At 35.1% G+C, this 72,089-nt stretch overlaps 1 long non-coding RNA gene across 1 annotated transcript; it reads left to right on the top strand.

Annotated features, from left to right (window-relative positions):
- Positions 1 to 14,141: 14,141 nt before the first annotated feature.
- Positions 14,142 to 49,063, top strand: LOC130541431 (uncharacterized). The gene is made up of 3 exons (XR_008955487.2): positions 14,142 to 14,292; positions 47,783 to 48,012; positions 48,822 to 49,063. It is a non-coding gene; the product is annotated as an uncharacterized LOC130541431 (long non-coding RNA).
- The last annotated feature ends 23,026 nt before the right edge of the window (positions 49,064 to 72,089 follow it).

The raw sequence follows: 72,089 nt of genomic DNA, 5'->3' as shown, positions 1-72,089 counted from the left end.
GTTGCTATGAAGAAAAGCTGTCTAGTTTGTTTTTTCACATTTTTCCCTGAAAGCTTTAGTACCATGTTTGTTATTACTCAGCTAAAAACCTAATTGCTTCTCCTTTTAGGAATTTTCACTGGATGGTTATGCAGCATTTTAGAAATCTCTTGATTTGTACACTTCTTCAGTTACATGTTGGTGACCATAATATTCATATTATAACCAGTCATGTGGTTACAAATTATTTAATATTGTTTATGTCTAAAAATCACAGCTATTTGAGATGAAGTGCAAGTCAAAATGTTGAGTCTACCCCTGTTAAGTTCTTAATTACTCTCGTATATAAGTGTTTTTACCTAAAATGTCTTTCTTTTTTTTTTTCTTTATTATACTTTAAGTTCTAGGGTACATCTGCACAACGCGCAGGTTTGTTACCTAGGTATACATGTGCCATGCTGGTTTGCTGCACCCATCAACTGGTTCTTAAAGTAAGTTAATACTAGAATAACCCACATAATACTTGTGATATAGTGAATAAACATGTTTCTCTGAACTGCTGCTTTTAGAGGGAAATTTAACAGTGTTATGCAATATACATGATGGTGTTTTGCTGTTGCACAATGGGGAATCCGTTGTAAGCTTGAGACCAAGCAGAAAATGATTCGTTACATCAAAGATACTGAAAACACTTCTATGACCCAATAGCATAGGCTGAAATATTATAGTAGGAAACACACACACACAGACACACACATGCAACACTCATGTTAGAGAAAACAAGAGCTTCCTGTCACAGCCACTTTCATTAAAAAGTAAAACGAGGCCGGGCGCGGTGGCTTACGCCTGTAATCCCAGCACTTTAGGAGACTGAGGCGGATGGATCACGAGGTCAGGAGTTCAAAACATGCCTGGCCAAGATGGTGAAACCCCATCTCTACTAAAAACACAAAAAAATTAGCTAGGCGTGGTGGCGGGTGCCTGTAATCCCAGCCACTCGGGAGGCTGAGGCAGAGAATTGCTTGAACCCAGGAGGCGGAGCTTGCAGTGAGCCGAGATCACACCGCTGCACTCCAGCCTGGGCGACAGAACGAGACTCGTCTCAAAAAAAAAAAAAAAAAAATAGAAAAAGAAAAGTACAATGAGTAGCTAGTTTTAAGCAACATTTATTTAAAAAGAAACAAGTTCTTCTATAAAAATAGAACTCAGACATGATAAATGCCTTGCTGAAGTTAGTAATGAGCTCCTTTAAGCAGTAAGTGAATATTCCAGCATTGGTATCTTAGAATGGAATAATGGCAAATAGTTTAGAACAGAACCCTTGCTCTACCTGAAAAAAATCCAACCCTATTGTTTAGGGGTATTCACCAGTCTCTTTGAAAGCATATCCCTGCAATTTTATAATAGAAATCTTGGTACACTTTTATTTTTATTATTTTTATTTTTCTGAGACAGAGTCTCACTCTATCACTCAGGCTGGAGTGCAGTGGCTCGATCTCGGCTCACTGCAATCTCTGCTTCCAGGGATCAAGCGATTCTCCTGCCTCAGCCTCTGAGTAGCTGGGATTACAGGCATCTGCCACCATGCCCGGCTAATTTTTGTATTTTTAGTAGAGATAGGATTTCACCATGTTGGCCAGGCTGGTCTCGAACTCCTGACCTCAAGTAATCCGCCCACCTCGGCCTCCCAAAGTGCTGGGATTACAGGCATGAGCCACCGCACCTGGGCTCATTTTAAATTTGTTCTATAAAGTGTACATAACTTGTTATCATGAGAGAGTGTGAGTCACTCTTAGTACATTATTTTGTGGTCTCTGTAAATTTCCAAGTTATGTAACCTCTTCAAGATTATTATAAATAGCTCTGTGAATAAGGTGGACTCTATATTGCTGTTAATTAAGTAGGGCAAGAAGAAACTTAGGAATTCTGCTTCAGCAAAAATTGAATTTTAATTCAGAAAGTATAAATTAATTAGCTTCTTCCTGCCATGTATTGAGCTAGCTGAGCACGTAGTTCTATGAAAAACTCAAATATAGTCTTTGTCCTTATTTGTTTTACATTCTTGTGAGGGAACAATCAAAAACACTGTAAGCAATAAAATATATAAAATAATTAAAGCTATTAAGGAAAAACATGAGAGTTCAAGATAAGTATAATATTAGAGGAAGAAGTTTCTAGATTAGAAAGGCTAATAATAGAATTTTTATAAACAAAAGCTAAATTGACATCTAAAGGATTCAGTTACATGAAGATGGAAGAAATAATGATCTCCCCTGCAAATGAATTCTTTTTATAAAGCCACATGGTAAAAAAGTAGCCTTAGATAGAGAGGAACAGGATCATGCGTGACCTTTTAGGTCCAGATACAGAGTTTTAATTTCATTTTAAGTGCAGTGACAACCCAATAAAAATTTTAGACAGGAAGTTACACAACTCTATTTACATTTTCAACAGATATTTTGGAATAATTTAGGTGAAAAAAGAAATGGGATAAATTTGGATTATAGATACCAGTTGCAAGTCTGGGGCAATAGTTCAGACAAGAACATTTTAGAGCCCAAACATGGGGAGTGCCAAGGCACATGGAAGTAATTGAAGAAATCCGATAAAGAACTGACAAGGTTTGCTATGAATTATATGTGGAGGATGAATGAAAGTGAGGAATCAAAGATGGTTCAAAGATGAGTGACAATGCTCTTTGATGGGGAAAGAAGATAGCTCTAATACAAGGTTGAATAATAATGAAAAGAGGCATTTTTAAATAAAGTTGTGACATCTGTGATACATCTAGTTGAAGCTATCTGTCTGGGCAACTGAAAATATGAACATGGGGCTAGAATGAGAGTTTTGGCAGGAAGTCCATATTAGGAGGTCATAGCTATGTAAATATTATGTAAAAATGTGTAATGGATATACCTGCCTAATAAGACAGAGAAATGAAGTGAACTCAGAATGGAATCGTGTTAAGTATGGGATAATATGGGGTAAAGGAGTTTATAAGGGAGTGGCCAAGAAGGTAGGATAAAATTCAGGAAAAAATGACATCATGAGAAAAAGGAATGAAAAAAATTAAAAAGAGGGAGTCTTCAACATTATCAACTTTTATTGAGAATTTTAGTGAGGTGAGTACACAAAGTAATTCTATGGACTTGGAACCATGAACAGACTTACTGACTATGGTAAAAAACTGTCAGTGGGTGAATGAAGAAGCCAGAGAGAGACTGACTGGGGAATAGGGAGTGGGAAAGTGGAGGCAGCACGTGTAGATTTCTCAAGCAAGTAGAAAGAGAAATACAATAGGCATGCTTGATACTATTAAGTACCAGTTTGTGGCCTCTATTGATGATAATGATTAATTTAACTGAAACTACTCAACTCAATTATATGATTTCCTTCAGCTATTCAGGCTGGTTTTACTTACACATTGAAAGTGCAGCTGTTACACGCTATTCATGTTGGAGTTTTGAAAACAAATTCAACAACGAAAGAGAGGATTAAAGGGAATGAAGGTACTCATGAAGAAATTCTTATAGTAATGAACCATTAAATCTAGTAAAGTGAATATAAATAAAGGGAAACTGGGTCAGAAAGTAGTGAAATAGATGCATATGAGGGTTTGGGTGACATCTAAGTGTGGTAATGGCAGTAATTCAGGAAATGGCTGGAAATGAGGAGCTCCATTGACTCCCTGAGTGGTCAATGTTTGAAAAGTGGAATTTCATGGCTGGCTAATATTCATAAGGTGAAGTTGTTGATAATGGCAAAGTTCAGCATCATTATAGATCAGGATGAGTGAAAGAAAATCATCTTGGAGATGGGTGAGTCAGTGACCTTGAAGTCAAAATGTAACATGTGTCATTGATTCAGATAACAAAGTAACTAAGGATGCTGCCAGAGTTTAGGATGGTAGGAAAGACATTAAGCCAGGGGGAATGATACACCAGGATAGTTTTGATCCCAGCTTAAAAATTTCAGAAGGTGCAGTAGAAAAGTTAATGGGGAAGATGAGTGAAGTTTGCAGAGTAATTTGGAGGTGTCCAACTGTTGTTCTGTATATTGCATTAGTATAGGCATTTTCTACCATATTTCATGGCTCAATTTTACCCATGAGCAGAACCCATTTGATGAAAAAGTTAGTGGACTTCTTATGTTATAATCAGTGTGTTATTTAAAATATATGTTATAAAAGTTGGGTTTCTTATTACTAAAGGAGAAAGAAAGAATTTGTAGGAGTAGTTAGCAGCTCCTGCCTTAGGAAACATTTATTGGCAAAATCCAGAAATCAAAATAAAGTTAGCTCCTTGAACTTAACGTTTTTTGTTTGTTTTCAGCTAAGGGAAGTATATAATCAGTCTGTCATAGAGGCTGATAATACAGATTGATGGAAGAGTCCCACCTAATTTTATTTCAATTTGGATGATAAATGTTATAGTCACCTTATATATGATAGCTTTTTAAATTTGTTATTGACAATACAATGAACCATTTCCAATTCATGTTAGGGAAGGAATATGTTATAAACTATTAGATTTATAGAGGTTAAGAATTCTAAAAAGGTAAACAGTCATACCATTCTGAAAATATGCTCCATATCTTTAATGAAAGGCAGTTAATTAACATCTTGCTTTTCTGTAAAACTTCATCTGTGTTCTTTTCTCTGAAATGTTCCTAAAATTTCAGAATTAGAAATTAGAGCCTGTAACATTTTTACTTCTGCCTCTAGACCATTACTATTTCTCTCTTTCTAAATATTCTTGTTTCCTTAGGTACGGTTTAACTTCTTCTTCATAATCATTTCCACACCTCTAGTCACTCTACCTTCCTCACTGAATATTTTAACTCCCGGACAGAGTCATCTTCACTCCAACTCCTGTCACGATTATAAATAATTTGAACATCCCTGTGTACAGCTTCAAATAGGAAATGTGATTTAAAAGTTCTCTTTAAACATCAGAGTTCCCAGCTTCTTCAAAGGGAGTCTTTCTGAATGAGATCCCCTATAGGAGGTGTTCATAAAGTCATAAATTTTACTTAATATTTTACCAAAACTTATAATTACGTATTTATTTATGTAATTATTTGTTTAATATCTCCACCACTAGATCCTAGATTCCGTCATGTCGAAGAATATTGTTTGTTTTCCATTGTATCCCCAAAACAGGGACTCAGAGACATTTATTGAAGAATTTATTAAAAACATAATTAAATAAATGCACTTTAAAAGGAAAAGATAAATACAAGGCAAAGCAGGATATGTTATTAATTTTTAGATAATTTACATTTGTGCTGATTCCATGTATACCCCCAAAAACATTTAAAGCACTTTACAAGCAAATACATGATAAAATTGAACAAGCATATTGAAAAGAGAATATTCGGCAAAACTGTTTAGAAATATATCAAGTTGCTGTACCTGCTGCTAGAGATTGACCACAGTTTGGCTCTGGGCTTCCTAGAGAAATAAGAAAAAATGGGAAATGGAATCTCCTGCAAGCCTTATAGGTTTCATAACACAAAACAAATCAGTTGCTCAAAGGTAGGGCTTTCATGGAAAATGGGATCACCCGCAAGCTTCATAGGTTTTGTAACGTAAAACAAATCAGTTTCTCAAAGGTAGGGCTTTCTTCTGCTAAGACAAAAAAATAATATTCTCTGCACATTCTTATAAAAGAGGTTCTCATGACACATAACATAATTATTCTTAATTATCATTGTATTGGTTTAATAAGACAATATTGTAACATTCTTCAATAAAATCAAATGGAATACCTAAGTTAAAGAATTACTTTGTGATTAAAGCAATGAGAATACTAAAATGTTAAAAACATTTTTAAATGTTTTAAATGAATGAGTAAATGTATTATCCTCCTAATACAAGGATAAAATTATCTCTGAGCACAGATAGTGATTATGTTTTCTGTAATGGCCATGAATGTTTATGAGAAATGGTCTGCGTTCTAATAGCAGTTCACTTTGAAGTTTAATGGGACATATGCATCTTCCTTTATTGAGAATTTCAGTAATCTCTTTAATTGTATAATACATGTACATATTTATCTTTATTACAGTTTTATTGCAATGTGTAATTGCTACACATGATTATTAGTATATATTCACTTACTAATATTTATTAAGCCTCTAAACTATATTATCTTTTCTTGAGAAATAGTAAAGTAGATAGCATTAGGAGATATACCTAATGCTAAATCACGAGTTAATGGGTGCAGCACACCAACATGGCACATGTATACATAGGTAACAAACCTGCACATTGTGCACATGTACCCTAAAACTTAAAGTATAATAATAATAAAAAAAACAAAAAGAAGAATCATTTTAATGTATATATTTCTGCTATCTCTCTCATAAATATCTCAAATTTCACTTCGAATATAACTGTGTCTTACTTATATTTTAATCCCAGTTCTAATTTCAAAGCTGGGATTATACACATTTTCAATCTCTGCTTATTGATTTTGTAAGCAATTATACAGAACTGTGGTCAAAGAATATATTGTTTGTATTAATTTAGATAATACTTGTTGCTATAAAAAACACCAGTTTTCCAATGGTTTAATAAACTAGAAATTTATTTTTCTTTTATGTAAGCATCTAAAACAGATCCTGGTTGGCGGTGAGCTTTTTTCATCTATATTGTGATTCAGGTGCCCACATCACTTCCATCTTGTGTTTCCATACCCCTCAGCCTGTCTCACTAGGGAAGAAATTCTCCAGGCAATTAAGCCAGAATGTTCTAAGGCATCCATTGTATGTAATGAATTAACTTCTCTCCTAGACCTCTAACAGCAATAGTTATGTGGCTCCCAAGGAGGACTGAGAAAATAGTCAATCAAATTACTTACTCTGTTCTATGGTTTAGCCAAGAGCCCCAGCTGAGAAAGCCTCTCTTGGAATCTCCTTAATTGAGTTAGCAGGAAGAGGAAGAGAGACCGGTGAAAGCATTTCTTCAAAGATTCAGGCAATAAGTGAAACACAAAACTATTACATATTTTATTGGCAAGAACATGTCACCTAGGCACAGATGCCCAGGTGCTAGAGAAAGCAGAGCCTCTGGCTGAACAGCCTCCTTCCAGTGGTAGCTCTACACTCTGGAAAAGGAAACAGAAATTTTGCTACAAATCTCATTGCCTTTACATCACTGTTTTATGTAAGATCAAAGGTAATTCTCATACGATTAAAAATAATACTTATACCTATTCTTTATTAAGCATTTCTATGAATAAAGCCATGCAGTAATTACATGATGTAACTTCTTAACAAATTTTACAACACAGTTAAATTTGAACCCTAATCCAAGGTTCCATCTGGGAACTCTACTTCTAACACTGATTTGCTAGTATAATCAGAACTAACACAAAATTGAGAAACACATATTTAGTAACTTTTATTTTCCTATGAACTTAGAGAAAAATACCAATATTCTGTTTTCTCGAAAGGAAAATCTGATTCAATTCATTAAACATCTCTGAGAATGTAATTTGATAAAGAACATTCTAAATGTTGATCATCTCTTTGGTATTTATCCAAAGGAGCTGAAAAACTTACATCTCCACAAACACCTGCACGTTGATTTTATAGCAGCTTTATTCATAATGGCCAAAACTTGGAAACAACCTTCAGCAGGTGAGCAAATAAGTAATCTGGCACATATAGATAATGGAATATATTCAATATTAAAAAGAAATGAGCTACGAAGCCATGAAAAAACATCAAAGAAAGTTAAACACATAAAATATGGATATGGTTTGGCTGTGTCCCCACCCAAATCTCAACTTGAATTATATCTCCCAGAATTCCCACACGTTGTGGGAGGGACCCACGGGGAGGTAATTGAATCATAGGCACTGGTCTTTCCTGTGCTAGTCTCGTGATAGTCAATTAAGTCTCACAAGATCTGATGGGTTTATCAGAGATTTCCACTTTTGCTTCTTCCTCATATTTCTCTTGCAGCTGTCATGTAAGAAGTGCCTTTTGCCTCCCGCCATAATTCTGAGGCCTCCCCAGTCATGTATAATAACTGTAAGTACAATTAAACCTCTTTTTCTTCCCAGTCTCGGGTTTGCTTTATCAGCAGCATGAAAACAGACTAATATAAATACAGTGAAATAAGCCAATCTGAAAGGCTATGTACTATATGATTCCAACTATATGACATTGTGGAAAAGGCAAAACTATGGATAAAGTAAAAAGATCAGTGGTGGCCAGGGGTTGAGGGTAGGAAAGAGGATTTTTAGGGCAGTGAAAATACCCTGTATAATACTGCAATGGTGGATACATGTCATTATACATATGACCAAACCCGCAGAATGTACAATACCAAGAGCGAACTCTAAGGTAAACTATGGATTTTGTATGATAAGGATATGTCAATGTAGGTTCATGGATTGTAATAAATATATTATTCTGGTGGGGGATGTTGATAATGTGGGAGATGTTCCTATAGGGTAGTATGTGGGCAATCTCTACCTTCCTCTACATTTTGTTATGATTCTAAAACTGTTCTAAAAAACCAGTCTTTAGAAAAATTTGAGCAAGAGGGACAGAAGATTTAAAGCACTGACTTGTGAGAGAAATGTTTATAGCAGCTATTATTTTTCTTATCCCTAAATAACAGCAGAAAGTCATTTTTGAAAAATAATCAAGTAATACCAAATAATATAAAGTAAAAGCCTGAAGGTCCCTCTCTGTTTCCAACCTCTCCCAATATTCTATCCCATGGTGGAATCACTATTAAGGAGGCGTGTGTGCGTGTGTGTGTGTGTGTATACATTTAACAAAAAAAAAATAGTGTTATTTCATGCATATTATTTCACAATCTTTTTATAAAAACAGTATATCTTAAACTTTCATGTCATGGCATATATATTTCTGTAACATCAATATATAAAGGTTAATAATGATTTTCTTATTTCAGACATTTGTGTAATCTCTATTTTTCTACTATGATAAATTATGAATTTGTATTCAACAGTATATTTTTAAACAATCCCATGCCATGCATATAATTCTGTATTACGTATATATCGAAAATACTTCACCTATTGATAGATATGAGATTGTTTCTATTTTTCCATAACAATACTGCAATAAGTATACTAATAAATACATTTGTTGTAATATGCATGCACTTAGGTTTGATAAATTGTTCAGGCTGTGAAAAAGTTGTAAAATTGTATTCACACGTTTCAAATTTTTTGTGTGATGTGAACATTTTAAACTTTCAAATTACATTTTCTCATAGAATAATAATAGCATATAAGAAAAGAATTAATTTGGACTGATGATCATACACCTACTTTGTGAGTACATGTATTTACATTTACCAAGAACCCATTATTCTGTTCTATAATGAGTCATATTCTTTTCTTGTATTCTTTCGTTTAAATCTTACCAAAAAACTGTAATATTATTATCTCCATTTTAACAAATGGCAAACTGAAGCTGAAGTGATTGTTTTCTGACAACCAGCAGCAGAGGGGTATACAATTCAGATCCAAGTATATCTGTCTCTATAGTCTAAACTCTTTGTGCTATACTGTATTTAGGTTCTAATGATTTCTCATTTCAGGATCATATTTTGTAAGTAAACTTTTTTTTGCAAATACTTATAATTTTGATTTTTATTTCTCATATTGATACATATTTTTTCTCTCTTATTTCTTAGGCTGAAATATGAGTCTTATTTTGTCACCGAGAGTCTTAATCAAGTTTTTCCAGTATTTTGATATTTCAGAAAAAGCATATTTGTACATGAACACTCTCTGAATTCATTATTCCAATAGGGAAGCACTTAGGAAACCTCTCAAAATTTTAAGTGTTATAAGAAAATGGTGAAGTTAAAGATTCTGAAATTTATAAGCATTTGGGTTAATCTTTTATCTCAAATACCAAGTGAGCAACTTCTTTAGAATTAAATTTTTTTGGCTGACTCCGCAATTTTACCTACTTTACAAAAATAGTACCTCTTCAGTATAATTTTGTAGTCTAGTGCTTATTTCCTAATTTTAATCTATAGCATAGTAGATAAAGATTTACCTGTCCTCTAAACTCCCATGTTTTTTGTCTAAAATCTAATTCGGTATCTTTTAAGCTACAACTAAAGATCTGTCCTTTGTGCCTTTGCCCACACAAAAAGGACATTGATAGGAATAAAACTACCATTTTGAATGACTACTCCACATCAGGAATATTGAGAAGCACTTCTGCTTATTTTACCTGTTACTCTCATTTAATCTTCACCAAAAAAGTATGATGTTGATATTATTTTTCCTGCTTCTAGATGTCAGACTACCACCTTTATGCTCCTTGGTCACTTCATTACTCCTTTTTAAGCATCAGGGCTGCTGTTTGCTTCTCCTTTCACTTTCAGTTAGCAAATGTGATTTCATATGTATGTAGTTGAATACATGAAAAAAATGTTTGCAAAATAATTAGATAGTGTTGCTGAGAGAGCTTAGGCTACAAATCTTGGTTTACCTATCAACTCTATTATTTACTACAGAGTGAATTGGTGCAAGTTGCCTAACTTTATGTGCCATAGTTTCTTCACTGATAAAATGAAAATAAGACTAATATCATAGCATTAGTGGAATGATTAAATAAGAGAACATGTGTTAAGTGCTGAGTTGCGAAGTGTGGCACAGTATATATTAATACAAACTGATGTTAATAATATGCTTTCAAGACATTTAGTCAAAAATGAATAAAAATATTTACTAGCATTTTAGAATATTTTTGCTAAAATATGGCTCTATTTGAAAACTGAAGAAATTTTGAAGGAAACAATATTTTGTTATAAATATTATTTTATCAATTCTAATATAAAATTAGCAAAACATAATATTTATTAAAAAGAGAATTAAAAATCAGGAGTATTCTAAGATCAGATAATCAGAATAAAGAAATGGCAAACCCTGGGACTTAGAGGATTTTTCACCAAGAAAGTGTTAAAGTTTGTTTTTCCATTACCTACATGTCTATTTCTTTTAGTACTGTCTAGAAATATCCCAAACCACAAAACTATCTAGCAAATGGAATTAAAAAGTCATTTTAAAAATGTTTACTGGCTTAATGCTATTAAATACATATGTAATCCAAATATTTAGTTTTGAATGTTTGTCTCAAAATATTTTTCTGCCATAGTTATTTTTTCATTTGTGCTTTTTTCTACACTCATTTCATGTCATCTAACCAGAAAATTAAGAGATACATTTTATAAATTATTCAAAGATTTATTGCTGTTGCACTTGAAGCATAAAAATGTGATTGATTCGGTGTTGCCAGAATGTTATATGGGGTATAAAAATTAAATAAATAGAATGTATACTTGGAGAATGTCATAAAAATTAATTATCTCAATAAATTAAATATGTTAGATTCTTAAAAATTACCATCAGGAATCAAGGTTATTAAATAATGTATTGTTTTATGTTTGTCAAATGGCAAAAATTTCTAGCTAATATTTTATGTTGACTATTAGAAAATTTCTTGATGTCTTTGCTTTAAAGTTTCAAGATCGATATTTATGAAATTTTCTTATATGTTCACTGCATTCTGTTACTGCTAGAATAAAATGGCAAAGGAAACACAAATCAGAAAAACATAATCTAAAGTAGGAACTATGGCAGTTATAAGCCACTCAGATATTCTCCAAAAAACAAATAATTGCTGTTCAGTTGCAACGAAGGTAGGTCAATAGGATGCCTCCAAATGTTGATTCTACAGGATCCACCTCAGCCTTCAAGGTCATGATATTCTTGGGACAATCCCTATGCAATGACTACACAGGTATTATTTAAGATCCTAGTGGTTTCCATCCAATGTGGGACTTTTCTAGCAGTCAGGCTTTGCTCTACAGCTTTATCATGCTTTAACATTTTTGGTCAGGTCTGCATCTTGATCTGATGGCTCTCCTTGCCTAATTATATTTCATTTTCTTTCTCTTCACAGTTAGTAATTCCTGTGAATCTTTTGCATTGCTTACTACTTCTAAGCTTCTAGCTCCCAGAGAATCCAATCAGGTCAGGAATTAAATTCAAATGTTTTTCCAACGACATTATTGCATTTGAAGAATGAAATACTATTTTTCCAAAACAAAATATGCTTACCAAAACACCTAACTTAACAACTGCTTGAGTACAACTTCAATTTTTCCCCAACATGGGTGAAACTATTTTGCCTGTCTAATTTATATCTGCACATATTATTTATGACTGATCATTTCCCATTACTGGTCTCTTTCTATTTTAGTAGGTGAATGAATATGGATGGGTAGATTCATGACCAAAAATTATATAGCATAGTAATACTGTTAGTTATGCTATTGGGTTTTAAAGTACAGATTTTAAAAATAGTATCATTAAATTATATCTTAAGATATTTAAGTTGAATTAGAGGGAGATAAATTTCAGTGGGAATCAGTGAGAAATCAAGCTTCGCAGATGACACAGGATTGGGAATCTCTGACATTTATGCATAATAACAGCTGACAGAGCGAATCATGTTAGCTCACTCACATTAGAGAGTATGAATATAATTTTGTCTTGTTTTATTTCTATCCTTGAAGTGTGTTGTATAATATTTCTTTGGCAGTAAAGATAAGAAGCAGAGATTAAAACCATTCTATAAAGAAGACTTCAGTGCATGTGCCAGAGTAATCCATAGATATAATAACTTATTAAATGAATGATCTCTCTGAAATATCTATAAGTATGTTTTTCAATTGAATGTTTTCATACTTGGATTTATTATAAATTCATTAAGGGAGCTTACAGAATGAATGAATTTCTTTTGCGAATTCTCTTGGAAAATTAATAGTCAACTCAATTTACTACTAGTATGTTGAATTTTCTTAAGATAAGAAAATCATGTATATTCAAATATCCTCCGTGAGCACATGTTTTTCTCTCTCTTTTTTTTTATTTTTTCTTTTGAGAATGAAGTTTCGCTTTTTTGTCCAGGCTGGAATGCAGTGGCATGATCTCAGCTCACTGCAACCTCCACCTTCCAGTTTCAAGGTATTCTCCTGCCTCAGCCTCCCAAGTAGCTGGGATTACAGGCACCTGCCATCACATCCAGCTAATTTTTAGTAGAGACTGGGTTTCACCATGTTGGCCAGGCTGGTCTCGAACTACTGACCTCATGATCCGCCCACCTTGGCCTCCCAAAGTGCTGGGATTACTGATGCTATACATAGCTACAAAAACCAACATACACCAAAATTAAAATATTGGGAAAAAGCCAATCTTAGATTGTCTGGCATTGAGGAAATAATTCTGCTTCTAGAAAAAAAATGTACTTATAAAAACATAAGTGGAGTGCTTACATGTATAAACAGCATAAAATGAGGAACAACAACAAAAACATAATAATTTGTATGACAACTTTCCTCTAAAGAGATCAAAGTGCTCTCCAGGGCATTACCTCATTTAACCTTAACTTCCTCCCTGCTTGAAAAGTTAACAATTCAACATCTATTACGTTTCATTAATTCCCAGCTCCCTCTATTTTTCCTGAAGTAGAAAAGCTTAAATCAGACAATACCTTTACAAGCTTGCTTCAAAGTTGAATCTAAAATATGGACATTATTATTACTACCACAAGCTCTAAGATCACATATTTTTAAGACAAGAATTCCTAAAATATCAATCTGTTCTAGATATAATTACAAACAGTTGCAGGAAAATCATGAATTTTTCGATTCAGACAAACAGCTTTAAATCAGGCTGCAATCCAGAAATTTAAATAACTGGTGATTTAACCTACTACATAAATAGTTCAGGTTTACAAAAAATGGCTCCTTTCTCAGGAATCTCTTAATCTAAGACATAAAAATTGCTATTCTTGCCTCTATAGTCTCCAACCAATAGGCAGCCTTTCTTTTAAAATGAAAGTTATAGAATGTTTACATGGAATTTATGTTACAGGCAGTAAGGTATTATATATCTGTGTGTGTTTATGTATGTATGTGTGTGTGTACACACATACACACACACATACACACATACCTTATAATATATATGTTTGGAACACATACACATTATATGTGTGTATGTGTAGATTAAATGTGTTTTGGAGATGGGACAATTGAAAGGTAATTAGGTCATAAAGGTGGATACCTCATGAATGGAATTAATGCACTTATGAAAACAGGCCAGAGAGCTAACTAGATCTTTTTCTGCCATGTGAGAATACAACAAGAAGTTAGCATTCTGCATCCCAGAAGAGGACACTCACTAGAACCCAACTGTGCTACATCCTGATCCTGATCTCAGATTTCCAGTTCCCAGTACTGTGAGAAATAATTTGCTGTTGTTTATAATTCATCCAGTCTATGGTCATTTGTTTTAACAGCCCAAACTGAAATAGACAATATGACATTAGAAAGTTAGGAACCAGACTTTCCTTTCCTTGTGATCTTATGATATTCATCTATTTTTTTTCCTCCAACATGCTAATCATAAATCTGATGCAGGGTATTTGTACTTGCTCTTCTGCCTGGATCTCTCCTTCCCCAGAATTCACAGAGGTCTCCCTCACCTTTACTTTATTCAGGCATCTGCTGAAAAATCACCTCCTTTAAACACTTATCTGAACGACAGATATTTAAGTAAGAACCTACATCTCCACCCACCAGCCTCTAAAACTTGCAGTCCTTTCTTTTTCATGTATAGCATTCGACAGTCTGACAATCCATTATTTATATTTCTGTTGTATTCATTTATCATTTATCATTGGTCTCTCCCCCTGAAATTCATATGCCATAAAGGCAGGTAAAGTTATTCACTGCTGTGTTTAGAGCAATGTCTGGTCCATAATATTGACTCAATATATATTTGATGAACAAATGAATTAATGAATTCATCTAAACAAAACATCTGCTATTTCTCTCTTGAAAATATTTCACCTAATTAATAATAAAAGGATTATTAATTAGCTTAGACATTACTATTCAGAGTCTTTTCAAATAAGTTGGCTTCTCAATATAAGATTTTTAGGAAGCAAACAGGATGTGTTATATGTAAAATATAACATAAATGACTAACAAATACACATTATAAGGTATTTTACAATGTCACTGGAATGATATTGTTTTGCAGAATCCAACCCTGGAAGAAATGGTCAATTCTATCATTATAATATTCTCCTATAACAATGAGATTTAACTTTTTGGGTAACAAAATATCTTAGAGTTAATAAAACTATAAAAATTATTTCCTGCAAAATGTGTTTAAGTAAATATCTTTTTTTTTTTTTTTTTTTTTTTTTTGAGACGGAGTCTCGCTCTGTCGCCCAGGCTGGAGTGCATTGGCCCGAGCTCTGCTCACTGCAAGCTCCGCCTCCCGGGTTCACGCCATCCTGCCTCGGCCTGGCTTCTCAGAGTAGCTGGGACCACAGGCGGCCACCACCGTGCCGGGCTAATTTTTTGTATTTTCAGTAGAGACGGGGTTTCACCGTGGTCTCGATCTCCTGACCTCGTGATCCGCCCGCCTCTGCCTCCCAAAGTGCTGGGATTACAAGCGTGAGCCACCGCGCCCAGCCGCAAATATCTTAAAATACTATATATTCAATTTCAGTGAGCCTGGATGTAAGACTAAGAACTGCAGCCGTAGACCAAGAGCATTTAGTGTTAGAAAGCAGTTTTAGAATCCTCCAGTCAAAATCCCTCATTTTAAAAGTGAATAAATAGAACCATAGAGAGTTAACATGGCTTGTGGAAGGACACACAGCTGCTAAGTGATAGATCAATATTTTAACAGAACATGAAAACTTAGTGCTTTTTCAATAACATATATGCTAAAAAGACTTTCAAAAACAAAATTTCTGACACAACAGCTTGCATACGTTATGAAGTCACTTGAATATCTCTGATGAAATAAAATGGTAAATGCCACAAGAAAGTTCCACTAGGTCTTGTACTTCATACTTATTTTTCCAAAATGCTTTATAAATACTTTTTTTCACCACTCCAACCGTCTATGTATATTTCTTCAATGTCTTTTAAAATCCTCTCAATAAAGTATATCATCATATATGCCAAATAAATATTTTCTTAAACTAATATGTCCATTTTTTAATATTTAATGAAAGTAAAATTTTTGACAAAGGCATGCTACACTATTATTTCTTATCCTGATTTGTTGGAGAAAATTTGTATGTACATTTTCTCATTTTTAGGCTTTTATTTATATTTTTATGTACATAATTTTTTATATATGCCTTTGGGAATATTAATTTTTCAATGGAGAAAAAATGTACAGTGAAAATTTTAAGAGTTGATTGAAATAAAGCCTTGTTTGAGTGAAAGTCTTTTTTGACTTCTCTTCCAGCAACAGTATGAGAGCTTTTCCCATGTTCACTGATTCAACTATGACAGAATGTCTATATAGTATACATTTTCCATAGATTTTTAAAATTCATTTAAAAAACTGTTTCTTTTTTAGCATCCCCCCTAATTATTCTAGACAACACGTAAGTGTGGCTAACAGTTTTGGTGGCAAAATATGTAAGAAGAGAACAGATATCCCATAGGGAAACTACTCAACAGAAATGTAAAATATGATAAGTAGAGTAAATTATCAGAAAGAATGCTAACCTAATAACATTGTTACAAATTTAATTATGAATGAGTCATAATCGCTTCAGTGCAATAATTTCCTAAGCACAGGTAAGATAAGAAATACATTAATTGACCTTTTCTCTTTAAGCAGTTCTTGAATTATAAAGTGATATATCAAAGAGATGGTACTGCAAGACATATATGAAGTTTTGGTGAAGATTTGAGAAAATGTAGTACTGTCCTAGAAATAGCTAATAGCAGAAGAGTAAAGAAAAATATCCATAATACTCTAGAATAAAAATTTTAGGTAATAGCTAGTTAATTTGGGACATAGAAGAGAACAAAAGAGGTAAAACCATGTGAAAATATTTATCAATTAAAAATTAAAATATTTAAATACACTTTTATAGTGTGATATAAAATGAAATAATAAGTTAAAATGATGAAACAACGTCCAAATATATACATTATTACGATGAATGCAAATGGACTAAATTTAAAAGTTAAAAGATAAAAATTCACAAATTGGATGAAATGAATGCAAATTCCAGAAATTCACTGTGTACAAGAGGCATGAAAAAGCATAAAATCAAAAAATTTTAAAGAACTGGGAAAAGACACATGAAGCAAATGTTAACTCCAAGATAATGTTTCAGTTTAGTATCATATACAATAACAATAAGATTAAAAGGTAAAGATATAAACCTACAGAAATGACACTAAGATGTTAATTATAAAGAAAAATCAATTTTATACTGTAAACTACTTATACAATAAGCTCAAAACATGAAGCAAGACTTGATAGAACTATAGAGAAAAACTGACAAATCTACCATTATAAATTATTTCTCTATTATTCATAAGTCAAAAATTTAGCAATAATATAGCAAGGGTGTAGAACATATAAAAACAAAGTGACAATTTAATCTAATGAAAACATTTAGTCATGAAGTCTTTGCCCATGCCTATATCCTGAATGGTATTGCCTAGGTTTTCTTCTAGGTTTTTTATGGTTTTAGGTCTTACGTTTAAGTCTATAATCCATCTTGAGTTAATTTTTGTATAAAGTGTAAGGAAGGGGTCCAGTTTCAGTTTTCCGCATATGGCTAGTCAGTTTTCCCAACACCATTTATTAAATAGGTAATCCTTTCCCTATTGCTTGTTTTTGTCAGGTTTGTCAAAGATCAGATGGTTGTAGATGTGTGGTGTTATTTCTGAGGCATCTGTTCTGTTCCAGTGGTCTATATATCTGTTTTGGTACCAGAACCGTGCTGTTTTGTTTACTGTAGCTTTATAGTATAGTTTGAAGTCAAGTAGTGTGATGCCTCCAGCTTTATTCTTTTTGTTTAGGATTGTCTTGGATACACAGGCTCTTTTTCAGTTCCATGTGAAATTTAAAGTAGTTTTTTCTAATTCTGTGAAGAAAGTCAGTGGTAGCTTGATGGGGATAAGCTTGAATCTATAAATTACTTTGGGCAGTATGGCCATTTTCATGATACGGATTCTTAATTAAACTAAAGAGCTTAATTAAACTAAAGAGCTTCTGCGCAGCAAAAGAAGCTATCATCAGAGTGAACAGGCAACCTACAGAATGGGAGAAAATTTTTGCAATCTGTCTATCTGATAAAGGGCTAATATCCAGAATCTACAAGGAACTTAAACAAATTTACAAGAAAAATAAAAAACAACCCCATCAAAAGTGGGTAAAGGATATGAACAGACACTTCTTAAAAGAAGACATGTATACGGCCAATAAACATGGAAAAAGCTCATCATCACTGTTCATTAGAGAAATGTAAATCAAAACCACAATGAGATACAATCTCATGCCAGTTAGAATGGTGATCATTAAAAAGTCAGGAAACAACAGATGCTGGAGAGGATATGGAGAAATAGGAATGCTTTTACACTGTTGCGGGGAGTATAAATTAGTTCAACCATTGTGGAAGACAGTGTGATGATTCCTCGTGATCTACAACCAGAAATACCATTTGACCCAGCAATCCATTACTGGATATATACACAAAGGATTATAAATCATGCTACTATAAAGACACGTGCACACATATGTTTCTCACAGCACTATTCACAATAACAAAGACTTGGAACCAAACCAAATACCCATCAATGATAGACTGGATAAAGAAAATGTGGCACATATACACCACGGAATACTATGCAGCCATAAAAAATGAGTTCATGTCCTTTGCAGGAACATGCATGCAGCTAGAAACCATCATTCTTAGCAAACTAACACAGGAACAGAAAACCAAACACTGCATGTTCCCACTTATAAGTGGGAGTTGAACAATGAGAACACATGGACACCTGGAGGGGAACATCACACACCTGGGCCTTTTAGGGGGTACGGGGCTGGGGGAAGGACAGCATTAGGAGAAATACCTAATGTAGATGATGGGTTGATGGGTGTAGCAAACTACCATGGCACACATATACCTATATATCAAACTTGCATGTTCTGCACGTGTATCCCAGAACTTAAACTATAGTAATAATAAAAAAAGAAAGTCAGGAGGTAACATTTAAGCTGAGACCCATAAGATGACAAGAATCCAACTATGCTGAAAGTCACAGAAATAGTATGTTCAGGCAGAAGTGTCAACATGTGAACAGGCCAGATAGCAGAGCTTGCTGTATTTCCAGAGAAAATATGTATATATGTGTGACTGTATTTGTGTGCACACATAGGTTGGTAAACATCTATATAACTAAAGCTATCTCAAATGGCATAATATAAACGCATGGGCTCTGGAATTAAACAGCCCAGGGGCAAATCCTGCTGCTTACAATTAGCAGCAAAGGATGTTCTGCAATTCACTTAACTCTTAGTTTCAACACTTTCTTCTGTTAAGTGAGGCTTGTTATATACATGCAGCAGGACTTTTGTGGGGGTTAAATGTGATTATGTATGTTAAGTATCTAGCAAGATAGTAGAATACTATATAATGTGAAAAAAAGAAAATATTTGGAGTTCTCTGTCCAGCAATTAGAGTGAATATGCATCCTTATTAACACTCATGGAACATTTACAATAATGAGTTATTTACAAGATAAAATTCCTCAAAACATAAATAATAGTTGTCAAAAATATAATCTTTCACTATAATACAGCAGTTATAATTAGCAAAAAGATAAATTTTAAATCATATATTTGGAAAGAAAAAAATACATGTTACATAACTAAAGAATAAATCATAATTAAATAATGTAAAAAATGGAGCAAATAGTAGAATGCATTAAAATCACACTATAAACAGCACATATGTGGGGTTTGAGATGTAATAATAGTTGTTCATTATGGAGAAACTTGTAGTCTTGCATGACTATATTGAAAAGACAAAAATTAATATAATGAGCTTAGTGTCCATCATTAATTAGTAGAAAAAAACAGAATGAACCCAGATGAATGGAATGATAGATTTAAGAATAAAACCAGAGATTAATAAGCTACAAAATAAAGATACTATACAAAAAACAACAAAGTCAAAAGCTTCTTCATTGTAAAAGCTGACTATATCAATAAATCTCTGGCAGTGCTTATCAAGAGAAGAGAAAAAAAGTAATAAAAACTATTTTGAATAAAAATATATATTGGCAAAAGATATTAGACAATAATAATAGAACATCAATAACAGTATACCAAATAGTTTTAAAATGTAGATAAAAGGCACAAATTTCTTGAGAAATTCTTTCTACTAAAAAGGCTCTACAAGAATGAAAAGATTGAAGATTTCTATAATAATTAAAGAAACTGATGTCAGGATAAAGTTTTTCTGCATAGAAAACATCAGGCCCAGAAAGTTTCATAAGAAAATTCTATTAACCTTTCAAGGAACAGATTATCCCAATTCTATTTAAACTTTTCCAGAGAGTAGGATAAAAAGGAAATTTTCTTCAATTCATTCTAAGAAGCCAGCATAAACCTGATACACATATTATCCTAAATGTAGAAATTTTAGAAGACTTATTATCATAAAGATATCAATTTGCTACAAATTGACCTGTACATTTCATGAAATTCCAAGAAAAATTATATCTTTTAATGAATTTTAGAATTATTATAAAATTTACATGAAGAGCTATAATTCTAAGAAAACAGAATACATCCAAAGAATAACCAAAGGGGAATTGTCATATAAGATTTTAAGCTTTTCTATGAAGATATAGTTTATAAGTTGACTGAGAAGAGAGAGAGAAAGAGAGAGGAGCCAATTAACTGACCTACCTATGTAGGAAACTTTTGTATATGTTAGAACTGTCAGTTCAGATAAGCACTAAAAGAAAAACTTTTCAATTAGTGGAGTTGGAAAAAAATGGTTTTCTTAAAGAATATAGCATTAAATCCTATCATCACTATATATTATGATCAACCCCAAATGCATTACGGAGTTATGTATCTAAACTCTTAGTAGAAAACAACTTAAAAATTGGGGAATAAAAATATACATGGCTTTCAATCTGTGTATTTATATTTAAATAACATCTCTTCTAAAGACCATAAAATTTAGTATTAGATTTATTCAGCCTGGCAATCAATGCATGATATAATTTTGCCGAGTCCACACCCAAATCTCATCTTGAATTGTAGTTCCCATAATCCCCACGTGTTAACAAGAGGGACCAGGTGGAGATAATTGAATCATGGGGGTGGTTTCCCACATCCTGTTCTCATGATAGTGAGTTCGTTTTCATGAACTCTGATGGTTTTCCCAGGCACTCATTCTCCTTCCTGCCGCCCTGTGAAGACGGAGTGTTTGCTTCCCCTTTAGCCATAATTGTAAGTTTCGTGAGGCCTCTCCAACCATGCTGAACTGAGTCAGTTAAACCTCTTTTCTTTATAAATTATCCAGTCTCAAGTATGTCTTTATTAGCAGTGTGAGAATGAACGAATACAATAAATTGGTACCGCAAAGAGCGGGGTGCTGCTATGAAGACACTCAAAAATGTCTAAGTGACTTTGGAACTGATTAACAGGCTTTATAAATTACCCAGTCTCAGGTATTTCTTCATAGCAGCATGAGAACAGACTAATACACTGCCTTTAAATTAGAGTGCTTAATCCGTTTACATTTAATGGAATTAAATGTCCTCATGTGTCCTCTTCTCTGTGTCAGTGTCTCCCTGGTATCTCTTCCTCCTCTTATAAGTATACCCGTCATATTGGATTAAGACACCACTGATGATCTCATTTGACCTTCATTGCATTTTCTAAGGTCCCATTCTCCAAATATAGACAATTTAGAGTTTAGGGCGTCAATATATGAATATGAATTTTGGTGGTCACAATTCCATCCACAACACTGTTCTTCACTTCTGTCGTTTTTCATCATATCTTCATTTCATAGTTTAGTCATAAGTGTATTGTCTTGAAATTGTAATGCACATCCCTAACTTATCAAATTCTACCTGAGACTAATATTATGCCACTTTACATATTATCTAGGAAACATACAACAATATAATTCCATTGACTACTCAGTTGTTTTGATTATTGATGTCACATGTTTTGTTTCTCCTATGCATTAAAAAAACCCAAAATACATTATAGAATATTTTATTTATTTATTTATTTATTTTTCATTATTTTTTCCCATCACTTCGAGGATTGTTCTTTTCTTTGTGTTACAAACAATCCAATTATATCCTTTTCATTATTTAAAACTCGACAATAAATTATTGTTGACTGTAGTCACCCTATTGTGCTATCAAGTACTACATCTTATGCATTCTATGTAACCGTATTTTTACACCCATTAACCATCCACCCCACCCCACCCATTACACTTTCCAGCCTCTGATAATCATTATTCTGCTCTCTATTTCCATGAGTTTAATTGTTTTAATTTTTAACTCTGACAAATAAATAAGAACATGCAAAATTTGTGTTTCTCTGCCTGGCATATTTTTGCCTAACATATTGTCCTCCAGTTTCATCTATGTTGTTGCAAATGACAGGAACTCATTCTTTTTTATGGCTGAATAATAATCTATTGTGTATATGAATATTTTTATTTATTTAAACTGACAATTATTTTATAAAATAAATTAAGAAAACACAAAGTAGTCTTTAACGCGAGCCTGCATATTTACCATATCTGGTGCTCTTTATTCCTTCTTCTACATTTGCATTTCCTTCTTGTATTATTTTTCTTCATCCCTGAACAATTTTTCTTAGTGTCTGTTTTAGTACATGTCTGCTGGCTATATACCTTCATACCTTTCATTTATCTAAAAATAGGTTTATTTGGTCCTGATTTTTAAAATATAATCTTAATAGATATAAAATTCCATGTTTAAAATTTGTTGTTTTCTGCCTTCTGGCTTACATATTTTTTGATAATAAGACTATTATCATTCTTATAATTATTCCTCTTCATACTATGTATTTTTTCTCCTGGATGCCATTAACATGTTCTTTCGGTTTCCAGTGATTTAACTATAATGGCCTTGTTGGGGTTTTCCTTGTTATATTTCCACTAAGTATTTGTTGTTACATCAGTAGGTTGAGATTTTTTATTCTCCCATTCTTTTCTTCTAAGCCTTTAATTACACTTAAGATAGATTTGTTGATATTTTCTTATAGGTTAGTGATACTCACTTTACACTTTTTATTCTTTTTACCCTCTGTCTTCCTGTTTTAATTTAGATAAATTTTATGTTAGTTTATTGATTTTTTTTCTGCAATGCTTTTACCCCCATGCAATACTTTTTAAAATGTCAGGTATTTTATTTTTCATTTCTAGAATTCATAATTTATTCATATTTTATTTACATCCATTATTATTTGCTAAGCCTAAAGAAAATGGGAATTTTCCTCTCCATGTTTTTCAAGTTGTTAACGCAGTAGCAAAAGATTTTCACATAGTTCCATATCTTAGCTAGAAGGGTTAGTGCACAAATGTATATGCCTAGGAAGATATTTTAAGGGCTAATGGCTTCAGGAACACCCTCCCCAATAAACTAACTAAATAAATAAAAATAATAAATTCTTCTGAAAAAAACAATAACATTAAAATAATTCAAACTGAACAAAATCTGTACTCTGAGATTTTTTTCTAAATTTTAAACTTAATGTATTTAAAGATTTCGATGAACAGATTTTTAAAACCTCACAAGTACCCTCTTGAATTACTATCTCTACATATTTATATATATATAATTCTATATGTAATATATATATTTTACCAACCTTCTAAAGATAACTCAACTACTATTCAGAAATACTTATCTCAGTACATGCCAATGTTTAAAGTTAAACTAGTTTCTATAAATTAAAAATATATATTGAGCAAATTGTTTTTAAATAATGAAAAAGAAATACAAGTAGTTTATTTCTTATGATTCATGTATTATAATGTTTCAGAATTACATAAGTTGCCATTAACTAAGAAATTTATCTGCTATTTTAGAGGCACTTGCTAAGGTGGGAAGTTTAATCCTTGAAATAGATAAATATCAATGTAAGAAAAAGTTTCCTTTTAGTATTTCTCAAATCGGTTTTATCCCATTGTCATAAGAGCATTGAGGATGTGGTGCAAACATTTAGTGCTGTGGGATTACAAATGTGGAGTAATTAGCACCAAAGATTGAAGGAGAGATGGATTTTGGAAGGCTTCTATACTTGGATCACTGATTATCAAAATTTCTGGGACATCAGTGTTATCCCGGCATTATCCAGACCCAGGAATCAGAATGTGGTAGCAAGTCCTGACATTTATCTTTTAATATGTCTTCCAATTGGTTATGCTAATCAACCAGGTTACGCTAATCAACCAGGTTTGGAAATACTGAATCAGATGTCATTTGAGCTGAATTCTGAAGAATGCATAAACAAGCACAGAACAGATTAGTGATAACTTGCTTTTAAGAAAGAGAGATGAACACTAAGATATGGCCATATTTTAAAAGAAAAAAGGACACCAGTTAGGCTTTGTAATTTACAAGAGTGAGTCTGCCAAGAATAGAAGAATGGACAAGAGTGAGAGAAGAGAAGAGAGACACTTGATTAGGGAGTTTATTTAGATAGGCCAGGAGAGAACTAATGAGAATTTGAGCTATGACAAGTAGACAATCTGGGTGACTTACAGATGTAGCTGTTCTCTCATAGTGTAGCAATGCATTTTTATTTGACAGTATCTTCAGTGCTTTTTGAACAGAGAAATATTGTGTAATCTTTAACTTGGCTCCCTTAGAACGAAAACCTCTTCTTAGGTAATGCCTTTGTAACTGGCTTACAGGGTCCTCAGGTCTGTGCTTTTTCTCTTCTGAGAAAAGGTCCTATTTTTGTCACACGAGTAAGTGGTAAATGTCTCAAATTAGATCTAACGTAAGGAGTAACATCTTGACTCTGTGGCTGATTTAAGATAAGGGCACAAGGCCCATGAAGGGCCAAACTACCTGCTTCCCTTTTTATCTGTGATTGATAGTTGGAAGAATATGAGCAGGGGCTCTGTTGTGTTACTCACTACATTAAGACAGCCCACTTACATTAGGAAAGAATAAGGCCAACACAGAGAGAAGCAGAAACATAGACAAACCTGTTAATACTATATTTCTTTTTCTTAGTCTTCCCCAAAACAACCTACAAATCTGCACTGAACAAAGTTTCTAAATATGAGCAAAAATGTCCCATTTGATTATACCAGAATACGTAGCTTAAGTTTTTCTCTAACACAGTAAAGAAGTCCAACACCTCCCATTACCGCTGTCAAGCCCACTCTCAAAACTTGCCACATCTCCAGAATCACCTATCTCAAGCTGCTGCTTCTTAGTGGAATCAAATCCCTATTAAGTATGAATCAGCTCTCTTTCAAGGGTGATTATCCGCCTGTCTCCTTTAGTCACAGATTACAATTGCCATTAAAATTGGAGGAGTTCAGAGGATGTACAAAGGCATAAGTAATAGAAATTTGTGTAGTTTTTTTAAAAAAAAACTTCATCTTATATTTCTAGAAAAAAGACAACCTGAAAGGTTAAATGTTTGTATATGTGCCAATGCAACCCTTCTGTTATTACTAGGTGGAATGAGAATCTCTCAGGTTCTTCACTGTTTTGTTTTTGTCCTTTTCTAAAACTTGTTAGACAATAATTTGGGCCATTTTCATTCACTAACCTTCCATGTGCTTGCATAAATAAATAAACAACCACTATGATGTCTCTTTTCTAAAGGAAAAGTACAAAAAATTTTCTCCTTAATTTTTATTAACTGAAAAGAAAAACAAATTGAACACTGAAAGGTCTCTTGTAAAAAATAAAAATAATAAAAAAGAGGAATAAGGCCCTTTATTGTATAGTATGTAAAGAGAATTATCCACTATGGCATTAACCTTTTAAGTAAACAAGGTCTTATAAAATAGAAGTTTATAAATTTATGATCTTTACTTTTCAATATTTTATAAGACACAGATTAAAATAATGGTACTAATAATATATGTAGTATATGCCTCTAAAATCTGTCAAACTTTTTATAACTGCTCATGCATCTTTTTCTTACATTACAGGATTAAACAATTAAGCTTTCTCCAGGGTAGAGTTCAACCTAATGGTATAATAGAACTAGCTAAACCTAGTATATTAAACATCAAAATATAGACTTTTTCACAATAATTCATCTGCTTTGATGAATTAGAGAAAATTCAATATTATCCTTGTAATAACTCAGTCATTTTCATTGTTAAATCTTTTTGCCTGTGTAGGTGAAAAGGACATGAAGTAATGGATAATGTGCTTGGAATTCAGCATACTATAACCTGCCTTTTTTTCAGCCTCAGCCCTACAAAAGATTTCATTTAAGGACTTAATTGTTATGTTGAATATAGATTATGAAGGAGCTTTATTTTGTTAAAAATAATTTTGGCTTCATTAAAATATGAATGTTTTTCCAGCATTGTTATGCATGTGAGTAACATTCATTATAGTGACCAGTGGCCATTGATTTTGGGAGAAAGGGGATTGTGGATCAACAGATTGTTGATCAACTAGATTGTGGATCAACTAGATTGCCATCTTTACCTACTCAGTAAATCTTCACTGGGTTCCCAATATGTGAAAAGGCTCTAAAACGCTGTTAACTCTAATTTCTTTTAATTAGTAGAAGAAATATTAATATTAAATGGTAAATTTTTCACCAATATCAGAGTAGTATTTTTTGTTGAGTTCATTTGCTGCTACTTACACCTACCTCATTTTTAGAAAAATATTTTTAAAAGACTGTCAGTTCTCTTGTTCCCATAAGCTTGGATTAAGGAAGAAAAATTAGTCTAACAAAAATAAGAATGTAATGACATTTTGAAAGTTTTCACATGATTTGGGGATATATCATCAAATTGAAGGGCTGTTAAATTAAATAAGGCTTCTTTTAGCTGCATTTGTTTAGGCTCCTTAAGCCAAAATGTCAGAGGTGTTTGAACCAGAGCAACTCCATCTTGAAGAGGGACTGGATAAAAGAAGGCGAAGGCCTACTGGGTTTCATTCCCAGTAGGTTAAGGCATTCTTAGTCACAGGATGAGATAGGAGGTCTGCACAAGATACAGGTCATAAAGACCTTGCTGATAAAACAGATTGCAGTAAAGAATCTGGCCAAATCCCACCAAAACTAAGATGGCATTGAGAGTGACCTCTCATCATCCTCACTGCTACACTCCCACCAGTGCCATGACAGTTTACAACTGCCATGGCAATGTCAGGAAGTTACCCTATATGGCCTAAAAAGAGGAGGTCTGAATAATCCACCACTTGTTTAGCATGAAATAACCATCAAGAAATACCCATAAAAACGGGCAACCAGCCCTTGGGGCTGCTCTGTCTATGGAGTAGCCATTCTTTTATTCCTTTACTTCCTTAATAAACTTGCTTTGACTTTACTCGGAAGACTCACCCTCAATTTTTTTTTTTTTTTTTTTTTTTTTTTTTTTTTGCATGAGATCCAAGTACCCTCTTTTGGGAGTCTCAATCAGGATCCCTTTCCTGTACCAATCCATTGTAAAATTCAATCTGATTAATGCTAAGCATACATATGCCCAGTAGCAGAGACGTGACTATGCAGTTTCTGTTAACGATTTTTTTTAAAACACAGTGGCTTATAAATAATTGTATTCTTAATTTCAAGGTCTTTATTACTATTCTTTTAATTAATATATGTGTGTGTTTATATATGTGTACATACTATACAGGTATATATTCTTTATTATGTATATACTCTTTGACAACTAATTTGTATTTTTCTTTTTTCATATTAATGATCTTCAAAACCAATTTTAAAAAGAATTATAGTTAAAATATCAGTAAGCTAAAATGATAAATTATCAGTTTGATTATCTAACTCATGAGATATTTAAAAAAATACATTTCTGGAATCAAAAGAGAAACCAAAATGTATCTTGAGACAAACAAAAATGGAAACACAATATATCAAAGTTTATGGGATGCAGCAAGAGAAGTTGTAAGGTTAAAATTTATAGAGATAAATGCCTACATTAAAAAAAATTCTCAAATACACAACCTAACTTTAACCTAAGGGGATTATAAAAAGAAAAACAAACTAAGCCTAAAGTTAGCAGAAAAAATAAAATAGTGATTAGAGCAGAAATAAAGACTAGAAAAAGTAAAAATATCAATGAAACTAAGAGTTTATTTTTAAAACCATGAATGAAATTTACAAACATTTAGCTAGACTAAGGAAGATAAATACAAGATAAATACAAAAAACTCAAATAAAAATATAATAAAAGAGGAGATAATACAACAGACGCCACAGAAATGCAAAGGATTATAAGAGATAATTATAAACAATTACATGCCAACAAATTGGATAACCTAGAGGAAATCGATAAATTCCTAGAAACATGCAATACATCAAGACTGAATCGCAACAAAATAGCAAACCTAAACAGAAAAATAAGTAAGGAGACAGATATAGAATAAAAAACCTACCAACCAAGAAAAGCCAAGAACCAGATGGCTTCATGGGTGAATTCTACCACACATTTAAAGAATAGTTAGTACAAATTTTTCTCAAACTCTTCCTAAAATTTGCAGCATAGGAACCTTTCTAAATTCATTTTATGGGGCCAGGATTACCCTCATACCAAAGTGAGATAAGTACACTATACAAAAAGAAAATTACACACCAGTATTCCTAATGATCCATGGGTTGCAAGGATGATTCAACAATGTCAAATCAACAAATGTCATATACTACATTAATAGCATAAGGAGTGTGAATTATATAATCATCTTAATAGATGCTGAGAAATCATTTGACAAAATTTAAGATGGTTTCATAATAAAAACTCTCAGAAGATAAGGTAGACAAGAAATGTACCTCAACATAACAAAGGCCATTTATGACAAATTTCCTATTAATACCATGTCCAACTATGAAAAGTTGAAAGCTTTTCCTCTAAGATAAGGAACAAGACAAGAGTGCCTGCTCTCACCATGACTTCTGTTAACAGAGTACTGGAAATCCTATCCAGAGCAATTAGGCAAGAAATAGAATTAAAAATCATCCAAATGTATTTTTTAAATAGTTAAATTGTTTCTGTTTTGAGATGACATAATCTTATATACAGAAAATTATCAGGACTTAACCAAAAATCTGTTAGAAATAATTTTTAGAAAATACAGCATACAAAAGTCAACATGCAGGAGAAAGGCAGAGGAAGATGGCAGGATAGAATGCTCTAGTTTTCCCCACCCCACAAAGACACCAATTTAACAACTATCTACACAGAAAAAAAAATACATTCATAAAAAACAAATCTAGATGAGCCTTCATGGTACCTAGTTTCAACTTTATATCACTGAAAGAGCCACTGAAAAGATGGAAAAAACAATCCTGAATCACTGACATGAACCTCTCCCTGACACCTTAGCAGCAGCTGTGTGTTGTGTATAGTCTCTGCATGCTGCAGCAGGGAAAAAACAGCAATTGTGAGGCATTGAACTCAGTACTGTCCTATTACAGCAGAAAGAAAAAATGAACCAAACTCAGCTAAAACCTACCCAGAAACAGCCCTAGCCAGAAGGGAATCATGGATCCCAGTGGTCATAACTTGAGTTCCCACAAACCTTACCACCTAGGGCTACAGTGCTGTGTCCCCAAGTAAACTTGAAAGGCAGTCTAGACCATTAGGACTGCAATTCTTAGGCCATGTCCTAGTGCTGAACTAGGCCCAGAGACAATAGATGATAAGAGCCCATGACATACTAAGATGCTGGCTGGGGATGCCAAGGGAGTGCTGGCATGAGCCCCTCCACTAAACACAGGCTGCACATTCACTAGTTTCAAAAAAGACCTCTTGCTTCCCCTTTAAAAGAGGAGAGGGAAGAGTGGGAAGGACTTTGTCTTGCATCTTGGATACCAGGTCAGCCACAACAGGGTAGGGCACCAGTCAGCATCTTGAGGCCACCATTCTGGGTCTTAGCTAAACACCCTGGGCCAGAAGGAAACCCACAGCCTTGAAGAAAAGGACCCAAGCATAGCAGCATTCATTACCTGCTAATTGGCAAGTCCTTGGGCCATGAATAATCAGCAGAAATACCCAGGTATTACATGGCGGGCTTTTGTTGACCTTGAGACTTGCTGGCTTCAGGTGAAACTCAATACATTGTCAGCTGTGTTGACTATAAGGCAAAGCTTCTGCTTAAGAAAAGGAGAGGGAAAAGGAAAGGGAAGTTTGTCTTGCACCTTAGATACCAGCACAGCCACAAGGGAGTAGAGCGATCAACAGACTCTTGAGGTCCCTGATACCAGGACTTGATTCTGTGATAGCATTTCTGGACCTTCTCTGAACCAGAGGAGTGCCTATTGCCCTGAAGGGTGAGCAGCAAGCCAGGCAGCATTCACTACAAGCTGACTTAAGAGTCCTTGGACCTTAAGGGAATATTGTGGTGGTCTGGCAGTACTCCTCTTGGCCTGGTTGAGACTTTTCTGCATTTCAAAAAGGGAAGGGAGAGTAGGAAGTACAGTGACTTGTGGTCTGAGTTCCAGCTCAGCTACAGTACAATAGAATACCAGGTAGACTTTTAAAGTTTTTGACCCTAGTCCCTATCTCCTGGATGACACCTCTGGACCCACCTGGGGCCTGAGGGACCTTGTTGCCCTAAACAGAAGAACACAGGCCTGGCTGGCTTTGCCACTGGCTGACTGTAGAGTCCCAGGGCCTTGAATGAACGTAGGTAGTAGGCAGGAAGTGATGACAGCAGACCTTGGGTGAGACTCAGTGATGTGCTGTCTTCAGGTCTCACCCAGCATAGTCATAGTGGTAGTGGCCACAGGAGTGCTTGTGTCACTCCACCCCCAGCTTTATGTGGCTCAAAAGAGAGGGAAAGAGTCTGTTTGTTTGGGAGAATGTAAGAGAAGAGAACAAGAGGCTCTGTTTGGTAATCCAGAGAATTCAGCTGAATCTTGTGCAAAACCATCAAGGCAGTATCTCAAGACTATCAAAGCTTAAAGAACCACAGTGTTGCTGGGCTTGAGGTGTCCCCTAAAGCAGATATAACTAAGAACACAACACCCAAGTTGTTTCAGATATCTGAAAACCTTCCCAAGCAGAATGGTTACAAATATGCCCATACAGTGAATACTACAATAAGTACCTAACTCTTCAATGCTTAGATGCCAAAGAACATCTACTAGCATCAACACCATCCAGAAAAACATGACCTCACCAAGTGAACTAAATGAGGCAATAACAACCAATCCTGGAGAAACAGAGATATGTGATTTTTCAGACAGAGGATTCAAAATAGCTATGTTGAGGAAACTCAAATAAATTCAAGATAATACAGAAGAAATTCAGAATTCTATCAGTTAAATTTAACAAAGACATTGAAATAATTTAAAAGAATCAAGCAGAAATTCTGGGGCTGAAAAATATAATTGGTGAACTGAAGAATGTATCAGAGTCCTTTAATAGCAGAATTGATCAAGCAGAAGAAAGAATTAGTGAGCTTGAAGATTGGTTATCTGAAAATATACAGTCAGAGGAGACAAAAGAAAAAAAAAACACCAATGAGGCACTTCTACAGGGTCTAGAAAATAGCCTCAAAAGGACAAATCTAAAAGCTATTGACCTTAAAGAGGAGATAGAAAATGAGATGGGATAGAAAGTTTATTCAAAGAGATAATAATAACAGAACTTCCCAAACCTAGAGAAAGTTATCAATATCCAAGTACAAGGAGGTTACAGAACACCAAGCAGATTTAAATCAAACAAGACTACCTCAAGACATTTAATAAGCAAACTCTCAAAGGTCAAGGATAATAAAAGGATAATAAAAGCAGAAGGAGAAAAAAAATTAAATAACATGCAAAGAAGCTCCAATACATTTGGCAGCAGACTTTTCAGTGAAAACCTTACAATCTATGAGAGAGTGGCATGACATATTTAAAGTGCTGAAGAAAAAAAAAAAACAACTTTTACCCTAGAATAGTAGATCAAGAAAAAATGTCCTTCAACCATGAAGGAAAAACAAAGAATTTTGCAGACAAATAAAAGCTGATGGATTTAATCAATACCAGACTTGTCCTACAAGAAATGCTAAAGGGGGTACTTCAATCAGAAAGAAAAGGATATTAATGAGGAATAATATCACTTGAAAATACAAAACTTATTTGTAATAGTAAGTACACAGAAAACGATGGAATACCATAAGATTGTAACTGTGGTGTGTAAGCTACTCTTATCCATAGTAGAAAGACTAAATGTTGAACCAATAAAAAAAAAAGTACAATAACTTTTCAAGACATAGTACAACATATATCAATAGAAACAACAAAAAGTTAAAAAGTGAGGGGACAAAGTTAAGGCAAGGAGTTTTTTTACTAGTTTTCTTTTCGCATGCTTATTTGCTTGTTTATGCAAACAGTGTTAAGTTGTTATCAGCTTAAAATAATGTGTTATAAACCTCATGGTAAACTGAAACCAAATAACATACAATGGAGATACAGAAAATAAAAAGCAAAGGCTAAATCATATCACCAGAGAAAATCATCTTCAGTAAAGGAAGACAGGAGGAGAGAAAGAAGGAGGAGGAGACCACAAAATGACCAGAAAACAAGTAACAAAATAGCTTGAGTAAGTCCTTACTTATCAATAATAAGATTGAAAGTAAATGGACAAAACTCTCCAATCAAAAGACAGGCTGGCTGAAAGGAGGAAAAAAGAAGACCCCTTGATTTGTTGCCCACAAGAAAGAGTTTACCTATAAAGAAACACATAAACTGAAAATAAAGGAATCAAAAAATATTCCATAACAATGGAAAACAGAAAGGAGTAGGAGTCACTATACTTATATCAGAGAACATAGACTTTAAGACGAAAAGTACAAGAGGAGACAAAGAAGTTCACTATATAATGATAAAAGGGTCAATACAGAAAGAGGATATAACAATTTTAAATACATATGCACCAACACTGGAGCACTCAGATACACAATGCAAATATGATTAGTGCTAAAGAGAGATAAGCCTCAGTACAATAATAAATGCATTGGACAGATCTTCTAGAGAGAGAATCAACAAAGAAAGCTCAGACTTAATCTGCACTATAGGCCAAATGGATCTAATGAATATTTACAGAACATTTCATCAAATAGCTGCAGAATACCCATTCTTTTCCTCAGCACATGGATTATTCTCAAGGATAGACCATATGTTAGGTCACAAAACAAGTCTTAAAACATTCAAAATATTGCAGTAATATCAAGCATCTTCTTTGATCACAACGGAAATTAACTAGAAATTAGTAACAAGAAGGAATTTTGAAAACTATACAAATACATGAAAATTAAACCATATGCTTCTAAATGACAAGTGGGTCAATGAAGAAATTCAAAAGGAAATTGAAAATTTCTTATTAAAACAAATGATAATGAAAATACAAAGAACTAAAACCTATGGGATACAGCCAAAACAGTACTAAGAGGAAAGTTTATAGCTGTAAGTGCCATATCATAAAAGAGGAAAAACTTCAAATAATCTAATAATGCATCTTAAGGAACTAGAAAAGTAAGATCAAACCAAACCCAAAATTACTAGAAGAAAAGAAATAATAAAGATAAGATCAGAAAAAAATAAAATTGAAATGAAAATAACAATACAAAGGATCAATGAAAAAAGAAATTGGTGTTTTGAAAAGTTAAACAAAACTGAACAAACCTTTAGCCAGACTAAGAAAAAAAGAGAGAGGGTCCAAGTAAATTTTTGGGGTGATCCAACCCAACACCAGGCCGTGGGTGTGACGAAGTCCAGCACAGTCAAAGGAATGAGAAAAGACAAGTTAAGAGAGAAAGTGGGACCAGGGGGCCAACGCTAGTATGGAGGCTGTGAAGTCCCCAAGCTCTGGGAGCCCACGCTATTTATTGGTGATCAAACAAAGAAACAGGTGGTAAGGATGTGTGGGTTGAAAGGAAGTGGTGTATCAAGTGAATGAGCTACAGCTGTGATGGTTTAGCATTTTCTTTGAAACATATGGCTACTTGAGATAATGGGAGTGCTAGAAGTAAGGAGGCAGCAAGCCTAGCAGACATGCAAGCCCTGCCTCAGTTTCTCTCCCGACACTCAGCTTTTCTCCCAACATGGCCCCCTTTTCTTTTTTGTAAAACCACCACAGCTATCATTGTTTGTTCTCGACCACGGCTTTCTCTCCAGCAGCCGCTTCCGCATCTGCAGACCCAAAGGAGACAGTACAAGCACATAATTATTATAACAAAATCTGCAAGTGTAGAGCTTCCAATGACCTTAATCCATTTAAGAGGACTGATTGTAGACAACCCATCGCCTGTCTTGTTCAAAATATCAGTTCCAGGGAGCAGGGCTAAGTGAGCCTGAGAGGCTTCAGAAACCTGCTCTTTTAGTTTCTCAATATCGAGGGTGAGATTTTCATCTCTGCCCTCCAGATGGCGTTTAAGAGTAACATAACACAACTTTGAGTCCAGAAGATCCTCTTTTTTTTTCTTAAATTAATTGAGCAAGGCAATTGCAGGCTGTGCAGCCCTTAATTGCCGATTTGTGATCCAGTTTCATTTTTCTTAGCCCTTATTTAAAATACAGTTGCACTGGTTTGAATGCTTCTTACATATTTCCCCTTTCCCTTTTACAAGAGGACCCTTAGTTCTAGGGTTCCAGAAGGATGAAGGTCTGTCTTCCGTAACTTCTTCATGCTGAATGGGGGCAATGATATTCCTGCCTACCTATTAGGATCTCTTGTATTCAGGGTAGAGAGGAGTTCAGTCAGAAAGCATTGGTCCGTGAAGCATCTATTGTACCTCTGAATCCCAGCAAAAGGTAAAACCCTGGCACTCCAGCAGTTTCTCAGCTTCCTGTGTGGTTTTTTTAATCTGTCCCCATGTTATGGGGGTTGATGTCGGTGTGACTCCGGTCAGTCCTCATTCCATCTTCGCATTCAGATTCAACTGGCTCATGGCTCATACTGGGGGAACTCAGTCCATGGTTGGGATCCATGGGTCCCTTCAGTCCCCCATTCCATGGTCATACACATCTTGAGGGCACCCACATGGTTTGTTCATCTCCTGCAAAAACACAAGCATACCCTCACTCCCGTGTTAGTAAATCTACTGAAACAGAAGCAAAGGTTTTTTTCTTTTTTTTCTTTTTCTGTAGCTGGGAAGCATGCCATTGCTGAAGCATTTATAACTCAGCTTCTGCCTCTTTGGTTAATTACCGCAGGGTAAAACTTACCATTGATAACAAGAAGCAGCCTTTTTCTGATTAACAGAAGGCATAGAGAAAGCAAATTGAGGCTTATCCTTCTTGTACAACAGTATAGCAAACCAGCAATCCTTAAACCTTCAATGTGCACTGTACAGGTGGGTCCACTAGATGTTGTGGCCCATGATAGGTCTTCAGATGATTGGTGGGCACCCACACAGGCACCTTATTGTCACCTGGAGGGACACAAGCAAATCCCCTTCCCCATATAATTATCTTTCCTTTTTCCCAGCTCTTTGTATGTGCATCCCTCTACTGTACATCTTGTCTAACCTTTTTGTTTTCCTTTTGTCCTGTCAGGTGTTTTTCAGCTGCAGTCATGGGTTGATATTTTTGTAAATTTTAAAAATTTAATGTTAATAAAGCTAAATGCAATTGCATATGCAGTGTCTTATATTCCTGATCCCCTCCCTTTTGCTTTCATATTTTAGTTTTTAAAGTACGATTAGCTCTTTCCACTATTGCCTGTCCTTGTGAGTTATATGGAATACCCGTAGTATGGGTAATATTCCATTGTTGAAAAAATCTAGCCATGGCTTTACTACAGTATCCTGGTCCATTATCAGTTTTGATTCTTTTCGGGGATTCCCATAACTGAAAGATGAGAGATGTCTTTTAACATGAGCTGTGGCTTCCCCTGTTTGACATGTGGCCCAGATAAAAAGTGAATAGGTATCTACTGGAACATGAACAAAGGACAATTTTCCAAAAGCAGGAATATGTGTTACATCCATCTGCCAGATGGAATTTAGAGATAAACCTCTAGGGTTAACTTCTGTTCCTTGATATGGCAGATGCAGGACTTGGCAGGCAGAACAGTGTTGTACCATTTCTTTAGTTTGTTTCTGTGATAGACCATGTCTTTTTCTAAGGTCTGTGGCATTAAGATGGGTTAAAGAATGGAATGTTTGTGCATCAGCAAAGACCGTAGACACTGATGCATCTGCCCTTTGATTAAGTTTAGTTAAAGGGCCAAGGAAGTTAGTATGTGCTCTCATATGAGTGATATAGAAAGGGGAATGCCTTTGTTGCACTGCTTGCTGTAAAGAATGAAATAAAAGATTAAGTAGTTCATCAGTCACACTTAAAATTAAGGCACATTCAATATTTTACATGGCTTGCACTACATAGGCTGAGTCGGAAACAATGTTTACTGGCTGTTTAAAAGTTTTTAACACTGTCGTCACAGCCATAAGTTCAGCCTTTTGAGCAGAAGAAAAGTCAGTTTGAAAAACTTGCTGTTGAGGTCCTGCAAGTGAGGTTTTTCCATTACTAGATAGCATTTCCTTTTCTACATTCCTTTTTTTGTGTCCAAATTGGCCGCAATTGAAACAAGAGCCTGAGAAATGGGGTATATTTTTTCCTACTTTCAATCTGGCCATAGCCTGAGCTAAAAGAGTAGCCTTATGTAAGTTACCTCCAATGCCATAGCAAGCCTTAATATATTCAGCTAATTCATTCTCTCACCCATTAAGGGGAGAGAGAGGAGGTGGCCATTCACTTAATTCAGCAGGTGGAGCCAACAGGCTAGTAAAACATACTTTTTTTAGTTTTCCTTTCTTTTCTTTAATCTCCTCCGGTAGCTGTTCCTCACACTCAGAGTCTGAAGTTAGTTTAGTTTTTTACACGCATCCTTCTTTTCCTCATCTGAATCTGCCTCATCATCTGTTTGAAATGGCTCAAGAACTGCCTTTATTAGCGCCCGCATTGACCAAATGGAAACTGGAATTTTTGCTCCATCTTTATAAGCCTTTTAAAAATCTCTTCCAATTCTCTCCCATTCATCCAACTCCACAGTCCCTTTTCCGAAAACCATGGGCAAAACTGCTTTACTGTACTAAAGAGTGATGACAAATTCTGAGTACTAACTTTCATTCCCCCTCTTCATAATAAATGCCTTAAGAAATTCAAATAAGCAAAATGTTTGCTTTCACTTTGTCCCATTGTTACCCTGGTTCTTCTGAGTGCTCAGCTTTCCCACTGAGCTTCTTTCAGTCATCCTCTGGTGTCCTCCGACAATGCGTCCTCTGCTTTCACACACTCTAGCGTTCCTTTACCAGAGTCTTCATTGCCCGATGTTGGGTGCCAGGAATGTTGGAGTGATCGGACCCAACACCAGGCTGTGGGGGCTACGAAGTCTGGCAGAGTCAAAGGAATGAGAAAAGACAAGTTAAGAGAAAAAGTGGAACCAGGGGGCCAAAGCTAGTATGGAAGCTGCGAAGATCCCAAGCTATGGGACCCCACGCTATTTATTGGTGATCAAATAAAGAAACAGGTGGTGAGGATGTGGGGGTTAAAAGGAAGTGGTGTATCAAGCGAATGAGCTACAGCTGTGACAGTTTACCATTTTCTTTGAAACATATGGCTACTTGAGATAATGGGAGTGCTAGAAGTAAGAAGCCAGCAAGTCTAGCAGATATGCAAGCCCTGACTCAGCTTCTCTCCCAACACTCAGCTTTTCTTCCAACATAAATAAAATCAGAAATAGTAAAAGACATTACAACTGATACTGCAGAAATTCAAAAGATCATTAGTGGCTACTATGAGCAACTCTATGCAAATAAATTGGAAAATCTAGATGAAATGGACAAATTCCTAGACACACACAACCTACCAAGATTCAACCAGGAAGACATCCAAAATCTGAATAAACAATGAGTAAGAAGATCAAAAGTGTAATAGAAAGTCTCCCAGTAAAGAAAAGTTCAGGACCTGATGGCTTCACTACTGAATTCTATCAAACATTTTAAGGAGAATAATACCAATCCTACTAAAACTATTCTGAAAAATAGAAGAAGAAATACTTCCAAACTCATTCTGAGTCCAGTATTACCCTGATACCAAAACCAGATATACATCAAAAAAAGAAAACTACAAGGTAGTATCTCTGATGAAGATTGATGCCAACATTCTCATCAAAATACCAGCAAACTGAATTCAACAATATATTAGAAAGATCATTTATGGTGACCAAATAGGATTTATACCTGGGCTACAAAATGTTTCTACATATGCAAATCAATCAATGTGATACATTATATCAACAGAATGAAAGGGAAAAGCCACGTAATCATTTCAATACATCCTGAGAAAGCATTTGATAAAATTAAACATTCCTTCATAATAAAAGCTCTCAAAAAAAAAAAAAACTGAATACAGAAGGAATATATCTCTACATAAAAGCGATTCACAACAGATCCACAGCTAGTATCATACTTCATGGGAAAAAAACTGAAAGCTGTTCCTCTAAGATCTGGAACATGACAAGTATGCCCCCTGGCACCACTGTTATTCAACATAGTACTGGAAGTCCTAGGTAGCACAGGCAGACAAACAAAAGATATAATTGGAAAAAAACAAAGTCAAATTATCTTTGTTTGCAAATGATATGATGTGATATTTGAAAAAACATAAAGACTCCACAAGAAAACGATTAAAAATGATAAACAAATTCAGTAATGTTGCAGGATACAAAATCAATGTACAAAACTGAGTAGCATTTCTGTCAACACTGAACAATGTGAAAAAGAAATAAAAAGGTAATCCAATTTATATTAATTGCACATACAATTAAATACATAGAAATCAACAACTAAAAAGTGAAAAATCTCTATAATGAAATCTGTAAAACACTGATGAATGAAATTGAAGAGGACACCAAAAAATGAAAAAAAAAAAACTCCGTTCATGGAATGGAAGTATCAATATTGTTAAAATGTCCATACTACCCAAAACAATCTACAGATTCAGTGCAATCCTTATCAAAATACTAATGACATTCTTTACAGAATCAGAAAAAAAAATCTAAAATTTATGTAGAACCATAAAAGACCCAGAATAACCAGTATCTTAAGCAAAAAGAACAAAACTGGAGGAATCACATTAACTGACTTCATATAACCCTACTGAGCTATAGTAACCAAAACAGCATGGTACTGGCATAAAAACAGACACATAGGCCAATGAAACAGTAGCAAGCCTATAAACAAGTCCACACACCTAAAATGAATTCATTTTTGACAAAGATGCCAAGAACATTGGGGAAAGAACAGTCTCTTTAATAAATGGTTCTGGAAAAACTGGATATCCATATGCAGAAGAATGAAACTAGACCTCTATCTCTTATCATATACCAAAAAATGAAAATGGATTAAAGACTTAAATCTAAAACCTCAAACTATAAAACTACTACAAGAAAACATTAAGGAAACTCTCCAGGACATCGGTCTGGGCAAAATTTTCTTGAGAAATACCCCACAAGCACAGACAGTCAAACCTAAAATGGAAAAATGGGATTACATTAAGTTAAACAGCTTGTGCACAGCAAAGGACACAACCAACAAAGAGACAGAATAGGAGAAAATACTTGCAAACTATCCTTCTAAGAAGGGACCAAGATATGTAAGGAGCTCAAACAACTCTAATGGAAAATATACAATAATCCTATCAAAAAAATGGCAAAGCTTTTGAATGGACATTTCTCAAAGAGGACATATACAGATGGCAAACAGGCATATGAAAAGGTGCTCAACATAATTCATTATCAGATAAATATAAATCAAAACAATAATGAGATATTTCACCCCAGTTAAAATGACTTACATCCAACAGACAGGCAACAAGAAATGCTGGCAAAAGTGTGGAGAAAAGGGAACTCTTGTACAATGTTGGAGGAAAAGTAAATTAGTACAACCACTATGGAGAACAGGTTGAAGCTTCCTCAAAAATCTAAAAATTGAGCTATCATATGATCCAGCAATCCCACTGCTGGGTGTATACCCCCCCCAAAAAGAAAATCAGTACCTCAAAGAGATATCCACATTCCTATGCTTGTTGCAATACTGTTTACAATAGCTAAGATTTGGAAGCAATGTAAGTGTCCATCACCAGACAAAGGGTTAAAGAAAATATGGTACATGTACACAATGGAGTACTAATCAGCCATATAAAAGAATGAGATCCAGTGATTTGCAACAACATAAATGGAACTGGAGATCATTATGTTAAGTGAAATAATCCATGCACAGAAAGGCAAGCATAACATATTCTCATTTATTTGTGGGTTCTAAAAATTAAAGCAATTGAATTCATGCACATAGAGAGTAGAATAATAGTTACCAGAGGCTGGTAAGTGTAGTGGGGGTCTAAGGGAGGAGGTAGTAATGGTTAATGGGTACAAAAAATAGAGAGAATGAATAAGACCTGCTATTTGACAGCGTAACAGGGTAACTATAGTCACCTTAAATGTACATTTTAAAATAACCTAAAGCATGTAATTGGATTGTATGTAACTCAAAGAATAAATGTTTGAGGGAATATCTACCCCATTCTCTATGATGTGCTTATTTCACATTGCATACATGCATCAAAAGATCTCAGGTACCCCATAAATATAAACACCTACTGTGTATCCACAAGAAAAATAAATAAATAAAGAGTGGGGTAAAAAAATCTTAAATGAATATGCAAAAATCAGTTGTATTTCTATACACTAAAAATAAAATATTTAAAAACAAATCAAGAAGCCAATCCCATATACAATAGCATCCAAAAAAGTAAAATACTTAGAAATAAATTTAACCGAGGAGATGAAAGATCTATACACTGTAAACTGTATGATACTATACAAGAAATTGAAAAAGACTTAAATAGAAATATATCCCATGTTCATGAAATGGAAGAATTAATATTGTTAAAATTTTCATATTGTCCAAAGCAATTTATAGATTCAGTGTAATCTTTATTAAAATTCCAATAGCATTTTTCACAGAAAGAGAAAAATAATCCTGAATTTTGTAATAAACCACAAAAAATCCCAAATTATAAAAGGAATCATGTGAGAAATGAATAAAGCTGGTGATATCACACTCCCTCATTTTTTAATTATAGAGTAATCAAAATATATGGTGCTGGCATAAAGATAGACAATTTGCCCTGGCACAGTGGCTCACCCCTATAATCCCAGCACTTTGGGAGGCCAAGGCGGGTGGATCACGAGGTCAGGAGATCCAGACCATCCAGGCCAACATGCTGAAACCCCATCTCCACTAAAATACAAAAAATTAGCCGGGCATGGTTGCGAAGGTCTGTAGTCCCAATTACTCAGGAGGCTGAGACATGGGAATCGCTTGAACCCGGGGAGGCAGAAGTTGCAGTGAGGCAGAGGTTGCAGTGAGCCGACAGAGCCAGCGACAGAGCCAGACTCTGTCTAAAAAAAAAAAAAAAAAAAGACAATTAGAACAATGGAATAAATAGAAGGCCCAGAAATAAACCACATATATATGGTTAACTTTAACAAGTGCGGCAAGAATACACAGTAGGGTAAGGATTGTCTGTCTCTTCAATAAACAATCTCAGAAATCCTGGATATCCACATGCAAGAAAATGAAATTAGTCCTTAAGTTATACCATATAGAGAAATAAATTCAAGTTGGATTCAAGACTTAAATTTGAGATCTGTAAAACTATTAGAAGAAAACATAGGGAAAATTTTTTGACATGGATATTCACAATAATTTTTTGGACATGACACCAAAAGCACAGGCAACGAAAGCAAAAATAAATAAGTGGAACTACATTAAACTAAAAAGATTCTGCACAGTGAAGGAAACAATGAACAAAACAAACAGACAACACATACAATGGGAGAAAATATTTGCCAACCACGTATCTAATCAGTTTTTAATATCCAAAATATATAAAGAAATCATATTATTCAATAGAAAAAAAACAAGTTAAACATGACTGGAAGACCTGAATAGACATTTTTTTTCAAAGAGGACATATTGAAAAGTCACGAGGTATGTGAAAAGGGTCTCAACATCATTAATTATTAGGGAAATGCAAGTTAAAATCATACTGAGCTATCACTTCACATATGTTAGGATGATTGTTTTCCAAAAAATTAAGATATAACACCTGTTGGTGAAGATGTAGAGAAAAGGAAACTCTTGTGCACTCTTGGTGCAACTGTGTGTTTATATAGCCACTATGGAAAATAGTATAGATTTCCTCAAAATACGAATAATATAACTATAGTGTGATCCAGCAATCCCTTTTCAGAATATATATCCAAAAAAAAATGAAATTTGCATTTTTTTTTTTTTTTTTTTGAGACGGAGTCTCGCTTTGTCGCCCAGGCTGGAGTGCAGTGGCCCGATCTCAGCTCACTGTAAGCTCCACCTCCCGGGTTCACACCATTCTCCTACCTCAGCCTCCCGAGTAGCTGGGACGACAGGCTCCCGCCACCACGCCAGGCTAATGTTTTGTATTTTTAGTAGAGACGGGGTTTCACCGCGTTAGCCAGGATGGTCTCGATTTACTGACTTCGTGATCCGCCAACCTCGGCCTCCCAAAGTGCTGGGATTACAGGCCTGAGCCACCACGCCCAGCCGCCTGCATCTCAGAGATTTCTTAGCTCCTATGTTCATTGCATCTTTAGTCATAATAGCCACGATATGGAAACAACCCACATGTTCATTGATAGATAAATGGATAAAGAAAATGTGTTCACACACACGGGCACCCAAACACACACAATGCAATATCATTCAGCCACAAAAAAAGAAGAAAATCCTGCCATGGCAACAATGTGGATATAGCTGGAAGACATTATGCTAAGTGAAATAAGCCAGACACAGAAAGATGAATACTGTATAACCTCACTTATATTTGGAAACTAAAAAAGTCAAACTCATAGAAACAGAGAGTAGAATGTGCTTGTTTAGGGATTGTGGGTTGGGGGATATGAAGAGATTGGTCAAAGAGTGTGAACTTTCAGTCATAAGATGAGTAAATTTGGCCAGGCACGGTGGTTCACGCTTGTAATCCCAACAGTTTAGGAGGATGAGGCAGGTGTATCACCTCGGTCAGGAGTTTGAGACCAGTCTGGCCAACATAGTGAAACCCTATCTCTACTAAAATACAAAAATTAGCTGGGTGTGGTATCGTGAGCCTGAAGCCCCAACTACTCGAGAGGCTGAGGCAGGAGAATCGCTTGAACTCGGTAGGCGTAGGTTGCCGGGAGCCAAGATCATGCCACTGCACTCCAGCATGGGCGACAGAGCAAGATTTCGCCACAGACAAACAAACAAAGATGGATAAGTTTCGGGAATCTGAAGTATATCATGGTGACTATAGTTAACAATACTACTGTATTGTTTTTATTGTTTACTTGAAATTTGCTTACTTAGATTTTACATGATCCCACCACACACACACACACACACACACACACACAAAATAGTAACTATGGGTAGTGATGGATAGGTTAGTTACTTTGATTGTGTTAATCATTTCACAATGTATACATTATACATACATTCATATTATATCATGTAGACATTGAATATATACAATTTTTATTTGTTAATTATATCTCAATAAAGCTGGAAATAAACACTCTTCTGGTTTTGGACAGTGAAACCTCTGATCTGATTAAATAGAAACTCAACTATCTCTTTTTAAATCAGACTTTAATATTTCAATAAAAATCCATCCTAATTAAAGAGGTTTTTATCTATTAAAATTAAATATTGATGTTCTTATAAAATAGAAGAAAAATAAATGATTATTCCTAAGCATATGAAACTATTCAGTAGCTAAAAAAAAGAGACCCTTTTGGCAGAATAAAACAAAAATGCTTTCTTTCCCTGAAGGACAAATTTGCTATAAGAAAGTTTAAAAAGTCAACTAACCATAATTTATATATTCAACAATATTCAAAAAGTCATTATATCTTTAAAGCAGAATAATCTACGGTTACGAATGTGGCTTTCAAATATGAAGCTTAATTAGCAAAATATATAATGCAATCAACACAATAAAAAGCAGTTTAAATATTGTAAATAATTAATCAATTATCTTTTAAAAATACCTTAAGATACATTCCCTGAACTAAGGCAAAAAAAGTATTCAACAACAAAGGAGATCTATTTTTTAAAAAAGATTTAGAGGTTGGGAAATTTTCTGAATTTTAATAATAAATTGAAGCTCTTGAGCGTGCATGTGTATATGTGTATATGTGTGTAAAGATGTATAGAGGGACAGTTTGTTAGTAGGAAAACAAAAGCAAATTGCCATCAAACATTTCTGAACCAAAACATGTAAGAAAATAATGCAATATGTGTCATTTTCTAAATACAAAGATTGTACACCTCATATTCTATGCCAAAGTAATATATTCTTTATGAGTTAGAAAAAAAATTAACACAAATCGTCTGATTCTTAAGAACTTGGAAAACATTTATAATTTTTGAAACTAGAATACTCAGAATTATTCCAGAGTATCAGTAAAGAGAAATATTTCTCTTTTCAGAATTCCAACTAAAGAAAATAATTATTTCCTAAAATTCTTCCTTTCATGGTGGGACATCTACTTTCCCAGGAGAGATATCCTATATCCCAGATGATTAAAAAAAGAGGGGATAGATAATTAAACATACATACACTACAGGCTATAGAAAAGCATTCCACTCACCAATGCCTATAAAACCCATATACTGAAGCTCTGCCTATTCTGTCTTGAGTTTTTTCTTGGCCCAGCAAACAAAGACATAGTATTTTCATGTTGAACCATATCCATGGAAAGTGAAGCTATCTTTAAAATCTCAGGTTTCTTAAGGATGACCCTAATTTCCATACAACCCAGTCCTGCTTCAGTATTCCAAAGCAAGATCTCATTCACTAATGTTTCAGATTGAGGGCTTGGATATGTTTGTCTCAAAGCCAATAGCCACTCTTGGTAATGTACCTCATCACAACTCTGATTTTTATCATATTGTCTTTTGTTCCTTAAGATAGTGGCCTGGCATAGCTATGGCAAGAATTATTGGAGACCCCAAAATATGAGGATAATAGGTTTTATCCTTGAAGTGAGGGGAAAGAACAAACTAAAATATTTCCATGAGTTTCAAAGAGATTGGAGAAATTGATCATTTTTGGTCGCATGCCAAAATGGATCTGATAAGACTGTGTAGTTCAAGGCAGAGTAGTTTCCTATGCCCCAGTTTCATATGCTATAAGAGAAATGGGGAGTACTTATCACACAAGGACAAAAAGGCCCTGGCCCTCCTAACATCCAGCTGCATGAATCCAAAGGGCAAAAAAGGTAACAGACTTAACCTAAGTCTTGTTACAATACAACTGCAGGAAGCACAAAAGGCAGCCCAGAGCATGCATCTTAACTTTAGTACAAAGGATCCCTAACCATGTGGCCTATTTAAATTCAGTATGACTGAATATCAGGTCTCCAACAGATCCCAGTTTGCCTCAGATCAAATTTTATAAAATAATTTTGAACAAACTGTTTGAAGAATAAGGGTAAGTAAAGAGAACATTACATTTTCAGAACTTTGATGATATGACAAATTTAAAGGAAAATGATTTGATTGAATTGCTTTATTATTAAACAAGAAATAATGAAAGTAAACATGCTATGTTTATAAAGTGCTTTAGCATTGCAGAAACTAACATCTAAAAAAATGATAATTGTTATCATCATTAAAAAATATAATGATTTGAAATAATAATGAGTCTCCAGAAAGGAAATCGGAAAGGAGGAATTCATAAACATAAAGACACCAATAAGAAGAAAATTATTGAAAATATTAAAATATCAAACAAATTTTTTATTTCAAAGTCACAAGAAAATAGATAAAGCTCAGAAAAATCCAATCAAGAAAAAAGGTAAGAAACTCAAAGTAAAAATGAGAGTAAAGCATTCAGTGAAACCACAGATATGAAAATAAGTAAACATTAGAAGAGGTTGTGAAGCACAACTCTTTACACTATATCAAAGATCAGTAAAATGTAGACATTTCACTTGAAATACACAATTATTCATTTTAAATGAAGAAGAGGCAGAATGCAGACAAAACTCATAGAGTTAAGACTCCTCTTGATGAACAAATGAAATAAGGACGCAATTTGAAATATTTCAATATTTGTTTTACTCTGAAGTGCCTTGGTCCATCTTCCAATCCTTTTCTCAGGAGTGTTTCTTTTTTGTTTTTGATGTATCCAATCCCTGCTTGATTTCAGTTTTGAAAGTTTCTCAAAATGTCTAGTCCACCAATAATGCATTCTCATGCTTTACTATTAGGTATTACCATAAAAAAATTAACACAATTTCTATTTCCATAACATTAATGGCAGGAATTTAGTTAGAACTGTATTCAGCCCCTCATCTTATATCCATATTCCAAGTATTCTTTATTTATATATGTATATATAGATATATATTTTTAAGCTAAAATTACTTTGAGTTCAGGCTTTGATGACATAGCACACACACACTTACACAAATTACACAGCAATATATCAAGAGTATTAATTCTTAATCAATGCATTTAAAGTTACATGATGTTCCAGTAAGAAAAATATCAACCAGGATTTTTTTGGAAGAATACAACTTCCTAAAGTAGAAACCTATAAAATTATTTTAATCTTATAAAATATGTGATAAAGATAGGAAAGGTTGTTCCTACCAGATATTAAAATGTATTATAAAGACATTCTAATTTAAATAATACAATATGTGTTTGGGAATTGGTATGCAACTGTGGAACAGAAGAGAAAGTAGAGTTTCAATCTCAAATATATATAATATTTTAATATTGAAAAGTGACATTTCAAAGACATTAAATATAGGAAGGGGTTATTTAGATGACACTAGGTTTAACAATTCTATTTTATTTTACCTTACACCTAAAAATGACCACTACTAGTATAAATTTAAGTATCAAACACGAGATGATTAACACTTCATAGCATCAGTAAATAAAACATGGCAATGGTCGTAACAAGTTCACTTCATCTATAGTTCTTACCTGAGCTCAAGTAAGCAATTAGACTAACAAGGTCACAATAGGCCTGGCTGGCACCAGTTTACTCAGAAGGAATTGAACCAGAAGTGCAGTAAGGCAGCAGGGCCTTATGACATGTTTTTTTTTTTTTTCACCATGAGTTTTACAGAATTCCAGAGAGCAAACAAAGTTCTATTCTTGCTGAAAATCCAGGTAACAGTTCAAGTACAAGGAGATGAAATATACACCAGTGAGTGCAAGGTTCAGAAACCAGTTCCTGCTTTACTTTCCTGGGATACTCAATAGCTGAGCTTGCTTCCTTCTAGGTCTAGTCATGTATTGTTATAATTTGACCCTCAAAAGTTGAGGAGAAATCAAAAATTAAAATTATAAATCAATTATAAGTATATTAAATAAAATATAAAATTAAATTAAAATAGTTATAAAAATATTTTAAAATGGTTTTATGTTAAAACTGTTAGAAAATTCTTTAATTTTAAATTTTAGAGATGTATTACTTATTTTGTAGAGATATTTTTAAAGTGAAAATATCTGCTGATTAGGATTTTATTGGGTTAAGATTTAATGAAACACTGTGTGTGTGTGTGTGTGTGTGTATTCCTAGTGCTTTATAACATCACTATTATTTATTTATTTATATAGCATTGTGGACACTATGAGCTGCCCAGCTGCCCCTTAGAGGAAAAATTTATTGTTCTAGCTTCTAGGAATGTTATTGGCAGGTGGCATTTAAATCTCAGCCCCTTCAGGGTTTGCCTCAACTGCAGAGAACGAGCCTACCTGACCAAGCACAAGATCCTTTCCAAGTCAGCCCAGGAGGGATGACTGACAGAGCAGAGGCAGAAAGGACCAGCCATTCTGGAGCAGGATAAGTAAGTTTAGGATGCCATACCGACTTGTCACCTTGTGTGAAGCCCAGTGGGCTCCTTTCACATCCCATGCACCTAACTCTTTTGCAAGATAAGCGGTGCTACATGATACCAGCTGCCAGGTGGATACAAGCTCCTGATACGCCCAGGGAAAGAGAACAAAAGCCCTTGTTTATAATGAGGCTCCCCTCATTTCCAGCCTATCAGCATCAAAAGCCCAAGAGGCTCTTAGCTACAATTTCCTGCCTTGGAGAGCTAGGGACATCTCTGAGGTCCCACTTGAGCAGCTAGGTTCAGGATTTAGATTGTAATGACATTTTCGTCATTTTAATAGTAAAAAACCACACTCCTAGGCGGAGATTTTAGATGCTAATGATTCATAGAATGTGTGTTAGAGCATGTTAATGCTGAATGCATGCGCCAACCTCAGGTCCACCTTTGCATACTTGACCTCACTTTTATGTATTTTATAAATACATATGTACAGCTCCCACAAAAGGAATTCCCCTTAAGGCACTAAGGGCTTTCTCTCCCTTTAAGCATCCTACTCAGCCTCTCAGAGTCTACTTTTGCTTTGCAGTAAATTCATTGGCCTACTCTTACTTTGGACTTGCTCTCAAATTCTTTTTGTTAGTGAAGTCAAAAACCTGAACTGACTCACCAACGACAATTCTGGCCCAATTTGAGATAACGCAACAAGACATTTTAACTCCAGAGCTCCAAGTGGGATTGGCTAAGACCATTGCTGGCTCTGGATTACAGCAGGACATTTCCCTCTGCCTAATCCTTTTCCCCTCCTTTGCTATCCACAGGTGTTGATCCCAAGGGCTTGCATAGAAAACACGTGCACATTAAACTCAGTATCCTAATCTGCTTGTAGACAAATGTTACCTGCAACATCCAGTGGAAGAGAGTAGGAATTCGGGAAGATTAAAGTTGCCACCATTGCAGAGAAAAAATCATTATTGAGCCGGCTCTCAAATTTATTATTATTGCCATTTTCCACATACTGGTGTCCGAAAATAAACCTGAAATAAATGCTTAAGAAAAAAAATCATTTGAGTACTGTCTTTTATCTATACACTCAGAGCCAAATACACTTTTGAAAATTAATTTCTTGGAATAGAGTAGCCTAAAATACTTATGCATTTTATATGAATAAAAATGAGAAGCAGTATATTTATATCAGCTTTTCTTTAGAAAAAAACATGATTTTATTTACAGACCTATTTTCGTTGTGATTAATTTGAAACTATCTTCCAAAACTTCCAGTTGTTCTTAATACCTCTGTGTTTTCAGTTCCAGCTGCAAGATAAAAAGTTATAAGATTCTATATCTTTTACATCACCATTTCTTCCCACAACACACACACACACACACACACACACACACACACACACACACACACATACTTTGAGGTGGATTTGAGTGACTTTTAAAATCAATTTAGTTGAAGAAAGGTCAAGAGGAATTATATGATGTTAAAAAATAACAGTTTAAGAAATTTAGTAAGAAAAAGAAATTAGTGCCATCTAGCATATCAGTATGGACTAATTATTGTGAGTTTGTTATTTTGAGTTATATGGCTCTGAGGCTAGGTGTCAGTCAGAGTTTCAGGATACAAATAACATAATCCCTAGCCAATTTAAGTATAAAAGAATCTTCAGATGGAATAATTCAGGCTCGTATGGGAAATAGCCAACAAAGTCCAATTTGTACCTAATGGCTGCCCTGGTAAGAACCTAATTCCTCTGTCACTTGGCACAGACATTGCAGCTTGCACCACTGAGGCAGGACACTGGATATGAGAAATTCTGCTTCCACTTCCTCAGAAAGCCAGACACTGTGTGAGAAGCTAAAAGCCATGCTGTTTCTGCATTCTCCCTTTGCTTTCTTCTTGAGCAGACTGAGGTGGTGTGACTTATTAGTGAAGTCTGTTTCACATGAGTAGGAAGAACTTGGAAAGTGAGTTTCCGGCTTCTAACTTAAGGAGCTAATGCTCATATTACAGGAAATTCCATAGATATTAGAAATTCATTCCGAAGTTGGCCACCAGTCATGGCAAATAGCCACAGGATCTACACCAAATTTTCCTGCCAGTTGGTGTCTGAAAAGCAAGCAAACAAACAAAACCTGCTTCGATAAGGTTAGGCTATTTGTTTAAATCTGTTAAACCTTTAATATATACTTAATAATACTGTGCTAAGCAAGTGGGAGGATTGGCTTGTCATACCAAAGGTGGTGTATTTGGAAATGCCATGAAAGAAGAGATGGTGACTTTTCTGGAGATTTGGAATGTAAGCCATGCTTCAATGTAAAAGTGCTATAAGGACTGAGTTGAAAAGTACATATGTTTTAGACAAATTGGAAAAGTTGTGTGTGTGTGTGTGTGTGTTTATGTTTCTTTATATGTATGATAGAAGGTTGCTGAGAAATGGGAACAGAGAGCAGAAGAAAGGATTTGTTAAGAGTAAGGGCAGTGCTAGGTAGATTAGGTAATGGGATATAACCAGTTTAAGAAAGGATAAGCTACAGAATAAAGGTTAAAGCAGTTATGATAGTCAATCTTTTTCTAGGGTGTAACTTTCATTTTAGTTTTTCAGGATGAATAAAAAATTGTACTGCCTTTTACATCAGCTTGATATACAAAATAAAAGTATTGCTTCTTATTTGCAGAAAGCTATGAGAGAGTACTTAGCATTATGACAACTGTGCCACTTAGCTATGCCCCAGTGCCAGGTTGACTCCCAAGGATAGCTATGGGGTTTCGGGAAGAGTCTATAGGTGGCAGAGAAAACCGACAAGTAAGAGATATGTTTATCTTCTGAGATAAGCAAGAAGACAAATAGGTATGGAAACTTTGAAGAATGAAATTTTCCATATATCCATATATAGCCACTCCCATTGTGGCTAGGGAGAGCAGCAAATAAGAAATTGTTGTTTGAAGAAAAGGACTAGATAGAAACATTGAGGGAGAAGATGAGGTCACGACACAGTCAGCAGTGGGCAATTGAAACTCTAAATTGAGGGAAACTGCCAGGTTAATAACTCCTGCACACACTGGGTATTTAGAGTTCAGTTGCAGAGACTTCTAGAAAATAGATTTATTTTCCTCCTAGAGTTTGAATGAAAGTCCCTATTCTGAGAACTAGGATGCTGTCCTATGATTAGGCACAAGCTAGTGACCAAAATCATCAAGTTCTACTGGAAATTGTGATTATTGAAAAAAATAGTTTAATCTTTCAGAAGAAATAGACTCTTGGGGAAGTGGACATAAAAATACCTTGTAAGAACAAAAGGCCAAATTGAGAGATTTGGAAGCTCCACGTATAATAAGGGAAAAGAGGATAAATTCAGCAACAAGAAAAAGCATGGCATAATGGAAAGCGTCTCTGCACAAAATTCCGAACAGCATCCTGATTAAACAGAGAACTCAAGATGACAACACTGCAGGAGAAAAGCTGATAGTAGAAATGAAAATGGAGCTTGGCTTCTTTAACTTGGCATAACCTCCCCCAGTTCCATCTATGTTGTCTCAAACAGCGAGATACTACGTGATCTCACTTATATGTGAAATCTAAAACAGTTGATCACATAGAAACAGAGAGCAGAAAGATGGTTTCCAGAGGCTGGCAGGGAGAGGGTGGGATAGGGAAAGGGAAGATGTTGATCAAAGGATATAGAGTCTCAGACTGGAAGAATAAGTTTTAGTGATCTACTGCACTGCAGGCGACCACAGTTAATAATGATGTATTATAGATTACAAAATTGCCAAAAGAAGAAACTTTTAACACTCTCACCACAAGAAAATAAGTTGGTGAGGTGATGTTAGGTTAAGTAGCTTATTGACTCTTTCTACTACATGTATAGATCAAAGCATCACATGGCACTCCATAAATATATCAATTATTATTTGTCTATTAAAATAAATTTTAAAACATGAAAATTGAGAAAAATAGACAAGAAGTATTTCAGATAATAGATCAATTTTTAAAATGCCATTTTAAGCACCCAAATGCAAGTATGCTTCATACCTGTTATCTAATATTTGAAATAGAAAGTACCATTGTTTAAATTGCACTCATTTTAGAATATTTGTCACAATTGTGTTTTTGTAGAATCACATTACTAATGTATATAGTAGGTAAGCCAATTTGATTTTATCTTCACATTACTATGGACTATAACATCCTTAGGAGAGGTTCTAGAACAAGTTCTTCTTAGATGGAATTTTATATGATAATGAGTCTCAAAATTTAACATTATAGTTTGCTTGAGCTTTAATTATTCCTAGACAATCTTAAGGTAATAATTTTAAATTTCTACAAATATAAGTTTAATTTGCTTATTAGCCAATTTTTATATTTTAACTTAAATGAATAAAGAAAATTCTATTCTTTTGTATAATAGTAACTTACAGACCAGGCTAAACTAGTCTGTATCCTTCAAAATTTGTCCCTGTCTACAATACACAGAAGCTGATGAGATTTTTAGCCACCATTCAGCATTTGTGTATGTACTAATTCTTGAATATTTGTTGTGCCAGAATCTGTGTTATTTGCTGTATAATTGTACTTTAAAGTTATGCTGTAAAAGTGACTAATATTAGTAAAAGAGACATTCGTATGTCTTATACATTTTATAATATTAGGAAAAGAATTGACAATCCTTGACAAAAAGGACTTCCAAAATAGGAAGCAGTCATGAGAAATAGAGGCATAGAAAACCAGATATTGGTGGAACGGGTAACAAAGAAAGTAAGAACAAGAAGAAAATAAGTGAAATTTTCAAACAATAATGAAAATTTGCCACTACCTCAGTACAGAGTAGAAAAATTTAGCTTGTGTTTGTGTGTGTATGCCTGTGTATATGTGTGAATGTAAAATACATATGTTTGCTCTTTCTGTCAGATTATTTTCTGATAAGGGCCTGAATCTATATTTATTCCAATAAATTGATATAGGGATTTATAAAAAGGTGCTGTTATTGAAAAACAGAAACTAGAAAATATGGAAAGAAGGTTTAAAATCTTTAACACTTAAAACCTAAAACTCATGACTCTTAGCTCTTATTTTCTAGGACAATCTTAGCTTAAGTTAAAAACGGAAACAGCTAGGAATGTATAGCTGTTTTGCTTTGCTCTGCAGGAGTACCCAAAAACCTCAATCCTTAGAAATATCAGGGCATAGAAACTGTCCTTGTTGCCTTAGATCTGAGAAGGCAATGACAGTCAGTTTTGCAATGACATGAAAAGGCAAATGCTTCTTTCTCCATGGAGTGGCCATGCAGCTTTCTTGGCTATATACTCTTCTGGAGATTTTAAGCACCAGGCTTAGACTCTCCAGTGCGGTTACAAAAACCAAAGGAGAGGGAGGATGTGATGGTTAATACTGAGTGTCAACTTGATTGGATTGAAGGTTGCAAAACTTTGATCCTGGGTGTGTCTGTGAGAGTGGTGCCAAAGGAAATTAATATTTGAGTCAGTGGGCTGGGAAAGGCAGACTCACACTTAATATGGGTAGTTATCACCTAATCAGCTGCCAATGTGGCTAGAATATAAAGCAGGCAGAAAAATGTGAAAAGACTAGACTGGTCTAGCCTCCCAGCCTATATCTTTCTCCCGTGCTGGATGCTTCCTGCCCTCAAACATCGGAATCCAAGTTCTTCAGGTTTGGGACTCAAACTGGCTCTTCTTGCTCCTCAGTTTGCAGATGTCCTATTGTGGGACCTTGTGATCATGTGAGTTAATAAATTCCCCTTCATATATATATTTAATATTGTATATTTAATATATAATATATATTTAAAATATATTTAATGTTATAAATTTATAATATTATAATTGTAAATATAAATGTATAATATATGAGTTAAATATATAATATATATTTAATATTATATATGTTAAATATATAATATATAATTTAATATTATATATGTTAAATATATAATATATAATTTATTTATATATTATATATAATATATAATTTATTTATATATTATATATAATATATAATTTATTTATATTATATATAATATATAATTTATTATATATAATATATAATTTATTATATATAATATATAATTTATTATATATAATATATAATTTATTATATATAATATATAATTTATATATTATATGTTAAATATATATTTATATATGTTAAATATATATTATATATAATGTAATAAGTATATATAATATATATTTAATAATATATATATTAAATGCAGATTAAATGCAGGGACTCTGCATTTAATGTTGCAGCTCGGGGGATTATGAAAGTTCTAACAGTTTATTTGCTTGGTTAGCTGCAAAAGATGGCCCACTGTGAGCAAGCTGGAAATGCCTAATCTCCCTTGGTTTAATGTAGAGTAAGGGGTCAAAAGGCTTAGGATGGGCCTGGCACGGTGGTTCATGCCTGTACTCCCAGCACTATGGGAGGCCATGACAGGTGGATTGCTTGAGGTCAGGAGTTCGAGACCAGCCTGGCAAACATGGTGAAACTCCATCTCTACTAAAATACAAAAATTAGCCAGGCATGGTGACACATGCCTCTAATCCCAGTTACCAGGGAGGCTGAGGCAGGAGAATTACTTGAACCCAGGAGGCGGAAGCTGAGACAGGAAGTAGAGGTTGCAGTGAGCCGAGATCATGCCACTGCACTCCAGCCTGGGCGACAGAGCGAGACTCCATCTCTAAAAAAAGAAACAAAAGATTGGGATGGTGGAGTGGATTAGTCACTTTAGTCCTACTCATCCCAGCTGGAATGATCCAGAAGATATACCAGTGACCAATGCCTTGTGAAATAGATTCATAAGGACAGCACCTGCATCTTTGAAGAGCCCTGTAATTGCTCTTCTCTATATGTCAGATCTAACAATGGGAACCACAGTCACTCAATTACAAAATTTAAATACAGTGGAAATAATTGTATCCTGAGGTGGCAGGGCCCAAGTAGGATCACTTTACCATCAAAGGCAAGGTGGGCATAGCTACCATAATGGACAGCAGAAACAAAGCACCAATCAGAATAGTCTGACTCGTGTAGCGCTCTGGCATTGGCTAATCACAATTCGCCTAGAAGTTAAATTGATGGGAAGCCTACTGCATTCCTACTTAATTTATATAAGCAGAAAACTCTCAGGTCGAATGGACAAAAGACTAATTTGAATTATCAAAAGAGAATCATGGCCTTTCAATAAATTTCCAGACTTAAGCCAGTTTACAGTCACAAAACCCCTTGAATGAAGGGGAGTCTGGGTCCCCTAGAGGAAGGACCACACTACAGTATTGACAATTTATGCAGTGAATCTTTCTTCCATTCTTCCCCAAGGAAGCCTCTGGCCATTCACCAGGGTAACTGTGCATTGGGGGAAGGGAAATGATCAGACATTTTGGGGACTACTGGACACTGGCTCTGAGCTAACCTTGATTCCAGGAGACCCAAAACATCACTGTGATACTCCAGTTAAAGTAGGGGCTTGTGAAGGTCAGGTAATTAATGGTGTTTTAACTCATGTCTGACTTAAAGTGGGTCCAGTTGTTCCCCAGACTCATCCTGTGGTAATTTCCCCAGTGCCAGAATGCAAAATTGGCATAGACATACTTAGCTGGCAAAACCCACACATTGGCTTCCTGACTGGTAGGGTGACGGCTGTTATAGTGGGAAGGCCAAATGAAAGCCATTAGAGCTGCCTCTACCTAGAAAAATAGTAAATCAAAAACAATATTGCATCCCTGGAGGGACTGCGGAGATTAGTGCCACCATCAAGGACTTGAAAGATGCAGGGGTGGTGATTCACACCACATCACCATCAAACTCTCTCATTTGGCCTGGGCAGGAGAGAGATGGATTTTGGAGAATGACAGTGGATTATTGTAAGCTTAACCAAGTGGTGATTCCAATTGCAGCTGCTGTACCAGATGTGGTTTCATTGTTTGAGCAAATTAACACATCTCCTGGTACCTGGTATGCAGCCATTGACTTAGCAAATGCCTTTTTCTCCATTCTTGTCCATAAGACCCACCAGAAGCCATTTGCCTTCAGCTGGCAAGGCCAGCAATATACCTTTACTGTCCTACAACAGGGGTATATCAACTCTCTGGCTTTGTGTCATAATCTTATTCAGAGAGACCTTGCTTTTCACTTCTGCAAAATATCACACTAATCCATTACATTGATGACATTATACTGACTGAATCCAGTGAGCAAAAAGTAGAAAACACACTGGACTTATTGGTGAGACATTTGTGTGCCAGAGGATGGGAAATAAATCCAAGTAAAATTCAGGGACCTTCTACTTCAGTAAAATTTCTAGGGGTTCAGCGGTGTGGGGCCTGTTGAGATATTCCTTCTAAAGTGAAGGATAAGTTGCTGCATTTGGCCCCTCCTACAACCAAGAAAGAGGCACAATGCCTAGTGGGCTTATTTGGATTTTGGAAGCAACACATTCCTCATTTGGGTGTGTTAATATGGCCCCATTTATTGAGTGACCCAAAAGGCTGCTAGTTTTGAAATGAGTCCAAAATAGAAGGCTCTGCAACAGGTCAAGGCTGCCATGCAAACCGTTCTGCCACTTGGGCAATACGACCCAGCAGATCCAATGGGTGCTTGAGGTGTCAGTGGCAGATAGGAAGGCTGTTTGGAGCCTTTGGCAGACCTCCATAGGTAAATCACAGTGGAGGCCTCTGGGATTTTGGAACAAGGCCCTGCCATCTTCTGCAGATAACTACTCTCCTTTTGGGAGACAGCTGTTTGCCTGTGACTGGGCTTTGGTGGAAACTAAACGTTCGACTATGGGTCATCAAGTCACCATGGGACCTGAACTACCTATCATGAACTGGGTGCTTTCTGACCAATCTAGCCATAAAGTGGGTCATGCACAGCAGCATTACATCATCAACTGGAAGTGGTATATATGCGATTGGGCTTGAGCAGGTCCTGAAAGAACAAGTAAGTTATATGAGGAAGTGGTTCAAATGCCCATGGTCTTCACTCCTGCCACCCTTCCTTCTCTCCCCTAGCCTACACCAATGGCCTCATGGGGAGTTTCTTATGATCATTTGACAGAGGAAGACAAGACTAGGGCCTGCTTCACAGATGGTTCTGCATGATATGCAGGCGCCACCCAAAAGTGGGCTAGGATATCTCTGAAGGGCAGCAGTGAAGGGAAATCCTCACAGTGGAAAGAACTTCGAGGAGTGCACCTGGTCGTGAGCTTTGCATGAAAAGAGAAATGGCCAGATATGCTATTATATACTGATTCATGGGCTGTAGCCAATGGTTTGACTGAGTGGTCTGGGACTTGGAAGAACCATGATTGGAAAATTGGTGACAAAGAAATTTGAGGAAGAAGTATGTGGATGGATTTCTTTGAGTGGTCAAAGACTGTGTAAATATTTGTATCCTATGTGAATGCTCACCAACGAGTGACCTGAACAGAGAAGGATTTTAATAATCAAGCGGATAGGAGGACCTGTTCTGTGGACAACACTCAGCCTCTTTCCCCAGCCACCCCTGTCATTGCCTAATGGGTCCGTGAACAAAGTCACCATGGTGGCAGGGATGGAGGTTATGCATGGGCTCAGCAACATTGACTTCCACTCAGCAAGGCTGACCTGGCTATGGCCACTGCTGAGTTCCCAATTTGGCAGCAGCAGAGACCAACACTGAGCCCTTGATATGGCACCATTCCTTGGGATGATCAGCCAGTTATCTGGTGGCAGGTTGATGACATTGTACCTCTTTCATCATGGAAAAGGCAGAGGTTTGTCCTCACTGGAATAGACACTTACTCTGGATATGGGTTTGCCTATCCTCCATGCAATGCTTCTGCCAAGACTACCATCAGTGGTCTCACAGAATATCTTATCTACTGTCTTGGTATTCCACACAGCATTGCCTCTGACCAAGGCACTCACTTTACGGCTAAAGCAGTGTAGCAGTGGACTCATGCTCATGGAATTCTCTGGTCTTACCATGTCTCCCATTATCCTGAAGCAGCTGGATTGATAGAACAGTGGAATGGCCTTTTGAAGTCACAATTACAATGCCAACTAGGTGGCAATACTTTGCAGGGCTGAGGCAAAGTTCTCCAGAAGGCCGTGTATGCTCTGAATCAACATCCAATATATGGTACCATTTATTCTATAGCCAGGAATCACAGGTCCAGGAATAAAGGAGTGGAAGTGGAAGTGACACCACTCACCATCACCCCTAGTGATCCACTAGCTAAATGTTGGCTTCCTTTTCCTGTGACATTATGTTCTGCTGGCCTACAGGTCTTAGTTCCAGAGGGAGCAGCGCTGCCACCAGGAGACACAGCAACTATTTCATTACACTGGAAGTTAAAATTGCCACCTGGAGGCCAGGTGCGGTGGCTCACGCCTGTAATCCCAGCACTTTGGGAGGCAGAGGTGGGCGGATCACGAGGTCAGGAGATCGAGACCATCCTAGCTAACACGGTGAAACCCCATCTCTACTAAAAATACAAAAAATTAGCTGGGCGTGGTGGTGGGCGCCTGTAGTCCCAGCTACTCAGGAGGCTGAGGCAGGAGAATGGCGTGAACCCGGGAGGCAGAGCTTGCAGTGAGCCGAGATTGCGCCATTGCACTCCAGCCTGGGTGACAGAGCGAGACTCCGTCTCAAAAAAAAAAAAAAAAAAAAAAAAATTGCCACCTGGACACTTTGGGCTCCACCTACCTTTAAGTCAACAGGCTAAGAAGGGAGTTACAGTGTTGGCTGGGGTGATTGACCCGGACTATCAAGATGAAATCACTCTACTACTCCACAATGGAGGTAAGGAAGAGTATTCATGGAATACAGGAAATTCATTAGGGCATCTCTTAGTATTATCATACTCTGCGATTAAGGTCAATGGGAAACTACAACAGCCCAATCCAGGCAGGACTACAAATGGTCCAGACCCTTCAGGAATGAAGGTTTGGGTCACTCTATCAGGAAAGAAACCACCACCTGCTAAGGTGCTTAATGAAGGCAAAGGGAATACAGAATGGGTAGTAGAAGAAGGTAGTCATTGATACTAGCTATGACCACGTGACTAGCTGCAGAAATGGGGACTGTAATTGTCATGAGTATTTCCTCCTTCTTTTGTGAAAAACATGTTTGTGTATGTAGATACTTGTACTAAGAAAATATCTTCATTTTATTTCCTTTTTTCTTTATCATGTGACATAAGATTTATTGACTTCACATCAGCACTTAAGTATTGTCAACTTTATCTGATCGTATTTGGTTTGGGGATTGGAGTGTTTCCAGTTGTATGAAGGATAGTTGTATCATGTTAGGCATAATTGTGACCATATTATTGTCTTTATTTGAAGATTATGTATGATCTCAGGAGTTGCATATGGGTTCATGTTGACAAAGGGTGGACTTGTGTTAGTTAATACTGACTGTTACTTTGATTGGATTGAAGGATGCTGAGTATTGATCCTGGGTGTGTCTGTGAGGGTGTTGCCAAAGGAGATTAACATTTGAGTCAGTGGGCTGGGAAAAGCAGACCCACCCTCAATCTGGGTGGGCACCATCTAATCAGCTGCCAGTGCAGCTAGAATATAAAGCAGGCAGAGAAATATGAAGAGTAGACTCTCCTAGCCTCTCAGCCTACTACATCTTTCTCCTGTGCTGGATGCTTCCTACCCTTGAACATCAGACTCCAAGTTTTTCAGTTTTGGGACTTGAACTGGCTCTTCTTGCTCCTCAGCTTGCAGGAAGCCTATTGTGGGACGTGTGATCATGTAAGTCAATACTTAATAAACTCATATATATATATATCTCCTATTAGTTCTATATATGCTATTAGTTCTGTCCCTCTAGAGAACCCTGACTAATACAGAGGATCATTGGATTCCTAAACTACCTGGCTGGAGCCTGGGAGATTTGAACCTTGCCATTTTCTCTCATGTTAAACATATAGAATATTATTTAATAATATATAAATTTGTGGATGTTTCTTACCCTCTCTTTGCTTTAGTTTAGGGATAATAATAATATCTGTTTATATGGGATTTAGGATGAATAAAAAGATAATGTAAGTAAAACATTTGAAACTATGTCTGATACTATTAAGCAGTCAATACCTGTTAGATATCATTAACATTAACATCCTTTTTATTATTGCCCCATCGACTTATGTATCTGCTCTTTGGAACTGCCTTTAGAGCAACAGTCTTACCCTATTCCCCTAAAGACTCTAACCTCATCCTCCAGTGCATAAAATGACCTGAATCAGCTATGACCCTTTTCAAACAGTTGTAATTTATTCATTTATTCCTTCGTTTGTCCACTCAACACCTACTAAGTAGAATACTGTGTTCAACAGTAAAGTTAAAGCTGATTTTGGAAGACAGAGAGAAAACTCTGTTTCCACTTTCCTGAATAGCTGCTAACTTCCTATTGCTCCTTCTTTATGTTTTAGCTTTACTTCCAGAAGACTAATTTGCAAGACAGGATAATGAATCCATTCATGTAAGTTTCCCTGTGCTATTATTCTTAAATAAATTGTAATAGGTTCCTACAATTAAATACAAATTTTAAAAGATCAAACATTTTACTTCTTAATGGAATAATTGCAACCTTTTAATGACCACTTACTGTGTTCCAATGACCTTTCAAATACATTTTCACGTGTTACCTCATTAAATCTTTATCATAATTTTGTGAAGTAGACATTGCTGTTCCAATTTTATAAATAAAGGTGCTGAAGTTTACAGCAGCTAATTAACTTTCCTGCAGTTTTACAGATACTAATTAGAAAAGGTTTGATTGAAGCCTGTATGACTTTAAAGCCCAGGTTTGTATTCATGCAGCTACTCTACTTATCATTGACAGGTCTCAACAATATATGTGAATTACATTCACTTTATCATAATAAAACATATTCATACATCATTTGATATTAGGAATAGCCTCATTTAGACTTCCTAATTTCCCTTCACAATAAGTCTATAAAGTATAATAAACAAAGCATCCCTTTACAGAAAAATAAATTCAGATGATGGGACTTAGTTGAGATGATGCCAACTCTTCCAGTTAGCACAGGGTAGAGCCAAGAAACAAATTTCTTACTATGAATGTCGTTTGAGAATTAAAAGGTTTGTCGATGTACCATAAGCAGTGGTAATATATGTTCTACAAGAAACAATCTGGAGTGGAAGAAGTTAAGCAAGGATAGTAAATAAAGTAAGATTCCTAATAGAGGCAGATATTGAGGCCAACATGTCTACTCTAGGAAAAAAGTAGATAGATGAGTGGCATGTACAGGAAGACTACAGCAAGAGCACAGGCACGGTTATCATCTCAGCTTGTTATCATTAAAATGAGAAGTGGCTTATCTTTCATCTTTCAGGTGATAAGAGAAGCATATTTAAGTTACTTAAATCAGTCAGAGTTTAATATAAGAATAAACCAGGAAAGGAAAAATGTAAATATGATCATTTTACTTTCTGGTTTTATATCCTCCAGGGGTTCCAATAACCTGTATGATAAAAATTGGAATCCTGGTTTACAAGCCTTTTTATACCTAAGTAATGACTTCATCTTCAGCCTTATCTCTAGCTGTTTCTGCTGCCCTACTAAACTTATTTCAGCTGTTTAAAGGGCTATGATCTCTCATCTCTAAGAAATGTTTTATGTTTTGAATTCAAAGACCAAATAGGAGGTGACTTAGTTTAGCAATCACCATCCAATACTGTGCAAAAGCCCTGCTCACAGACAATAGGCAAGCAGATACATGGTGGTCTTTTATCCAGGTGCCACTCTCTTCACTGTGACTCCAGGTGATCCATGGTTTTAAAAACTACCTGCAATCTGTTCCTTCAAAAAGAGTATATGGAAATGGAATCCTCAACTCAAGATGGAATCTGACAGTAGAAAACCTGGCCAGAATGGAGGGTAGACAAAAAAAATCATCATTAGTGGCACCTCATGGATACAGTCACATATTATCATGTAGTGCCTTAGGAATGAGTCAGTGAATTGTTAAGTATTTTATATGGGTTAGTAGATATAAAGAGGTTAAACAATGAACTTGGATTAATGCCCTAAATAAGCAGCAGCTATTAACAAAGTCATTAATTAGGGTTATGGTTACTTTAATCATCAACTGTAATTATTTGTTTGAACTGAGATCCCATTATTAGCAGTCAACATTTCAGGTATTAAAAGAAAACATGCTTGCATTTGTCAGTTTGGATCACAGAATTTTGCCAAGTTTAGCTCTAGACTCACTTACTATTTTAATAAGAAGTTTGCTAAAGAAAGATTTTTCTTTACAACAGATATAGAGCACCTCATTAGTGAATTTGCTCATTAGGCTTTGGCTTTAATAGATAAAAACACTGAAGCAGGAGGACAGACTAATCAGTTTTGCTAAAGGAATATGGCTGCCTTCCATTAAAGAAAAACCCTTGGGTTTCTAATGGAATACATTATTTCTGGTGAATAATCTTTGGAAAAGGAATTTTAAGATGACTGCTATGCTTTATAATTTCAAATCACTGTAACCATAATAGAACTTGACCATTGGATTGATTATCATAATAGCTATTACAGTTGTCCATTTCAAAATAAGCATTAAATATATCAAAAATTACATTTGCATATATTACTAGTTTAATTGTCCTAAATATAACTGACAGCTATTATTAAACCAGTTTATTTATGGCTTGGGGTATTCCAAATAGGCCGTGTATTTTGGAGTTTGATGTGAACAAATCTGATTAATAGACTAATCAACTAATTTAAATGGTCTTATAGATGGCTTTATTTTACACATATTGCATAAATTAAGTTATATATCTTATTAATAATAGATTTTTACTACTTATTGTACTATTGTTTTATTTTTGCTTTCTCATTCCATCAATGTGTTAGCTAAGATACGTTTTATTTTTGCTTTCTCATTCCATCAATGTGTTAGCTAAGATACAAGCAGGAAACAAATATTTCAATGAGCAGACTTAGGAAAGATCTACTTACAAGGGAGTAGACAAGGATATGGAATATGCAATGGTGAGACACTCAGAAGCAACGCAAAGCCATTACCACTCTTAGTGCTGAAGGAACAAGGAGAGGATTATCAAAGCCCACTGAGACCCAGAACTCTGGAGGAGGGCCCATCTACCATACAGGATGCTGCCCGAGACTGTGTATTGATCAAGGGAAGAGGCAAGGAAGAAATACTGTTCTATGGTCCCTGGTCAAGGGAAGAGGCAAGGAAGAAATACTGTTCTATGGTCCCTGGTCTCTCACGCCATCTACTCCTGTCTCCCAGGGGTTCCCATTGAGTTGACCCAACTGGAAGACAGCTAGAGAAATTTGAAGAGTCAGTCTATAGGAACTAGCCTCCTAGGGAAAAGCATAGCAGAGAAAGGCAGTGTGCAGATTGGGATAGAGCAAGTACAATATATTCCACAATTGCCAATATAAAGGGATAGGTTTTAAGTTTTCTTAAAAAGGATTTTTATTATGAAAATCATATTTTGTATTATAAAATTATTCAAACACACAAGAAAGTATACAGAACACTCTACTAAATACCTCTGTATAAAGACATAGTTTTCTTCTAATTTTAAAAAGTTGCTCATGTTTGTTTCATATTTTTAAAAAATCGTATGTACAGTTGAAGTCCTCTACATAACTCTGAAACTATTCCTCTTTTTATCCCTAGGAAATTTTACAATTAATAATTCCAGAAATGTGTTTAGAATTTTACTTAATATAACTATATAATATATAAAATATATACATATACAATTATATATATTTATATACAATATATACAGATGTAATTACATGTAAAGTATTGTTCAGTACATCTTAATATTCAAATAAATTCTATTAGTTTGTGTAGATTCTTAATAGACTCACTTTTCTCATAATTGTATAATGTAAAATTTATTCAGATGGATATAAGAAATTGTAGTTCATACATTTTAGCTGCTTCATCACATTCCATTGCATTTGATATAAAAATGTCTTTATAAATTCTTGTTTTAGGGGATAAGTAAGTTGTCTTCAATTTTAACCATTGGAAATAATGCTATATTTGACATGATTATGATTCTCTATTTGTGCCATCAGAATCAGCAAGCATGGTTAGGTGTATGTCATTTCACTTGATGAAAGTTTACTGTGCGGCCTCCTTGATTCATTGCTCAGTGGCTCAGGTCGCAATATCACCTGGATTCCCATAATCAGGCATTCAGTTTCTATCTGTGCCCTGACAGAGTGACAACTATTTCTTAAAAGAAGAGTTGTTATTTTCTAAAGAGCATATAACCTTGAGAAAAAAAAAATCCCAGTAGCTCAGTTTGGATATTGATAATAGATAACAGAAAACAAGGAGAATAGATGGATAAAATATAATGTATATTTTTATTAGAAAACTAGAAAATTATAAAGATATTCAATAATTATAAGGTTAAGATTTAGAAGAAAATAAAGAGAAATAAGGCTTATATTTATGATACCTTTTAACTTGAAAATTCTAGTGAAGAAGACTGGGAGTTTGAGCAACTGAGCAGTGCATTCTACAGAGAGATGGGAGAGATAAAGATTGGAGTCTGGGCTTACAAGTAGAAAGGCCCTGGAAAACACCCTGAGAGTCTGTACCCTAGGAAGAAGGTGAAATAGAAGTAGTGAAGTCTTATTGGGGTCTAAAGCTCAGGATAGATGATATTAATCCCTTATTAGAATTACATTAATCTAGGATGGCTAGTGATTCTTGAATAGCCACCAGATGATAGCAAAGATAACTCTATCTTGGAGTAAGAGAATAGTATCCAGAGACTCAATTTACCTTTATAGTCTTAATACATACAGCCTGATAATCAAGCATAACCAGGTATGCAAGTAGATAAAAATAAAAGTGACAACAAAGCCAAAAGAAGTAACCAGATAAGAGATTCAGATTATTCCATTATATGTCACAGATTTTAAAATAATTATAAAAATTGTGTTTCAGTAAATAAGTGACACAATTTTGTAATTTCAGCATTGAAGTATAAACGTAAAGAAAATAAGGAAAATTGAAATTGTAAAACTTAAAAACACAATAAGAGAAACTAAGAACTTAGTGTATATATTTGACAGTAGATTAGATGCAGCTGGAGAAAGAATTAGTAAATTGGGGGGCATCTCAAAAGAAAATACTTAAACCAAAGCAAGGATAAACAAAAGGATAGGGAAAAAAAAGCATAAGAGAAGGTAACAAGGCCTAGAGAATGTTGCTCAAAGCGTGTCCTCAGAGAAATGAATGTCCATAAACTATTACTGGTCTACATGAGATATATCAGAAATTGAATATTAGCATTTAGAACTTTTTATAACAAATTGATACTGCCACTCTATATTTATCGCATTTTTCAAAAGTATCTGCTATCAATAGATTTGAAAAAAGAAAATGAACAAATAAAATGAAAATAACCACATTTTTTACCACAGATATTTTAAGAAATAACAATCTAATATGCTGATAATTAAAATTTTGAAATCAGGTCCTAAAAAGAATGAAGTAGATGCACTTTCATCTGTATTAAACCACTGAGATTTTAGAGTTAATAGCACAGTATAGCTATCCTATTTTACATGATTTTCAACATAGCAGAAAAATTATTTATAATTTTTGATATTAATCCAGGGTAGAATTAACTATGCTCACATTCTTGAAATACTAATAATTGTATCAGAATATCTGGGCTCTGTTCAAATTCTTCCTTCATTCCAGCAGCTACCAGTAGGGTAAGCTTCTGATTATTATAATTGTGGGCCTGTGTGTGAAGAATTATCCTGAACTGAAGAGAGGTACCTCACCCCAGCTTTCATTTCTCTCCTAACCCACAGGCAATAACTAGTTGATTTAAAAGAAACAATAAAAGGCCCAAGTTTGAGCGAATTTTAAAGAAACAGCTCAGCTACAGCTATAGTTGAGATAGCCAGAGATTACAAATGCAACTTCACTAGAGTTCCATTTCTGCTTTTGCCAATTCCTATTTTCCTAACCTCGTTAATGGTGCTGTCTTTGAGGGTCTCCTGCATGCAAATTTCCTCTAACAGTCTGTTTTTGTCAAACTCAATCTGAAAGCATTCGTACAGGATTGGTCTTAGGAAATTGACCTTAAAATAGAATTTTGATGTTGGATCACTCATAGCCTGGCTTGTAATGAGTACTCATACTAGTGGTTGGTAATGTTTTGATTATTCCTGGTATGCTGTGGTGGTGCAATTGTTAAAACTTTTATCACTAGTAATCAGGGACGTTATATAAATAGAAGATTATGCACTGTCAGTGCCATGCCTCAGACATTTGAGAATTATAGAGAAAGTAGTGAATTGAAAATACTAGAATCGAATGCCTATTGCTGAGTGCTATAGATTCATTGAAGAAAGCCAGTAAAGTCTAGGGTGCTTAACCACCATTTTAATGTTAAATGTAAAATCAGAGCACTTGGCAACATATAAAGTGATTTTCCTCTCCTATAACCATTGGGCTAATGAATTTAGGATTAGACACAGTATTTAATTCTAAGTATAGTGAAATTCCAAACTTGAATTCTCAACTCAATAGATCTTCTATTCACAAATGTTGGTGCTTATTGAGAAAAATTCAGATTTTAAAAGTCTTTTCTTCAAATAGGAAATGTATTTCAGGAGTCTTGAGGCCTTGAAATGGCTGGCTTCTCCAAGTTAAAGTCTAACACTCCCTATTCTCCATTCCACTTCCCAACTCCCTCATCACTTGAAGATAGTATAGAGGCCTCTGCTTTGCAAGACAATGGGTCTGGTTGTAAAAAGTGGTTCATGTGTGGGAAATGAACATTGAGCAAGGGAGAGACTAAGTCCCCATAAGGGAGGACATATTAATGCCACAATGAGTCTAGGCAGTAACTATTCCCCAAGTCATTCTGCACAGAGATCTTTGGCAACTTATTAGAAAAGCCATACACTGGAGCATGAGATCTCCCCCGACATTTTGAGGGCTATTGGACACAGGACCTAAGACTTTAGTGATGGCTGTACACTTGAATCACTATATCTTCTAATTAGAAGATGATACTTCTTAGCCCACTTGTTAGATTGGTGCAGGTGCAATGGAGAAAGGTCTGGGAGTCATGTAATTGAGTCCTGTCTCTGTTGTTGTTCACCATGAATCTATTGGATTTACGGACATACCCAGTGACTTTTCTTCAGTACATAAACGTACAATTAGAATGTAAATACTTGACAATTACCATGATCCTTGTATCAATTCCATGGTCTGTGAGGTGAAAGCTGTATTATTGGTAAATGGCAATTAAAAGTCCCAGCTAAGGCATTAAGTAAAAAATCATGCTTATCTATGAGGATAGAGCAAAGATTAGGGCTACTACTGTTTTTTCATCAAAATGTAAAACTTTTATTCTTTGATATATACTGTTAAAATAAAAAGACAAGTCACAGTTATCTCACAAATAAATTATACCCAAGGTATATAAAGAATTCTCAAAACTCAATGATTATAATAATGAAAAAACAAGTAAAGAGTAAAAGAATTCAGGATCATGGCTTCTACCATTTAGATTTACCAATTTGGCTCCTACAAAATTCAGATGGGTTTTGGTGGGTGGCTGTAGATTATAATGAATTTAACCAGGATAACAGTCCTAACTACAACTCCTGGGATAGATATGGTATCTCTTCTAGAGGAAATTACTATACTACAGACATTCCCTATATGCCTGTATTCATCCAACAGATGCTAGGTCAGAGATAGTTTGCTTTCATGTGGGATGTACAATAATATATATTTGTAGCTTTGCTTGAGGGTGATACTAACCCTTTTTTACTTCTGTCATAATATATTCCCAGGGGACCTGAACAGTCTGGACACTCTGACATTATTCCACTCTGTGGATAATTGGAAATTCTGGGAAAGAGGCTTATGGATTAACCTGTGGGAGTGAACGTAAAGCATAGCGTAGCCAGGACATGAATGTCTGCCATAAAGTATTGACCATAGAAGATGCTCAATAACCAAGTGAAAGAATGACCCATACAAGTCACATCAGCCAGCCTCTGGCGTTGGCCATTCTAGTGCTGGCAAATGGTTCATAAACAGTGTAGACTTAATGGCAAAGATGAAGTCTCTGCATAAACCCTAGAACATAAGCTCCCAGTCACCATGATCCAACCTACCATCAACAAAAACCAATGCTCAACCTCTGATATGACAATATCCTTTGAAGAGTCCAACTACCCAATTGTGGCAATTAGTTATTTTCAGTTTAGCTATATGTTTGTGATTTAACAATAGCTCCCATTACATACTACCTCCACTGCATATCTTGAATTGCCGCAGACATATTGTACTGAACAAAGAGGGGAGAATGCCGGAATAAAGACAAGAGACACAAATCGGAGGCACCTTGCCTCTAGTGGACAAGGGCCCTGAACTTTACACAGCACTCTGTATTTATTAGGCAAAAAAGATAGTGAGAAGGGGGGTGGAGTAAGGGGCTCAGTCCAGAGTAGGCTTGCAAGACTGCATTCTCTAGATGTTGCAGTAGGTAAGCTCGGCACCAGGGAATGATTGCCTCCAGCAAACCTTCTGTCAGCAGGAGCAGTTGTGAGTTTGCTCACATCCTACTTTCATGATAAACAGTTTGCTATCTGATCATATAGCCTCCAGTGGAATGCTGAGTTTGTCACATCCCGTGGGCCTTCAGCCCCCTGTGTTGAATAATGTAATTGCTTTCACACAATGTAATTATGGTTAACCTCTTTCTAAATTATGCATTATTATTGTCTAGCATTTTAATTTTTTTAACCTTACAAATTGAAAGAAGAACATTGTTTTTATATAAACAATGGTTTCTTGAACTTATTCACTTGTTTTCCAATTTATATATTTTCTATTCTTTATTTCTCGGAGTCTTCTCCTAAGATTCTTTTCTATCTTCCAAAAGTACACTCATTAGAAGTTTCACGATTGAAGGATAGTTAGCAGTGAGCTTTCAGTTTATTGAATCTTTAGCTTTGAAGAACAATTTTGTAGACTAAGTAATGTTAACAATACAGCTCCCCACTCACCAACCTTTAGCTCTTTAATATATCATCCTGTAGTTTTTTAGTCAATTCTTTACTTTATTTTATCAAACAATTTTATAGTATGCAGTGTGCATTAATCTGCATTGTAAGTACTTTTAACAAGTCTGTTCATTATCTCCGAGTACAAACTACCTTTTGAGAAGAGTAGGTGGTTTACCTCTATTTTTAATAATAATTATAAAATAATAGAAATGGAATAATAACTTTAAAAAATATCTGAGCATATTCAATATTCAATCATCATAAAAACCCTAGGTAGTCGACATTATTACTTCTCTTATTTTACAAGGACTGTGGTAGACAGACTAATGTCCCTCAAAAATGTTCAGGTCATAAGGCCTGAAATCTATGAATATATTACCTTTCATAGCAAAACAGGCTTTACAATGATTGAGTTAAGGATTCTGAGGTAGGAAGATTATCCTAGATTCACAACGTGATCAATCACTGTGGTCCTTGTTAAAGGGAGACAGGAGGGTAGGAGTTAGAAAAGGAGATGTGAACAAAGCAGAGGTTGCAACAATGAGAAGAAAGGGCCATAAAAAAGGAATGCAGGGCACCTCTTGAAGCTGGAAAAAGTAAAAACATAAATTATACTTTAGAGCCTCCAGAAGAAATGCAACCCTGCCAACAACTGACGTCAGGACTTCTGTCCTCCAGAACTGTAATAAATAAATAAAGATAATAAATCTCTAATAAATCCAGATAATAAATCTATGTTGCTGTGTGCCAATGTTTGCAGTGATTTATCACAATAGCAATAGAAATCTACTACAAAGATAAGACACAAAGAGATTAAGTTATTTTCCAAAGATTTAACAGCCAGAGTGGCAAGGAAACAAACCAAGTAATCTGAATTCAGAGACCGCAATTTTCGTTATTGATGCAAAGTCTGCTTTCAATGTCATCCAGTTATTTGTAGGTGATTTCTCTACCTGCATTAAAAACTTTTCATTGTCTTTTGTATGTGCAATGTTACAATATAAATGTGTTTTTGTTTGTTTGTTTTTCCTGTTTATAACTTATTGTGTTTCATGTATAGAGGCTCCTCAACCTATGATGGTGTAATTTCACAATAAACTCATCATAAGTCAAAAATACCAAAAGTCAAAAATGCATTTACTTCCTTGATAAACAAACCCATCATAAAGTTAAAAAAATGTTAAGTTGACCCATGGTAAATTGGCAACTGTTTGTATGTGTGGGTTCATGTTAGTTGAACTCTCAACTAGCCCTTTTCAGATATTACCTTTGCTTCCTTTTCTAAGTCTCTCTTGATCCTCATCTCTTGGCTCCTGGTGGTCATATCCTTTTGTAGTGCCTTCCCACTTTGTATCAGGCTCTTATTATCACTCTTGTGAATGCTTGCTCTCTTTCTCTGTCAACATATACAGAGACCCAAATGGTGAGATGGCAGAGGAACTGAAGGACCTGCCAAAAGACTTGTGAGTGAGATTAGAAGAAATTTTAGCTTAGTCAAATCTTCAGAGACTGTTGTCCAGACAACAGCTTGACTGGGAACTGGTTAAGAGATCCTGGAACCAGACAACCATCTAGTATTTGTTGCTTGAAGTTGCTACATTTTGGGATAATGTGTTATGTAGTAGAAAATAATTAATACAATCTTCTATTGGGATGATTATTTCAGATATGCATTAAATCTTCTCAGTGTAAACAACATGCCACTTTTCTTTTTTCTGCATGTTTCATTTTGTCTGTTTGGTTAATTTCTTCAGATTTGTTTTTCTGCTTACTCTTCAACTGTGTCTACTTTATTAGGTCTTTTTCATTTCAAAAATTATGTGTTTTTAATTAATTAATCATTAGTTAATTCATTTTCTAATTAACTTTGCCTTTTAAAAATAATAGAATTACTTAATTTTAGATTTCTTATTATCTACATATATTTGTATGGACACATATATTTAAGTAATATTCTGTATTTGATCTTAAAATATATGAACTAAGTGGGAACCCTATCTAGTTATTATTACTGCTCTCCCTTAAGCCTGGTGGTTTATTTCTTATGTGTTGGGGTTATTTATTTGCTGTCTCATATTTTCTTTACCATGATCTTTGGAATCCTAAAGGCCTGAGTTGGGAACATTTTTCTCCAAAAAAGATTGTTACTTCTCTATGATGGAAATCAAGAATAGTGTTAATCTGGGACCAATTTAGCCTTCTATGAAAATCATGGACCTAATGTAATAATCTCAGAATCAATTCTTCCATTTGGTAGATTGGCCTATTGTAGTGACAATGTCTCCATTTTCTCTCGAGGTACTGCAGCAGAATAATTAAGGAATCAGAGATACTGAGGAGTTGAGGAGGAATTATTTAATTATTTAGGTGCACCGACCCAGTCGGATTAACATCCAAAGGACTGAGCCCCGAACAAAGAGTCAAGCTACCTTTTAAGCATTTCATGGGGTGGGGGGAGATCTGTGCAGGGGGAAGCGTATTAAAGAAACAAGAAACAAAGACAGTTATTCAGTTAAGCTGTGCTTACATTATTTCTTACTTTTTAAGGAACAACATGTTTTATGACTTGAGATTATCTGTTTAGTGACCTTGCAGCTGCACAGCTAGAAAAACAGAGCCTTCACAACGCCTGGGAAAGGGAGAGATAAGGCTCACTAGCCACCCAAAAACAGGCATTCAATTTTTGAAGGACTTCAGCGCTTTCTTTCCCTCATGGGGAATTGGTTTTTCTTACATACAACTGAGTTTTTGCTTACACATTTTTTAATTTCTTTTAATTCCTGTTCCAGCACCAGCCACATATTTTGTATGTGTGAAGGGGTGATCCTTATAGATTTTATTTACTTCTTAGAAGACCACAAATACAGGAAAAGGAAAGGCTTATTGAAGATCTAGCTGTTTTTACCAAACTACAGAAAGAAGACTTTTTTTAAAGACTATTTTTTGAGAGCAGCTGTAGATTTGCAACAAAATTCAGAGGAAGGT

Source organism: Pan paniscus, chromosome 3, assembly GCF_029289425.2.
Source record: "Pan paniscus chromosome 3, NHGRI_mPanPan1-v2.0_pri, whole genome shotgun sequence".
Classification (NCBI taxonomy): Eukaryota; Metazoa; Chordata; class Mammalia; order Primates; family Hominidae; genus Pan; species Pan paniscus.
This window is presented reverse-complemented; position numbering and strand designations above follow the sequence as displayed.